Below are 72,089 nucleotides of genomic sequence, written 5' to 3' on the forward strand. Positions count from 1 at the left end.
CCTCCACTATGCAACGTCCTCCCTGTACCCTTCTCTCTGCCTGGCTTCTCCCACCCATCCTTGGAAATCAGGCTCCAGTTCGTCTCCACCACGAAGGCTATCATGGCGTTACATATTTAGCATTCTCTACATCCCTTGGAACCAGAGGTTCTATTTCAGAGTGGGGCTGATTTCAAGAAGTAAAATCTCAACCACCCAAAGTAATTAAAAAGGAACTTCATTCTCTACTCACATTTCTCAAAAGTCATGAGAAGGTCTCCAAAAGTATAGTTTAGAGTCATATTTATTAAAACTCTCTTTCGTTACTGTCCTTCCTATCCCCAAGGGACTCCCACAGCACTTTTTTCAACCCCTCCCCAGAAAGTGCCTCTTTGTCCCCCAGCCCATGAGGCTTTCTTTCTTCCTTTACTACAGCGGGGAAGATTAAAGCAGAGACCACATGATTCTCTTTGGTGTTCTGGGGGAAAGGCAATGACTTTGAACATACAGACCTCATGAATTTGTATCCCATCATATACTTATTATATATCCTTGTATTCTAGACATTTTTTCCTGTGTATTGATCCTGTCTTCCCGAATAAGTTGTGGATTCTTTAAGAACTATGTTTTATTCACTTTTGTATTTTAGTACAATGTAGGTTTTCAGTAATAGTTTTAAAATGAATGAAAGAATTAAAACATATGAAAGTCAAAGATTAAATTTCATATTTCATTAATTCCTTCTGCAAATATCACATACTACACACTCAATCACTATTTGCTGATGATAATAAAAGAGGAAAGCAACCTAATCAGGAGGAAGAGAGGAGGCAAAGGCCCAGATCAACCCTGCAGTCTTTCACCCATAATGAGCTTCAGTCAACCAAACCTCCAGGGCTTCTTCACCCAGTAATCTGTTATTCAGCCTCTTGTACGTGGACTTGCCCAATTCACTATATCAATCTCGGAAAAAAAAAAACCCACCTGCTTTGTTTTGCTTTTGCCCCTACTAAAATTCATCTTATTAGATATGACCTGTCCTTTCAGCTCTTTGCAATCTGTTTGATCCCTGGGTTTGTTACACACCATGATTCCTATTCTCTGAAGACTTATCAACACAGTTGTAGAGTCGCCTTTTTATTTTTAGTTGTTCATCACATCATGAAAGAAACTCATCTCCACCACAAGGAACTGCAGGTTGTAATTTGAACGCTACGTACATACATTCAGATGCACATTTATGCATGTCACACAGGGGACTGTGCCCACTCCTTCACCCAAAGCATAGGCACGCGCTGGGCACTTCTCCTGACACACACCCACAGACGCACCTCAATACAACATCAAAATGGGTCCAAAGCACATGGCAGGCAGGACGTAGTCTGTACTAGGTGCTACCTGGTTGAGAACACTTGCTGGGGCCATAAAGAGAGGGGCACAGGCACACAGCGAGGCAGGAAGAGGTGCAGCTTCCCAAAGCATGGCTTGAGCATCCTGGACCAGATATTGCCCTCATGGAGCCTCATGGTCAAAAAGTTTTCTGAAGGGAGAGCAGGGCCAATTTGCTGAGCTCCTATTACAGGCCTGCACCTTCAGATGCATTTGCTCTTCCAGTCACCAAAACACCAGCATAGATCTTATAAACATCAGCATATTTGTACATAAAATTAAGGCTCACCTAAATTAGGCCATGCGTCTGTGTCATAAGGTCAGTAAGCGCCAAAATCAGAACCAAAGAGTGATCTCATCCAGGCTCCAACTGCTGCTGCTCTGATCCCAGATAACCTGTTGGTAAACCCACAACCTGCATCAACCTAGATCTCAGCTGCTCCTCCCGGACACACATGCTGCATCCATCCCTAGGAAACTCCATACAAGTCCTCCATCCTCACCTGGACCACAGTCAGATCCCACTTCCTTTCCCCACAGTGACAATGCCAGGTCTCCATCCTCCTCCTTGGGAAGCCCTACTCACCCTGCCATTTTTTCTACCAGATGAGGAACTGAACTTCTTATTCGCTTGGTTCACTTTTCACCAGCAACTTATCAATGGCATTGTGGTTACAGAGCCAGACTAAGTCCAAATCTTGATCCCTCTCCTTTCCAGTTGTGTGATTTCAAGCATGTTAGTTAGCCTCTCTGAGCCTCAGCTTCCTTATCTGTAAAAGGGGGTTAAGAGCTGTATCTATCTACTGAGCAATCCCTGGGCGGTTTGAACGAATTGATGAATGTGAAACACTTGGAACGATGCCTGGCACACCGTGAGCATGAGATGCATGCTGGTTCTCACATGTGCCAGCTCTGGAAGCCAGGAGGACAAGATGGACACAGCCCCTGCTGTAATTCGAACAGGGGAATCAGTGCTAAACACGTAATTGGACAAATAATTAATTAGAGCGGAGATGAGCATTCTGAAGGAAAAGGACAGAGGCAATGAGAGCATCTACCAGAGGGTCAGGATGAGTAGGAATCAGGTAGATCAGGGGTCAGCCAACTATGGCTTGGCAGCTTTAGTAAGCAGAGTTACTGGCACGCAGCCTCACCCTTCCATGTACGAATGTCTATGGCTGCTTTTGCTCCACAACCCTAGGGTCTAGGCAGGGACCTCGTGGACCACAAAGCCGAAAATATTTACCATCTGGCCATTTAAGGAAAAGTTTGCTGAACCCTGAGCTACAGGAGGAGGGAAAGAGAAAAACAATCCATAAAGAGGATGTAGGAGGGCTGGCCTGGGGCTCAAGGAACTCGGAAAATGTGTCCCTCAGGCATGAACTCCCCAGCTTCCTAAACCATATCACCTGCACATACAGACACCTTCAGCTGCACCTTCTTCCCTCTGGCCTCTGGGAAATGGCAAACGTTCCCCTCATTCAGGACCGCAGCCTCCTCTTTGCTCCAGATTCCCTCTCCTCTGAGAACCTGCCCTCCCAGGTTCATTCTTTCTTTCTTTCTCTTTCTCTCTCTCCCCATCCCCCCTCCCCAACTAGTCATCCTACCTCCAGTCTTTCCCACTCATCCTCCCCACTCTGCCTTCAGGGTCATCATTCTAAAATGCAAATCTGACCATGTCACTCCCCTGTCTAAAACCTACCAGTGACTCCCAATTGTTTATGGGTAAGAGTCCAAATTTTAAAACAAGATATACAAAGCTCTACATAATCTGCTCTCACCACATCTGCAACTTTATCCCTGGCAAACTAGGACCACCTATCCTATTGTAACAATCATTAATCTTTCTTCTTGACCACTAACACCTTTGGACGCCCTCCCATGTTTCACAAATCCCTCACCTCATGAGTTTTGTGCGAAGAGAATACAAACCAAATGGTCATGTTCCCAGCTTCCCTTGCAGCTAAGGTCCAGGCTGCCTGAGGTGACCTCAGCTTCCCCTGTCAGATGAACCCAAGTCAGGTTCTGAATCTGAAGCCAGCAGTATGAAGAAGGATGCACAGCACAGAGTTCATTCTGCTGAGGGTGGGGACAGCAATGTCCAGGCTCAAGTGGCAGTGCCCAGTGCCCAGCATTGCAGTATCAGCAGTGAAAGCCACCCTGGCTGTGTCCAGCAAAGAGACAAAGATGTCTCCTCTGCTAACTGCCAGTCTAGTTCTGGGAATATAGCAGAGAACAAGAGAGAAAAGGTCTCTACCTTTACTGGGATTATATTTTAGAAGCTGCATCCGACTTGCTTCTATCTTCAAGTGACCACCATGGTACTGGACACAGAGAATGTACTCAGTCCATGTTTGCCTCTTGTGTTCCAAGCCATTCCTCTGTTTTCAGTTCAGCCCACTGCCTAAGATCTCATTGTGTCCATGACCTTCATCCTGAGGGCTACTTCACCACCAGTGCCACGGCTGTGGAAGTGGGCTAGACTCCACGATGGGCCCTGATCTTGTTTGCTTTTTACAAAATCCCTGGAATAACTATCTTATTCCTTTTAAGTAGCATGAAGCTGAAAGATGGCTCATTGCATGTTCCTGTTGTTCTAGTTATAGGTGACTAAGGGTTTTGATTTATTTCCTTGTGTCCCCATTAGCCTAACTCATCCCAGGACTGTGAACACAGTAGGTGTTCCATGAATTTAGGTTGAACCTGACTCAGTTGTTAAATGTGTATGTGTGTGTGTATCTCCTCACAAACAGAGCTTGTGAAGAGAGTCACAGAGTCTAATTTTTGCAGAAAAAATTCAGAACAGCTCTGATTAGTGAGTTTGTTCCATTTCCCAAGAAATCGTTTTAACCTTTAAACACAGAAGGTCAGCCTCTCATCTCTCTGTTCACACATAATTCCCCCTGCCCTCTGCTCTCAGTGCCTCGGCAACCCACCGGAGAGAGAGCCCGAGTCTGCGGGAGGGAGAACGTGGGTGCTCCAAGGCCCAGGCTGCCTCCCTGGGACTGACTAAGTCGTCAGAATACGTTGTCTCCCTTGCTACATTATTAATGAAATTGCGAGAAGTTTGGGAGAAAAAATTCCCCCCCCCCCCAGAATAATTAGCATTTATGCCACACATGGTGCAAACTTAGGAAGATGAACATCAATAAAACAGAAAATGTTCCCTTTGAATCTTATTCTGGAGCCAGTGCCACTTTGAAAGAGTGAAGGGAGTGGGAGAGCTCAGCGTGAATAAATCAGGGTTGCTGGGTCATCTGGGCACTGTGGGTGGCCCCAGTTAGGGCCAGAGGGGGCTGGGGGAGTCCAGCCAGTCCCAAATCTCTGTAGTATCATCACAGATCCTGGGTAGCGGTACTGGAGGTAGTCAGTGGTAGGATGTCCTACCATGGGTGATGGCTCACAAGAGCCCAGGAGACGCAAAGTCACTGAAATGAGGCCAAGGTCAGACAGGCTGGCTTGGTAATTTCCTGAAAGGCCCAGACTGGCCTGCAGGGCTGACCCTGCAGCTGAAGGAAGTTACATGATCTTAAGTAGGTGGAGGTATCCAAGCAGGTCACTCTAACTAGTGGGAATGATTCGTCATAGAGCCCAGGATTTCAGTAGCTTTTTAACAACCATGTCAGACAGCTAATGGGCCAAGTGTTACTTCCTTGTAGAAGTCTTCCCTGCCTCCCCCATTTAAAATAGCACCCCATCATTCCATTTACCATTGCTAGGCTTTCTCTTTCCTCTCACCACCCTTTGTTAGCCTGTATCATATAACCTACTTATTTGTATTGCATACTGTGTATCACATTTTAATACTAGAATGTAAGCTATTTGAGGACGATGTCTTCTTATTCACTGCTGTGCCCCCAGCTCCTGGGTCAGTGCCTGGTATCCAATTAGTATTTACTGAACTCATAAATATATTCTGAACTAAAACTCTGATGTATTTTCACTTGAACTGCTCATTGACCAGGTTTATCTCAACTGTACTTGTACAACTGTTAGTTTTTAACTTTAAAAATGCAGCATTTTATCTTTTGGGTTTTTGTCCATTTTTCCAGTCTTTCAAGTTTAGTAAGTCTTGATTCCAACACAATGGTGGGTCCCCTCAACCTCATTTCAATGCCTCCAAAACCTGAGCAGCATGCCATTGTCCCTCCATCCAAGTTGACATGCCAGTAGACATGCCAGTAGACATGTCCCCTCAGCCTGGATTAATTATTCTTAACCATTTGAGCCAGGAATCATTGCAATAGAGGCTCTCCCTCTGAAAAGGACCTTTGAGATCAAGTGATCAGAAGCTTCAATTTTACAGACTGGGATTCTGGGACCACATGGGGAAGTGAGTGACAAATGGATGGCCTCTCTGTGACATCATAAAAAGTGCAGGGCTTCCCTGGTGGCGCAGTGGTTGGGAGTCTGCCTGCCAATGCAGGGGACGCGGGTTCGTGCCCCTGTCCAGGAAGATCCCACATGCCGCGGAGCGGCTGGGCCCGTAAGCCATAGCTGCTGAGCCTGTGCGTCCGGAGCCTGTGCTCCGCAGCGGGAGAGGCCACAACAGTGAGAGGCCCGCATACCGCAAAAAAAAAAAAAAAAAAAAGTGCAGTGATGGGTTCATAAAGCCTCAGCCCCCCTGGGTTAAGTGGGTGCTTCCATAGCAACAAGCTCCCAGGGTGGCCTTGGACGAGCACCTGAATTCTCCAACATCCATGCTAGACAGGTGGGATCCATCCACAAAATCTGTCTCTTCTTTATCTTTTCCCATACCAAGGGTGGTCCATGAGCAACAGCTGGAAGGACTCAGAAGCCAAGCCAGGGCCCTGGCTTCTCCCCTCTTTACCCTATCCTTCCTTCTCCCTCCTCCTGAGGTGGCAATGCTCTCCTGTTCTCTTCCTTTTCCACCCCACTGAGACATGCAAACTTATTCAGAGGGGGTGCAAATGCCAAGAATATACTGATGAGCTATGGCCAACAGATACTCAAAGACAAAAGAGAGGTTTCCTGGTGCTTCTGAGAGCATAAAATCCTTTGGCTCTCAGTGACTGGCAGCGTTTAAAAAAAACATGTCCTGAAATAGCCAGAAATATAAGGGTAAAGGGAAGAACCAGTCACAGTAAGTATTTGTTGAATGAATGAATGAATGAATGAATGACTTCAGTATATGAAACAAAGTAAATGGACAGAGTAATGGAACTGCTGGTGCCTCCTCAGACTTACCTTGGTCTAAGTGGGGACCTCAGGGGAAATCACAGCCAGTGCCTCCGCACCTCCCGAGGAAAGGCCGGGCAAGAATAGTCCAACATTAGGGTACAGTGAACACTGCAGAGGTCGCTGTGTGCCCACCTGAGGCCACATCCTTCCTTGGCCTTCTTCCCCTGCCTCAGCCTGCTTCCCTCAGTCCCTGCTCCTGGGAGCACTGCCTCCATAAATCACTTTCTCAAGAATCCCCATCTCCAGCTCTGCTGCTAGGAATGTGACCCAAGACATTATATTTCTTAAAATACAGCAGGCAGTGGAATATTTTCTATTGAATCTGGCCCCTACAACCTTTTTAACTCCCTCCCACCAGACCCCTCATTGCTGGTCCCAGAACACAGTGTCACCAGACTCCCACTTCTGCATCTGGCTCAGGCTCTACAGCCATGACGTCAATGGCAACCCGCACAATGCAGGGGCGCTCAGAAGTAAACTGTCTGCAGCCAGTTTTAGACACAAAGGTGAGCAGCTTAGCTTGTGAAGTTTCAAAGCTGCCAAAAGGTGTCTTCGGTTATAGGAACAGAACCCACTGTCACAGTCATTAATTATTCATGGAGCAGATTTGGGAAAGAGTCAGGGGCAGGTGGTGAGACAGGCAATACAGAAATGGAGAAAGATTTGCATGTGCTTATCTTAAAGACTCCCGGGTGGGCTTCACACAGGAAAGCAGTCACTCAGGCTGCCCTCTGCCACGAACACCTCACCTCTCTCCCTTCTGGGAGACCGAGAAGGAAGCAGATAATCCAGAGTAGAAAGCTCTGACCTTCCCAGCCTGCTCAGTTTTAGATTCGGAAGGACTTTAAATGACAGGCCCAACGTGGCCACTTGGCGTGGCCTGGAAGTATCCCTGTGGCGCTGTGGCCTGTGTGCACAGACTCCCCAAGGCCGTGAAGAGGCTCCCGGCCAGCACGCCCCTTCCCTCTCCACGGGGCTCCTTCAACTATCCCCCACTCACCCACCTGTTTGCCACCTTCTTCCTTATCGTACGAGATCTTGTCTCCGGCTTCAAGGGAAATGCAGAAGGGAGCAAAGTGTGAGGTACTGAACCTCTGGCTTACACACACACACAACACAGACAACACAAAAAAACACAGAAGGCACACACTATACACCCACAATAGACCCACAACACACACTACAGATACACAACACGCAGACAACACACAATGCAAGCACACACACACACACCTGCTCTCTACCTGCCCTTTCCTCCTGAAAGCTTGGAAGAGGCGACCTGCTCCTCACACACCCCCTCCCACTGCTTCCTCTTCTCTCCCAAACTTTCAACCCCTCTCGCATTGCAGGCCCCTTCCTATGAGCATTTACTGTGCTGGAGTTTCACTTCTTAAAAAAAAAAAAAAAAATGGGACAGTCATAAGCAACAGACTACCTCCCCTCCTACCTGCAATGAAAATAGAAGCATCAGATGGGCACCACACACAGACACACACACACACACACACACACACACAGACACACACACACACACACACACACACACACGTCTACACACCTACTGGGGCCTCTCAGTGGCAGCCAGGCCCTCCCACCACAGCATCACCTGCGCTCCAGACCCACCCCTTCCCCACCTCCAGAGCCAAGTCACAGTTCCCTGAGTTAAACCCTCTCTTAAATGTGCAACTCCTTCCTTTGCCAGCTCCTCTCCCACTTTAAGCCCAGCTCTTCCTTGGGCTCCTTCACTTCCTGGCACCCAGCATCTGAGGGATAACTGATAACTCCACACCCGTGTCTCCAGCCCAGCTCTCCCGCCAGGTCAGCCGCAGGTGTAACAAGTTCCTAGCGGACAAGAGCCTTGAACAAAGCATGTCGAAAACTAAACTTCTCAAGCTCGCCCCCTTTCTCCTTATAATTAATGTCTCACTTCAATAAATTAGCATTTCCAGCCAGCCAGTTGTCCAAACCAGAGACCTGGATATGGTGCTTGACTCTTGAGAGTTCACCTCCTTCTCCCTTAACCAGTAAAACTCCATGTCCTATCTTTACATCCCCTAAGTGTCCCTTAGTCCATCTCTTTCCCCCTATTTCTTAATTGAGGCCCCCCCATCGCACCTTCTAACACTGGAAGAGCCTCTGTCCTACATGAGGCCCACCCACTCCCATGCACTGCAGTCATCACTCCAACAAGCAAAATGGAGTTGCCACCTTCTCTTTAAACCCTTTCCTGAATATCTTCCCCCTTCACAGACCTCCTCCCAGGAGAAACAGACTCAGGGAAGAGAAACTGAGCAGAATACAGCAAATCCAGGGGCAGGGAAATTACTGATTCATGCATTTGTTCGTTCATTAAATTATACCTTCAGAACTTGGAGTTAGTCCTTCTGGGAGTCTCCAGGCCCAAGCATTTAGTGTTCTTGTTTATTTCCTTCATAGCACTTACCTCCATTTGTTGTTTTTTGGTTTTTTTTTTTGATTCACTATTTTTATACTTAAAAAAAAAATCTATCTCCCCTTTAAGAATAAGTTCCTTAGGGCTTCCCTGGTGGCACAGTGGTTGAGAGTCCTCCTGCCGATGCAGGGGACACGGGTTCGTGCCCCGGTCCGGGAGGATCCCACATGCCATGGAGCGGCTCAGCCTGTGGGCCATGGCTGCTGAGCCTGTGCGTCCGGAGCCTGTGCTCCGCAACAGGAGAGGCCACAGCAGTGAGAGGCCCATGTACCTCAAAAAAAAAAAAAAAAAAAAAAAAGAATAAGTTCCTTAAAGAAAAGGTACTCTCTCTGTTTGATATGGTATCCACAGCCCCTATTCCTAGGTGGGACATATAATAGTCACTTAATAAATATTTATAGAATAAATGAAAGGATAAATGAATGACCACACTGGCACATGGTAGTTTCTATCCAGAGTCAGTTCCATCAACACTAGTTTGAGAACAAATTTCCCATCATCGATCGGCAAGCATTTACTAAGTACCCGCCATCTACAGGCGGAGTGGGGTGGGCGCCAGCAGCACAGATACAGAAAGTGTGATTTCTACACTCAAGTCTCTCTAGGGAGGGATGGACTGAGGTACAAAGGGCTAACTCTCAGCAGTATGGGACCAGGGCTCTCCATGCCCAGGGATGGGCCTCGCCTGGGGTGCCCGACACAGATGCCAGCCTTGGAGTGGGGACAGTTCCAGCCTGAGGAGCTGGGCCCTGGGGAATGTCCTCCCTCCTTTGCCTTATGCCAGACCCCAGATACCCATTCCATGTGCTCAGCCCCCAGCAGGAGGAAGAATGTGCCTTCCACTCTGGTCCCATGAGGCTACAGCTGGAGGAGGGTGTGCAAATTTATCAGGAGAGAAGGAAGAAGCACAGGAATGCGTTAAAAAAGAAATGAAGAGAAAATGAGAAGGAAGGAAAAAGGAAAGAGAAAATCCATCCCCGACGACATCTCTCATCTCTCCTTTACAATCCTGGCCCCGGGCCCTAGCGCGCTCACCGGGACAATGCAATGCCCTTCCCACCAGCCTCCCTAAACCAAAACACCCACCCTGGCTTCCACTGCAATCCAAGCTCCAGCCAGGATCTGGTGTGGATTTTTATAAACATAAAATCAGATTGTGCAGCTGTGTCACTCCCTGCTTAAAATCCTCCTTGGCTTCCCTCACATTGAAAATAAAATCCAAGTTCCATGTTCAGTCATGGAAAGCCCTTCATGATTTGGTATCTGCCCCTGTAGACTGAATCCAGCCACACTGACCTGCTTTTTGCACCTGAAAAGATCAGGCTTACTGCAGCCACAGGGCCTTTGTCCTCATTGTTCCCTCCTCCTGGACGGCTCTGGCCCCTCATTTTCACCAAACTGGGTCCTTTTTGACATTCAACTTAAACATCACCTTAGCGAAGCGATGCTCCCTTGACTCCCCATTCTGAAGTAACGACAGGGCTCCCTCTCCATTACATGCCTGGGGGTTATTTTTCTGTACAACCTTTACCAGTATTTGAATCTTTCCTGGTCACATTTTTCTGTATTCCCCAGTATATTAGTCTTCTACTGCTGCAGAACAAATGACCACAATCTTAGAAGCTGAAAACCACGCCCATTTATTAGCTCATAGCCCTATGGGTCTGAAGTCCGGCACAGACAGGCTGAGTTGTCTGCCCAGGGTCTCCCACGGCTAAGACAGAGATGTTGGCTGGGCTGTGTACTCGTCCGGAGCTTGGGGTCCTCTTCCAGGCCTGTGGGGTTTTGGCAGGATTCATTTCCTTCAGTTGTAGGCCTACAGTTCCCAGTTCCTTGCTGGCCACCAGCAAGGTGCAGCCCTGAGCTCCTGAAGGCCGCTCCCATTCCTTGCCATGGGGCCCCTCCCACTTCAAAGCCAGCAACAGAGTTTTCCTCACATTGAGACCCTCTCACGCTGCGAATCTACCCCACCAGGAAAAGCCCAGTCCCCACGAAGGGATCGCCTATGTCAGGTGGACCCAGGACCATCACTCTGAAAGTCAAATCAGCCATATAACGTAACCTAATCCAGGGAACGACCGTCCCATCGCATTCACAGTCCACATCCACACTCCAGGGGAGAGGATTATACCCGGCAGGTATGCCGGGGGCGGGGGAAATTTGGGGGTTAACTTAGAATTCTGCCTACCATGCCCCACTTGAGGAGGACATTGCCTGCCTTGTTATCTCTGCACCTCAAGGCCTTGGACAGATTTTCCAACCACACAGAGAACATGCTGACAATGAAAGTACTGCATAGCACAATGTGGGAAAGCAACAGCATTGCTCAGAAATTACAGGTGCCCCAGGCCCAGGAGCCCTGACCAGCCCCGGCCCTGTCTGTCCAACCCAGGGACAAGGGAATCAGAATCCCACATGCCTGAACCCAGCCATGGGCCACCAATGTGCCACCACACAGTATTGGAAGCCTCTGGCCTAGATAAGTTCCAGCACATAGCAGATGCTCATTAATTTGTTTTTCATTTATTAATGGAATGAAAGGAAGAGGGCTATCTCTCCTGGAAACTAGAGATGGACAGAATTGAAAGAATTGGGGTGGCGAGAGCAAAACAGAAGCCATGAGCCAATCAAGTACTTTCCACCTCCCTCTGCTGTCGGCCTGTCCAACACCCACTTCCCGAGACCCAGCTCCCTCCAACCCCACCTCCCCCAGGAAGCCTCCTCTGCCCCAGCCTGAGGTCCTGTGCACTGAACGCCTACCTACCTCATTCAGCCCTTTTCAGAGAGCTGCCTTTGGACCCCTCTCTCCTATTGTGGGGCAGTAGGCCAAGTCCTGCATGCTGTTTGCAATTCACCACGCCTGTGTCTTGGGTTCCCGTCTCACCTTCACTCTGCTTGAGAAAGTGGCTGTTTCACCCACCTTTGTCTCCACCCAGTGCAGATGGAGCGCATTTTGGCTGTGAAGACCTCTGGGACCTGCTTGGTGGTTTGGAATTGAGACCTGCTGTAAGCAGGAAATGGGAGCTGGCCTGAGGTGGGGTAGTCGTGGGGTGAGGCATGCCAGGTGGGGTGGAGACAGAGGCGGGGGAGCAGGCAGCAGGAGCACAATATGAGGCCCTGGCACCTGTGAAAAGGCGACAGAGGCCAGAAGGTCACAGCGGACCTAGAAAAGGAGGGGAAGGAAAGCAATTGGAGCAAGAGAGCTGGTCGTCATCAGAGCGGCCTGCAAACACAGGCTACTTGCTTTTGTCCAAACCTGCCTGAAGAGCCACAGTCAGAGAACTGTCTCCACTGTCGCTTCTCCTCACTTCCAGTAGTGGTCACTGTTGGTGCAGATAAAATGAGACAGTGATGCTGGTGGTAGATGGGATATATTTTGCCCTTGACATCCCAGGGAGTAAAGAAAAATGATCTGGTACGCGAGTAGGCTGAAAGGTGACCATAAGCCTATGAGTGAGACTGTCGCCAGCACACAAGCCCCATTTGGGTACGTGAACAGGAAGGTAATGCTCATGCCATGGGTTCAAGAAAGACTCTCATTAGGAGTAAGACGGGTCAGAACTAACTAGACTCCAAGTTCTGGTTCTGGGCTCCCCTCCAGGGAGACTGGGACTTAGCGAGGGATCAGAGGGCAGCCTCAAAAGTGATAAGCAGACCGGGCAGCAGGGCCTGGGAGAAAAAGAAGCTGGGATTATTCATCGGGAAAAACAGGCAGGCAGGATTTACTACAATCTTCAGGTATCAGAAGAGTTCTTAGGCAGTGCAGGCTGAGTCCTGGCAGTGGCTACTGAGGATAGAATAAGGAAAGGAACTTAATCCCTAGCATAAGGGATTTAGGATAGCTAAGGGGGAGAATTTCCTGATGGTGAAGGTTGTTAAAAGTGGCAATGAATGGTCTGGGGAGAGACTCGGGTCTGCTCTGGAAGCTTTTACAAGTAGAAGAGATTATCCTCTGGTAGGGCAGCTTATCTCTAATCCTGCCTGAAGGCAGGGGAATGGACGCAATGACCTCAGGGTCTCCTTCAGACTTGGAAAGCAGGCTTTCCCATCAGTGGGCCAGGCAACACTGCTGAGCAGGAGATGTGCTTTAAGGAAGGCCCAGAGTGTTTCTGGAAATAAAAAGGAGCAGCCCCACGTGAGAGTTCCTTTCCTTTGCCTATCTTTTAGCCAGGGCTGCCTCACGGCAATGGCCAGGCTCCTCTATAACCTCAGGTGTAATCAAGGGCACCTTAGACAAGAAAGCCAAGAGCAGCCACAGACCACGCAGAGAGAGATTACTCTCCACTCGGCAAAGCACCCGGGACAGCAGAGCCTTGCTGTGGTCTTCTCCACAGAGGGCTCTGCATTAAAAAATCCATGTGAACTGTTTGTATATTTTGGAGATTCCCTTTGTTATACAGCAGAAACTAACACACCATTGTAAAGCAATTATACTCCAATAAAGATGCTAAAAAAAAAAAAAATCCATGTGAAAAGCTTGCTGGCCCCCAGGCAGTAGCAACAGAGCGTTTTCAACGTGTTGCTGCCAGCCCAGATGACCAAAAAGGGCTGCGCTAGCTCCAGCTTTCCTCAAACCACACTGCCACTTCCTGTCTGTAAATTGACAAGCCTTCTGGGAACACTGGCCTGTGCGCAGCTGTTCACCTTGCGGGCCAGGGAAGAAAAGCCCATGACCGTGTGCATGCACAGCTGAGACCATTAACAAGTACACAGAGCACTGGCCAGGACGGCCTCAGAAGGCTTCTGCGCTTGCACAGAGCTCGAAGGAAGGGCAAGATCTGGGCAGAGACGGGAACACCAACATCTTCTGAGGTGGTTTTCCAAAGTGCCGCCCAGATACGTGAACTACTCTCAGGGCCATAGTTGATTCAATATTTTCTGAAACCCAGAAAGCCAAAGACAAGATGACCTTTGGCTTTCTAGAACCTCGGGGTCTGACTCTGCCCAGTATTCAACCAGATAAATTTGGAAGTGCGTATATCTTTTATTTTCAGTTCTATTTCCCCAGTGAAGAAAGAATTCTTTAAACCCTAACCCTCTACCTTCACAGAGCTTGATTCTTCATCCCTGCTATTTCTTTCTTATAACTCGGCTGATGTCCTCCCAGCGCTCTTTCTTTGTCCTCCGTATCTCTGTTCCAACTCTTTTACAGGATTTGCACCAGCCCCATCTCTGCTTTCCACCTCTCAGCTCTTGATAAGTCCACAGCTCCGTACCCTCCCCCACAAACAGGGCCCTGAGGCCAGTGTGCTCCCTTCAAGGACACCTTTCCTTCTGGAAACTTAAACATCAGCTTTCTGGACACTCCTACTTAGACCGCCTCGTAGCACAGGGTTAGGACTGGAGCAAACGGCCAAGGATACTTAGGGGAAATAAGCATGGAAATGTATTGTTCTGCCCATTGCACATGCTGGACACAGGCAGGAGCTGGTTGCAAAAGCATATTAAGCATGCAATCAGCTGCATCCTCGAGCCCAAATAAAGCTATTTTCATTTCATAAAGCAAGAGAGGAAGTCAAGTCATTAGGGAAGTAGGGAGGGAGCTTAAATGCCTAATTGGAAGCTCTATAGCACTTGCAAAGTACCTTTGGTTTTTCTAAAAAGTTAAGGGAAAAACATTGAGCTTAGAATTGCAGATAGATCGATCTCATGTCCCTTCCTGCATTAGCACAGAAGGAGAATCCCTTCCTGTGGGCTCATCCCAACCCAGGTTATGGTACATAAATGACACTGAGGGCCCAGAGGAAACAAGTGGCTCCCAAAAGCAGGAAACATTGAGGAGACAGAAAAAGTCCTCTTCCTTTCCACGGAAGGCAGAAGCTCATGGCCACAGCACCTCTCTGGCTGTTTTAGTTTCCATCTGTTAGTAAGAATTTTAATGAGTCTGATTTATTTGTTGGACATTTCCTATGTGCCTGGTGCAATGTGAGGCTAAACTACCTCTGGAGCGTCAGTGACCTCCTCTGTCAAACGCAGGGGTTAAGCATGATTGGTGGTTTAGCCCTGAGATTCCACAAAAGTGCCTGGGAGCCACTGAGGGGAGGGGTCCATGTGAGAGATGGACAGACAAGGAAGATTATACTCCCCCATGCCCATGTCCACTTGTATCTGTTTAATATTTTGGGATTCCACGTAAGATATTGTTTGGCGGGGGCAGGGGGGCAAGGTTTCTGTTGCTTAAATACACACACACGCATACACACACACACAGAATCCACCGAGGGCTCCTCCAGGATTGAGAAATTCAAGATGTATTCTCCTAATCTCACCATGCAGATGAGGGAAGTGCTCATTGACCAGCTTGGTAACTTAGTTATAGAACTCAGTTGCTCATAGATTCTCTGGAGCATGTAATCCAGGAGCTCAGAGCATAAGAAAACAAGGATTATGCTTCCTGGGAGGTTCAGGCTTGACTTTTTGATTGATCCTGCACATATGACTGTTTTGAGGTAGAACAAGAGCAATTCCTGCATCACATACTTTTTCATAGAGAGCTCCTCTAAACTCATCTTTTCCCAACTCATCTAAACCATGTCTCTTACAAGTTGCAGAAATGGGAACATTCAGATTAACCTGGATGCTCATCTGGTGATGGGGTCTTCTTACAGATAAGGTCTTTTATCCAGAAAATCTCTGTCTCAGGAGGGCTGAGGGCGTTTATCAACACAGGACTCTTCAATCAAGAGGAGCACGCAGGGGCTTCCCTGGTGGCGCAGTGGTTGAGAGTCTGCCTGCCGATGCAGGGGACACAGGTTCGTGCCCCGGTCTGGGAAGATCCCACATGCCGCGGAGTGGCCGGGCCCATGAGCCATGGCCGCTGAGCCTGTGCATCCAGAGCCTGTGCTCCGCAACGGGAGAGGCCACAACAGTGAGAGGCCCGCATATCACAAAAAAAAAAAAAGAGGAGCACGCAGGATCAGCAGAAATAGTCAGGAGGAATAGCCTTCTTGAGCCAACATCATGGTGTTTCTGAAAATTCCCAGAGCCCCCAACTCCAAAGGAATGAACCTCTAATGGTTGAATATTAGGTATTCTGAGTGCCTAGGAGGTAATAACTAGAGCCTCCGGGAAAACTAACTGCCAGGTCCCCTCAAGGAGCCAGCCCTGCAAACACACAAGGACTTAGCCCTTGACTTTTTCTTCTGATCCCTACAATGGGTTCACACTGCACTCCGACGGGCACTTTCCCATTCCACGGAATGTCTGCAGCCACCTTTATCATCACAGAGAATGCAACAAGAAGATAAAGTTAGAAAGTACTTCTTCCCCTGATCTGCAGGAATGATCTCCAGACCTCAGGCCTGTGGTTCATGAGAACAAACATATCCACTACAGTGATCATGAGTAAGTCAGCTTGACATACACATGACATGACATGATGTCCTAAGTGTGATTAGATTAGGTCCCTACCTGCACTGGAAATGAAACCACAGGCATATAACGGAGGACTTGCATCGAGTCACACCCAGTCTTTCCGCAACATCACCGAGCTGGGCACTCATGCCTCTGTCCCGAAGCACAGTCCGTTGGGAGTCCCACAGGGTGTGAAACTCAACTGTTTTCCTGGCTGAAGAGACAGTTGGATTTGCATGGGCAGCAGGGACTGGAACTGCAACTACCAAAACTCTAGGTTCTCCCCAAAATTCTAACCCCAAATAGAGACAGCGTGTCCCTGGAGAAATGGCAGGATGTGGAGAGAGGAAGAGGAGAGAAGCGAAGTCGCAGAGAAAGTGATGAACAGCCAGTCTGCTTTGCCGAGCTAGTTATTACTGAGTCGTTTGCCATTTGGCCCCATGTATTTTTAAAGCATATAGTTAAGGAGCATTTATTGAAATGTTTTCAAGTTGTCCTTCTAAAGAAGAGCCCCTGACAGGTCACTCAGTATACTGCAAAGGTGGGTTAAATACTATTATCCCTGCTGCAGAGATAGGAAGACACAGTATAATGGATTACCTTAATTTCCCAGAGACGTGTGGTGCATTCATTACTGGGAGGGAAAAAGAAAAAGAAAAGAAAAGACAATCAGATTAAAGAGTCCTGAAGCCTGGGCTGCCTTGCCAAGAAAGCCAACCAGTCTGAGAAAAGGAGAGGCGAGCCCCACACCTCCGAGGGTGCTGCTCCACAACACGCAGTCCTTAGAGACAGAGACACCTTCAGGAGCTCCGAATTAAAATGCACAACAGAAACAAATTCGCCACACAGAAAACTGCGAGGCCTCACCAATCTGCCATGTGAGGCAGATTGGACGAGAAGGAAAAAATAATCCAGATCCTAGTTTAGTTCAGGAGCTTGTTTTCTTACACCGACAAATCCTTCTAAAAATGATTTCCTGATTAGAGTCAAACGTTGGAGGCCCAAACTCTCCGAGACTGTTGTGTTGTCAGCATGTTAATGTGTTCCTTAGCAACTCTCTCCCTCCACCTTTAGGAGGAAACAACACCTCTACCAGTAACACAAAGCTGGAGAAGCCTCAGCACCTCTGATGATTCACAGCCGGGGAGGGAGGCACAGATATCTGAGGTCGATGGGAGAGTGGGACGCTGGCTGGTAGCAAGACATAGACAGCAAATGCCGAGGCAGCTGCCAGGCTGTACGGGGAGGCTGTGCAAAAGGAGAGAAGAGGGGCCACTGCATCTCTGTATCTCTACATACTTGCAACCATCATTTGCCATTTCATTTTCATTCGTGAAATGCGAATCCCAGTACTTACACAGAGCTAGTATCTTTTTTCTCACCAGACTTAAAGATGCAAAAAGCCCTAAGGAGAGGTCAAGTTACTGAAGGAAAAGGGTTTCCTGAAATGATTTTGTTTTAATCCTAAACTCTGGAATCTTCAGAATCAGTTCGGAAAGAAATGAAAATCAAAACTTTATGTATCCATTGATTAAATACTTATTACACATTTGGCAGTACGCCGGCTCTTGTTCTCTGTGATTACAGGTCAGCTCTTTGGGCAATGAGCACCATCAATGAACCCTAAAGCTAGAAGGGACTATCAACTCCAATAATCTCATTTTCCAGATGAGAAAGCTGAGGCCTCGTGAGGTTCTCCTCCTTGAGAGATGAGTGATTTACTGACAAAGCTAGAGTATGAATCCAAGTATTTCCACCATGACTACTAATTCTCAGACCAGATGCTGCCAAACTGGACTTGGATGGTCTCTGTCTGAGAAGGGGAGAAGTGAGATTCAATTTGCCAATATTCACAACCTTGGAGGAAGTGATATTCATCCTAAGCCAAAACATACTGGAAAATTCTCTAATTTAGTCAGATGATGTCTCACTTTACATGATAAATGTTTCTAAAAAGTTGCATGCAAATCAAATTTTTGCAAATTGAATTACTTTTTTAAAAGCACAAGACAGATTGCTTTGTAAAGGCATCCTGGGCTGAAAATGAGAAATATTTCTGCAATTTAAATAATAACTACCTCCATAATTTATCTCTTGTGTAATTCATAATTTAATATTTCTTGGTTTTGTTTAGCATCACTTGTTTAAAACAAGAAAGATCTATATTTATGCAGCTAGTGTCACCAAGAAGTTTGAAGTACATTAATAATAACTAATACTTTCCTTCTACATACCCTTAAGAACTAATAAGGAATTGGTATTCCCATTTGGCAGATGGAAAAAGCCAAGTCATGGAGTAAGGATAGATCTAAGATCATGGAGAAAGTCAATGAGGTGGACAGGATGCCTGCATGGTTTTGATTATAAATCTTGCATCTTTATCTATTGATGTTAGGACACTGTAGGCAACTATCATATTCGAGTTCTCCAGAGAAACAGACCCAATAGGATACATATGGATACATAAGAGGGGACTTATGAGAATTGGCTCATGTGACTATGGAGGCTGAGATATGCCATGAGGCGCTGTCTGCAGACTGCAGAACCAAGAAACCCAGTAATATAATTTAATTCGAGCCCAACGGCCTGAAAAAGGGGGCAAGGGAAATGGAAGAGGGGCCATTGGTATAACTCCCGGAGTCCGAAGGCCAGAGAACCAGGAGCTCCGATATCCGAAAACAAGAGAAGATGGATGTCCCAGCTCAAGAAGAAAGAGCAAATAGGTCCTTCTTCCACTTTTTTTTTCCATTGGGGTCCCTAGTGGATTGGATGATGCCCACATTGGTGAGGGTGGATCTTTTCCACTCAGTCAAGTGATTCAAATGCTAATCTCTCTTCTGAGGACATCCTCACAGACACACCCAGAAATAACATTTCCCCAGTTATCTGGGCAATCCCTCAGCCCAATCAAGTTGAAAAATTAACTGTCACGGCTATTGTCTCCCAGGGAGACATTCTCCACGTCACAGATACGTGGACTCCAAAGAAATTCATGAGGCATCTCAAAGATATATGTTCCGGGAATCCAAGACAGCCTCCTACCTTTCTCTCTGCCCAATCACTGGACTCACCTAGGAAACATGGAGACCAAAAAAGAGTCTCAATCAATCCACGACAATGTGGCTTCACCGATTCCCCATCACAATCCACCCCTCTGACGGTAGAGAAGAAAAGAGGAGACAGTATAGGCTCTGCCCCAAGAACTCTCAGCCTACTGAAAGAGGCAAGGCTCATACAAAAAACTACATTAGAGTCTAAGTTCATATGGGTCTTCCCCACTGGATTGTAGAGCCTTTAGGAGAGGGACTTCTTCATCTTTGCAATGTTAGCGCCTTGCCTTGGAAAAAGCCAGTACCCAGTTGAATTTTTTGTCATATTAAATTATGAAAATGTAGAGAGATTGGGAAGGATGTTATCTGCAAATATCTGGAGAGATGATATAGAATAGATAGAATAAACATATTGTTTGTATCTCCAGAATGAAATCATCTCCACTGCAGTGCGGGAAGATTAATAATAATGCCAACCTCAGAGAGTGGCTGTGGCACTTGAGTGGCAAAATAGATCTAAAGCATTTAGCAAGTCTCTGGCACACAGTGAGCACTTAATAGGCAGTGCCTATCATTTATGTTACAAGGATCACAGACAGTGGTGACAGAGGACCACATGACAGATCAATGTGAGGAAGAATTTTCCAAAAGTATCAAGGGCCGCTCCCTTGTGGAAGCTACTACATGGGGGAAGCTCCCTCTGCCAGAGGCTGGACAGTCATCTCTCAATGAAGGTGTCAAGAAAAGTCCTGTACTAGGTAAAGGTTGGCTGACAGCACTGGTTCATTAACCTGGCTGAGAATTAGAATAATGTAGGCAGTGTTTTAAATATACACAGGTTTAAGCCAATCCAGACTTCTTTAACAATTGTGAAAAGACCCAGGAATTTATATTTTAATAAGTATCCCAAAGTGACTTTTAGGTAGCTCATCAAGCATGGATCTAATTATCTAAGTTTGAGAACCACCTGTATAGAGAAAGTTTATACTCCCTTCCAGATTCTGAGGCTCTAGGAATTCCTTCATCCATCCTTGATCACCTTCAGAATAGTATCATGGAAAATCATACAGGTTGATAAAGTCAGAAAGATTGGCTTCAAATCCCTGTTCTGCCACTTCCTGTTTGTATCACTTAAAGTGTATTGATTATTCTCCCAAAGCCTCAATTTTTTTGTCTATAAAATAAAGATGATTACCTTGTATGGATGTTTATTCTAGGAGGGGTTTCTGGCACATAGTAAGTATTTAATAAATATTTTATCAGAAAAGTGCCTCTCATTGAACATACATACATACATACATATATATATATACATACATACATAAAGACTTAATAAATACCAGTTCCCTTTCTCACCACCATCCCAAACTTTCACATTATGTAGAGGAAACTGAGTTCACTTAAAGAAAGGAGGTGACAAAAGATGAGAAAGTAAGACAACAGAACCACGCATAGATGGAGATACCAGAAGAACAGGAAAATAGCTTGGGAGATTCCAAAAAGCAAGAGGATTCTCAAAATCTGAAGTAAAGCAGGCACAGAAAAAATACAATGCATTAAATTTCAGTGGGGAAGTGAAGGAGAGTGAACGTATCATGGATCTTTCTGGATTTTGTTGGGTGTTCTCAATCATTACATCTGCATTTAGAAATATTTATATTTGCTGAAAACCAAGAGCCTTGGCGCACAGGGAGAATGAAAAGAGCAAGGGACAGGGTCTAATTAATCATCAGGGGGCTGTCACACTGACAACTAGAAGAATTGGAAAGTTACAAAGTACCAGCACCAAACAGCATCAATCACCCAACGATGGTAAATAAATTAATCAAAAATCATTGGGTACCAAAAGGTCTGGGGGAAAAATAAGAGGCAGAAGAGAAAAATGATCAGGAGCAGCAAGCAAGCAAAAATAGCAGAGCCTGACCCTGTTCAAGCTGAAGCCAGGTACCTCGGCCACTCTGCCTTCAACGCTTTGCCCACCCCCAAGCAGACTGCCAAGCGCAGCTGGGTTTGTAGCTATTACCCCTTCTGTTCTGAATGGGAGATTCACTTAGCATCCCTACTCCCTACCCCTAATAAAAGGGGAAATATTGGTCTTGACAAGTAGGTCATCCTAAATACCACTTTGCTCAAAGCCATTCCCTGACTCATTACTGAGCTGCTATATTTGTGCGTTTGAGTTAAAACGCCCCACCTAGCCTGCTGGGGACCAGTTATTACCAGCCACAGGTCTTGGTGGAATACATGACTCTCTTCTCTGGGATACTGGGGGCCCTCACTGACCCAGAATTTTAACACCTGGCCCACCCTCCCTTACCTGGCCTCTATTTCCCCCAATCAGTTTGGTTTTTGTTTGTTTGTTTGTTTTTAACCTGGCAGAAGAGTGGTTATGGAGGATATTAACCAGATCATCAACTTCCCCATTCTTTTCCAGTCAGGATGCACAATCTGCCCCTTTAGGTTCACACAGGATTCAGGGGGCTCAGCCATGAATTAAAAGAATTGAACACCTGGATTTCCTATGGATCCACACAGGGTCATGAAATATTCCAGTAGAGTTTAACATTTGCTATGATCCGCCTTTTTTAAAAATATATTTTTGACATGCTAGATCACACGTCCTTTACAATTCACCCACAAGGGTTAATCTGCAATTTAATTTCATTTAACAGATATTCAGTGAGTACGCATTGGTTTCTAGCAATGATATAGAAGTAAGTGGGGTCATGTCTCTATTCTGAGAGCTCACAGACTAGTAAGAGAGACAAAACCATCACAAATGACATGATCCGGGCAACTGTGACCATGGTGACCACACAGAGACATAACCCATGCATAGTAGGACTAAGGACAGAATTCACTCTCATGTGAGGCATTGGGAAAGGCTTACTAGTAGTGGGGAGCGCTGAGAGAGAGACAGGATTTGATATGACTTGGAAGAATGTTAAGACTTGGATGATGGAGACAAGAGAATGGCATTAAAGCCACAGAGACAAACCTGAGAAAAGCCTGAGAAGTGGGTGAATGCAAAATATATGGGAGGAGCCATGGAGAGGCTGACCTTGCTGAACAGAGGAAGTGGGGTCATGAGTGGGAGACAGTAGTGATGAGGGTTAGGAAGAGTCTTATAAGTACAAAAGCATCCCTCCACCCTGAACAACTCTGACTGCCTGGGTACACGATACTCTCCCTTCTCTAGATGTTCAGAGAGATCACAGGGTGTCTCCTGGATCTTCCTGGGGGCTGGAGTCTCCAAATATGAGAGCAGCAGCTGTAAACACCAGAGGAGCTCCAAGGAGCTAGTCCCCAGAAGGCAGGGCCCATGTTTGAGGCCCAGCAAGGGAAATAACACATAAATGATATCTGAGCACAAATAGGTTATGTACAGATCACATGCACCCAACCAGGTGACAGACACGTAGGTATCAAGTTGATAATTTGTTGGGTGGGTAAATTTTGGAAAGTGAGACAATCTATACGTGTAACTGATTAATTGAATGAACCAGACTCATAAGGTCCAAGCAACAAGAACTGAATTTTTTGTCACACCTGCCCTTTTCAACCTGTTCTATGGGATCATTACTCCCTGCTCCTAAATGAATATCAAACAGTCTCATCACATTTTTTGTTAACTCTCAGATAAAAAGCACATTAAAAAGTCCAGTGCTATGTAATGTTAAAATTCTAAAATCTCCTCTAATTTATGATTGCACCAGTTAGACCCATCACAGTCTTGGGGGCCTGAGGGGAGAAGTCAGAGCCTGTGTTCTTTTCTTTTGCTCCCTCCTCCCCACTCCACACTCTGATCTGTGGCTCCACAGGGGTGAGTGCAAGGGAGAGGGAGGGGAAGGAAGGGGCAGGAGAGGTCCTCTGGAATGGTGCAGATATAAGCCAGCATTAGTGCTCTTGGAATACAGGGAATGTCATCCAAAGCTAATTATTTTCTTCATGGGGTGCTTTTAAGAGGACCCCCATCTTGCATTTTCTTGCAAAAACAATGCTTCCCATGGCCCTGCAGCACTCTGTCCATCACTGGAACCTTGCAGTACACCCCTCAAGCCCCTCATCTCTCCAGGGGGTCCTCGTGAGCAGCTGAACCCAATCAGCCCTCTTCCTCAGAGCCTCTTTACTCTACAAGGATGTAAGCTTAGGCTTACATCCTAAGCCTGGTTACACCTCAGAAGGGCAGGCCATTCCCAGGGCCATTCTGATTCTTTCCTCTCTTCTTGCTTCATGCAAGCTGACCAACAGAGTCCAGTCACAGTGTCCACCAAAGGCCAGAGAACACAGGTAAAGCTTCTGAGCAGTCCCCTTGATGAGAGAGACTCCACCTTTCCTTCCTACTTGGGATGCGTGGGGAACAAATCACTACGTGTTGACAACTTTCCCCATCCTAAATCCTGGCCTCCTACCTTCTACCCCTTTTCCTTTACACCCTGGAGGTGGCTGATGAGCTAATGCTGACAGCACAGTTTAGGGGCAACTCCTTTTAAAGTACTCTATAGATGGGCTAGACTATCATCTTAAAATATGGGTGCACTTGGCAGGTATTTTTCTCAGACTTAGGGCATCAGCTAAAATTCCAAGCAACCAGAAAGTTTTATTTAACATCCCCCTACATGACTATCACAAACTTATAGAGGTTCAAGAACCCTTAGAGATAACACAAGGCCCCTAACTTATTTTATGTATTAGAAAAGTAACACTCCTCCCTTGTCTCACTTTGTACTTCCATCTCATGTGTAGGGGGATACTGAGGCTGCTAAAAGACTGTACCACACCCGGCAGAAATGGCACCTCCCATCTGCTCAGGCAATGTCTCTCAAAACCTAAATAGCCCTCCTTCTCCTAAGAGAAAGGGCCTGTGAGCAGAAAAGGCCATAGTGCAGCTGGGACATGCAAGTCTATGTATTAATCAGGGTAGGTTCATCTTTGCTGCAGTAACAAATAATCCCTGAAATCTCAATGGCTTAATAGCACAAAGTAAGTTTATTTCTAACCCACTTCAAGTTCTACGGGGATTGATAGTGCTCCTGATGTCCTCTCCTCCACGTAATGATTCAGGGACCCAGGTTTCTCTTCTCTTTTGTTTCTCCTTTATCATGAATTTGAGTTTGCCCTCAAGGTTGTCCACAAGCCAGCAGATGGGCGAAAGGGAGCATAGGAAGTCACACGATCACTTAACCACCTTGGTCATATTACCAGAACTAGTTATGTAGTGAACCTAAATCAAGGGAGGCTGAGAAAAGTAGAGAAGTTCACAGAAATCTCCATAGGACCAACTCTGTACCACCTACTGAGCATCAATTTCATTCTGGGGACAAAGGTATTTCTCCTCTTTATTCTGGTGCTAAAGTCCACACTCTTCTCACCACACATGTCTCCACTTTGTGATTTGATGAAGAAGAGGAATTTCATAATCAGAGGCAGGATAGCATTGAGATTCAGAGCACAGACTCGAGTCAGAATGTCAAGGTTTAAATCCAAGCTCCACCACTGGTTAGCTAAGTGACTTGGAGTCAGTCACTTAACTTCTCTCATCAGTATCATAGGGATAATAACAGTACATACCTCAAAGGATTGTTGCAAACATTAAATAAGTTAATATATCTATAGAACTTAGAACAGTGCCTGACTTATGGTAATCCCTACAAAAATGTTTAATGTTAATATTGTTGTTATTTTTATTCTCTATACCAAACTCTTTGCCCTGTTAATTACAGTTGCTCTTGGCTATACATAATTCCTTATTAGCAGACAGCACCTCACTGAAAGATGCCAGAGCACTGTAGCTCATTGCTTTAGAAAAGAAGAAAGATCCCATTGTCTGCAAAGCTTCCTGGTCATTTTTTCAAATCAATTCTCTAGGACCAGGCATAGTCAGAATAAAGTCTTCACTGTCGCATTCCAGGCTGGTAGAAATGCTCCATGCTTCAATAGCTCAATGGCCTCACACCAGCTCTCAGTGGCCTGCAGCCCTCTGAAGAAAGAAGTTATGTCCTAAGGGTGAAAAGTTATTTAGTTTCCCTGCCTGACATTCTAGTCCCAGGCCTTCTAGAAACAGAGAAGCTGTTGTCACCATGCCAGGATGTGACAAATGGTGTGAGGGAGTGTTATGATACAGCCATCCATCCACCGTCAGAGGCCAGGACCACAAGGGGACAGAAAATGAACAGGGAAATTGTTAATTGTGTTGCTTTAAAGCTTCCCAAGAGAAACTTTGGAGAGAAGTATGTTTTGCCACCATCTAGAGAGGCATAATATGCTGAAAGCCTTTAGAAGGTACACCACCAGCTAGGCAGGAGGCTAGCAGAGCTTGGGGAGGGAAGGAAACACCTCAGAGTCAGTGAAAGCAAAAGACGAACACTACAGAAAGAATCGTTGCCAAAGCAGGTGTCTATTATGCTTGGAGAGAGAACTCAGGTTAATCTTTACAGGATCCTGGATAAGTTACTTAACATTCAGAGTTGGCAGAATATGTAAAATGAAGAAGGTATATATCTTACTTTCTTAAAGGCAGGGGGCTACTCTTGAGAACCCTCCAGAGTCTAAGACCATGTGATTCTTTAAGTATGTGATGCCCTTTCTTCTCTCCAGTGTAGAGTTATTTATTTGATAAATGTAAAATGGGGGATTTCATGGCACTAAATTTAGTCTCACTTACAAAAGATATAAGCAGGATGGAGGCTAAATACATATATAACAAAATTCCATTGCACAAATCACCTTCTCCTTCTGGAGAATGGGTTCTACCATCACATGCAAATATTTGCCATGCTGTGAGGTTATAGTACATGGGCTGAATATTTCTGAAGGGAAATACCTACTACATGCCCTATAGCCCTGATGTTTTTATTCTCTCCAGTCCACAACAGAGACTCTCTTGAAAGGATTAATACTTTGACTCTAACATGAAGCCTACAGAATCCATATTAAAACAACAGTGTAAAATTTCTGCTTATGCCTAAGAAGGAGTAAGAGGAACCAGATTTATCTTCCTACCTGAAGCCAAACAAAAACAAAATAAAAACAAAAAAAGCAAGCAACATACATGAAGCCATGTTTTTAAAGACTCAGTACATCAGGGAATGAAGGATGGTGATCCCTGAAAGAGAAGAAACAAATGAGAAGAGCCTTAGAATTGCCCCAGTTTACTGCCTTGAGAGAGTCTCCAATACATGACCCAAGGAGAGGGAACCTAGGCAGATCCCAGCACACAGCCTGAGTCAAGCAGGTGAAGTTGAAAGTCCAGGGGTCCTGGGCTTTACTCTTATAAGAATTTTTACCATGTGAAATAGTACAATATTACTTGAAGGTAGACTATGAAAACTTAAAGATGTGTTCTGTAATCCTCAAAGAAACTATTAAAATAACTAAACAGAGTTATAGCTATAAGTCAACCAACAAAGAAGATAAAGTAGAATAATTTTAAAATACTCCATTAATACAAAATAAGATTTAAAAAAAAGGAAAAGAAGAACTAAAAATAGATGGAACAAATAGAAAACAAATAGCAAGATGACAGATTTATATTATAATCACATTAAATATAAATGATCTAAACACTCCAGCTGAAAGGTAGAGATTACCAAAACCATACAAAAACAATACAAAGAAAGAAAATTTCAGACCAATATCTCACATGAACTTAGACACAAAAATTCTCAACAAAAAATTAGCAAATCAAATCCAATGATGTATAAAAAGAATTATGTCCCATGACCAAATGGGATATATTCCAGGTATGCAAGGCTGGCTCAACATTCAAAAAGCAATCAGTATAACTCATCATATCAACATGCCAAAGAAGAAAATTCATATGATAATATCAAACGATGCAGAAAAAGTATTTGACAAAATCTAATACCCATTAATGATTAAAAAAAAAAGACTCTCAGCAAATTAGGAATTGAGGGAAATTACCTTAACTTGATAAAGAGCATCTACCAAAAAAAACGACTGCTAATATCATATTTATGGCAAAAGACTGAATGTCAGAAATGGAGAACAGATTAATGGTTGTCAGGAGTTAAAGAAAAGGGCAGGGTGGGTCAGAGGAAGGGAAAACATGAGATTTTTTGTCGATGGAACTTTTCTATATTGTGACTGTAGTAGTAAATACATGAAACTATTCAAGTGATAAAACTGCATAGAACTAAAAACATATGTACACACATACATACAAATAAGTACAAGTAAAACAGGAAATCTGGGGCTTCCCTGGTGGCACAGTGGTTGAGAGTCCGCCTGCCCATGCAGGGGACACAGGTTCGTGCCCCGGTCCAGGAAGATCACACGTGCTGTGGAGCGGCTGGGCCCGTGAGCCATGGCCGCTGAGCCTGCGCGTCCGGAGCCTGTGCTCCGCAACGGAAGAGGCCACAACAGTGAGAGGCCCGCGTACTGCAAAAAACAACAACAACAAAAAAAAACTGAAAAAAAAAACAGGAAATCTGAGCAAGTCTGATGTATCAACATCAATATCCTGGTTTTGATATTGTACTGTAGTTTTGCAAGATGTTACTGAAGGAAATTGAGCAAAGGAAACACAGGATATCTCTGTATCATTTCTTACAACTGCATATAAATCTATAATTAAATCAAAATAAAAGTTTTTAGGGCAGATATTTTTGGATTGGCTAAAAAAATACAATACCAAATTTGTGCTACCTATAAGAAAAATATTTTAAATATAGACATAAATGGGTAAATTAAAAAATGAAAAATATATATATATATATATATATATATATATATATATAGAGAGAGAGAGAGAGAGAGAGAGAGAGAGAGAGAGAGAGAGAGAGAGACATCCCTAAGTATCCATAGGGGATTGGTTCCAGGACCCCTATTATACCAAAATCTACGGATGTTCAAGTTCCTTACATAAAATGGCATAGTACAGTCAGCCCTCTGTATCCACAGGTTCTACATCTGTGGATTCAAGCAACCCCAGTCCAGAGTTGGTTTAATCCAGGGATGCAGAACCTGTGGATACAGAGGGTCAACTGTATACACATATTTGTGTGTGAGCATATAACATTAATCAAAAGAAAGTTGGATATAACTTTCTGGCTATTAATAACTGGCTATATTAATAGCATATGAAGTAGATTTCAGAGCAATAAAAACTTATCAAAGATACAGGAAAGTCATGTCATATTGGTAAAGGGGTCAATTACCAGAGTCACATAATAATTCTAAATGTTTATGCAACTTATAATGGAGCTTCAAAATACATGAAGCAATAACTGATAAAATTTCAAGAAGAAATAGACAAGTCCACAATTATAGTCAAAGTTGTCAACATTTACCTTCTGATAATTAATAGAACAAGTACAAAGGAAATCAGGAAGGTTATAGAATATCTGAAAAATGCCATCATGTATACATGCAAAATGTGTCCACAGATGTTCATAACAGCTTTATTTATAAGAGCAAAAACTGGCAATAACCCAAATGCATATCAACTGATAAATAAATAAATAATGGTTGATCCATACAATGGAATACTACTCAGCCATAAAAGGAATGAACTACTTATACACATAAACATGGATGGCTGTCAAAATACTTACACTTTGTGGGAAAAGCCAGACAAAAGAGTACCTGGTAGCAGATTCAATTTACATAAAACACTCAAAAATGAACATTTATAGTGGCAGCAGACCATTAGTTACCAGCAGACATGGGGAGCAGGGAGTGATGGGGATCACAAAATCTCCAAGGATCTTTTGTTGATAACAGCTCATTATCTTGAATAGGGGGATAGTTTCCTGGATCCTGTATAAGTCAGGTCTTATCAAATTGTATACTTTAAATATGTAAATTTTATATTATGTCACCTATATCCCCAAAACACACACAGTATGACCAGCGCCCACCAAGAGGCATCAATCATTATCCTCAACAATGATCCCTTCTATCCGAGCCAGACCTGTATCTTCACTGTGTCAGACACCTGGAACATCCCTCTCCTTCCTTCCTTCTGTCTCTTCAAAATCTATTTGTCCTTCAAAGTCCAGAACAAGTCCTACCTCCTGCAGGAAACCTTTCAGGACCTCTGTCCCTCACTGCACATATAGACTATAACTGTTCTATATGAGAGTATCTTCATCATCCAAATAGAGGTTGAGTTCCCTGAAACCAGGAACCATGTCATCAGCATCTTTCCTCCACCTGCATAGGCCTGAGTCCAAGAAGCCTCAGTTGATACCTGTTGATTATTTGGTTGATGAATCTTTCACTGACAGGTCTCCCTCATGAGGCTACTCTTCACTCTGTGATGACATGTCATTAATTTTAAAAAGGGAAGAACATCTTCTGTGCTTTTGGCCTTTGCCTCTGCCAGGGACCACTGGTGTTTCCAATCAGAGCATGCCTCTGGAAGGGTCCTGTGTGCTGGCTCATGTAAGAACTCCCTGCAGCTGGCTACAGTGCTGAGCTTGCTGCAGAAAACCAGAGAACCAAGGGCTGCTCTGGTCCACTCTGTGCTTCACATATCCCAGAGGTTCAGCAACGTTTGCAAAGAAGCCATGCACTACTCTGATGTTACTACAGCCTCAGAACATAAGAAAATGTCTAGTGCCGACTAAGTTCTTGTCCAGATGAATAAACCAAGGCCAGGGAGATCATGTGGGCAGTTTTGGGTTACTCACTGAACCTTGCTTCTTCATTCTTACTTTCTTTGTGTTTGGGGCTTGTCTCAAGTGAAGAGATCATAAGATAAACAGAAGGACAGACCTCCCATCCCCTGTTGCTTCACTAGACCAGAAAAGGGTCATCACAAGGTTTCCATGCTCTTCTACAGATGTTTCATGATAAAATTTCCCATCACTTTGTTAAAAGTAATTTCTTTAGCACCTCACACTCCAATCAACTGTTCTTTTTGTTTTTTAAAAAAAAGAAAAAAGTCAATAGGCTTACAGCCTTAGAAGTGGATAAAGATATTAGCAGGAGGCCTGCTGGTTCCAAGAGTAGTAGACAAATAATGATCAATAGTTTTTATCTCCTAATGACTGGATGGCGATTGGGTAGCCTCCAGCTAAGAACTTCATTGACAACTACAATGTTGCTTCAAGGAGGGAGGGGAAGTGTACCTTCCAGAAACTCCTGGATCTCAGTCACCACAATGAGTTGAACTGGATTCTTTTCTCTGCACCTTATAATCATCAAGTTCTTCTCTAAAATTGTCCCCACCTTCCATCCCTGCAGCCTCTGCTCAGAAATCACCTCAAACATGTCTGATAGCAGACAAAGAGGTCTTGGTCCATGAAAATTATTTGTATCCTATTATGTCCTCCCTGGAGATCTTTACGGGGGTCCCTAACACCACTCATCATGTCTACAGTAAGTCCCCTACACACAAGCCTTCAAGCTGCGAACTTTCAAAGATGCAAACGTGAGTTCGCATGTCCAATCACATAAGTTAGTTCATACGTGTGGCATACACTGTCACACGCATACATCCTCTACAAGTGGCTGTGCTTTTGTGTACTTTACTGTGCAGTACTGTATAGAGTACCATAGTATACAGTACCTCTATTTCAAACCCAGGATGTCCGGAAGCAAGCGTAAAAGCAGTGGTGATTAGCTGGTACCACTGTACTTTTCAAGGTACTGTACTGTAAAATTAAAAATGGTCTTTTTATTTTTGTGTTTGTTCGTTTTCTATGTATTATCTGTATAAAAGGTATTAACACCTATTCTAGTGCAGTACTATGTAGCCGACTGTGTGAGCTGGGCACCTAGGCTAACTTTGCTGCATTTACAAACAAACGGGACTTTCGAATGCGCTCTCGTAATAGAACTCATTCGTACGTAGGGGACTTACTGTATTTCAAACTCTGCAGTGAGGACTGAGCATCCTTCATTAGCTGTCCTCTGCTTCCTCCATCTTTGTCCACAATCTCCCTCATGCATCAGCCAAGACATGGAACACACTTGCTTTCCACCTCCCTTCCTCCTTGCCTTTGCTGACCTGGCTGCCTCCAGCCAACAGGTTCTTTCCTAGTGACCCATACCGGCCCTTTTCATAAATTTTCACTCAAAAGCTCCACCAGACAGCGTGCTGATTAACTCCACCTCATCCTGATGGTATCTTTCCTCCCTGCTCTTCCCCCTTTCCTGACACAAACTGTTCAATGCCATCTCATTCGGGGATGACACTGCTGTGGGATTGGTGATATTCCCTGTAGAACGAATTCTCAAATTCATTCTCCAGTGAGAGGAAAGAAAATGTCTCTTGGGCAGCAGAGGCACACGATAGCATTTGGCACGTTTGTGAGTGAAGGCATGGAGCACATTCGTGCGGATACCACATAGCCTAGCAGTGCATTTCCTCCAGTACGTCAAATGGAATGCCAGTTCTCCAGGATGTTAATGGGGACCACAGTTTTCTCTACATGGAGTTCCATGACCAAATAAGCATGGTCAATGTTAAATTAAAGAAAGTTGAAAAGTTTACTGCTGAAAGTCTCACAGTCTTCCACATGTTCAGATGAAAAATTCTCTCCAAGAGGGAGGCATATTGTACATCATGTCCAACTTATATGATCATGGAGCCCTTTATGCACAGAGTATCGCACAAGGTTATAGCAGTCCAGGAAGCAGTCTTTGGGAAATATTCCCCTAAAACATTCAGCTCACAGGTTCACTTCATTCTGCTGAATGAGGATCTATTCTTTCCAGAGCCTCGGTTTAGTGATTCAGATCAGCTTTTCTTTGCCTAATTCTCACATGGCCCCAGTGTGCCATGTCAGTCTGTGCCAGAAGAAGAAGAAGAAGGAGAAGGAGGAGAAGGGGAAGGAGAAGGGGAAGGGGAAGGGGAAGGGGAAGAGGAAGAGGAAGAAGAGGAAGAAGAAGGAGAAGAAGAAGGAGAAGAGGAAGAGGAAGAGGAAGAAGTAGAAGAAGAAGAAGGAGGAGGAGGTGGAGGAGGGGGAGGAGGACGGGGAGGAGGAGGAGGGGAGGGGGAGGAGGAAGAAATGAAAGTCAAAAATATCAGCAAGCATTGAAATTATTCCACAATAAGATTAAAGCATGAACACCTTCCGGCACCAAGCCAAAAGGCAGAAAGCAGAATTATATCTAAAAGTCAAGCTGCACCCCTACCACCTGTTCAACAATCAATATGCCATTACCCTGTCTACGGAAGTGGTTTGCAAGTAGCCATTCCCAGGCTGCAACAGAGGCAAAGGCAGGACTGGAGAACTACTTTGAATACTTTACCATCCCAAAGTAGAAACTTAGGATTCTGGACACAGGCCTGGGGGAAGCATGGGCTGCATGACCTATGCTGGCTGTAAGCAAATGTAATCACACCATCCAATTAAACCATGAAGACAGCCACGGAGCCAACTGAATCCTTCTCATGGCTGAGGGGAGCTGGGACTGAGATACCAAACTGGACCGTCCTCTCTTATCTTTTGAAAATCAGAGTTGCCTGTTCCTTTGCATAAGCACTCTAGCCCAAATAAATGGCTAAGAAAACACGCAACACCTATCAAGAGGTGACCACAGAAAAATGAGATATCTGTGTTATAGGCAAGAGGGCTGTAGGAAATAGGAGGATTTACACCAGAGAAGAGGAAATTCAGAGTATAAAACTGAATGTCTTCCTGTGTCTGAACAACTCTCATGTCAGGAGTATCATTTGTGTCATTATGGAGTCAGTTACAAGGGGGTCAATTTGGACTTGATAGTAAGAAAACTTTCTAACTCTGTGCAGATGTCAGCAAGGGTTATGTTGCTCTTTAGGATCTGTAAAGATTGCCTTGGGCAACAATTCAGTGGGTTTTGAAAAATCAAATTGCCTTTCTAAGAATCACTAATGTGTATGTCCAAGTGGGAAGGGAGGCTGGATTTATACATCTCTGAGTTTCCTTCTGAAACTAAGACTACGTGTGTCAAGTGTGCCCTTTGTGCTCCAGCAAGAGAGTTGAATATACCAGAGAAGATTTTTACATGTGTGAACCCCACTGAGAGGTATCCATTGGCACCAACTCGCCTCAGAAAATCTCCTGCATGGAGAGGTAGGCAAGGTCTGACTTAGTCATGCATATGGGACTCTGCCATTCAGCGAGGGATGAACATAAAAGCTCTTGAAGCTCTGACCTGAGAATACATGCCAGCAGCTTCTAGAAGTTCAGAAGTATTCTGCTAGCATGTGACTTCTGTTTAATGGAAGGAAGAAACTTTCAATCAAAATAGCTCAGCAAGTTCACACTTGACATTACCACCCTGGTTCCAAACGTGCAGGAGTGATCTATTAAAACAACACAAAAATATCACTGGGCTCACAAACAAGTAAATGTCTTCATGGATGAGAAACACGACAGCAATTCCAAAACATAAACAGCTCTGAAGTCACAGACCCAGACCAAGGCAATGGTAACTAGGATTTCAATGCCTCTGGGACAACAAGGGGCTAGAAGCAGGCTCACTGCCTAAAGCTAGAGGGTGGATTGCCCCACAACATTCCCTGCAACACATGCGCTCATCACTTGAGAAAGGAAGAAGAAAGCAATACGAATCCAGCCCCAAGATCAGGAACTAAGCAAGATACCCACTAGCTGAGGAAGAGGGCTAGTAATTTCCCTGATCACACAACTGGGGTGGAAATAAATACCACCATTATAGGACCTGTTCAGGATCAGGGTTAGGCTTATGGAATGATAACCACATAGCCACTCAGATAGGAGTGAGCATTAGCAGGAGAAAAGAGAGCATTAGCAGGAGAAAAGAGAAAGAGAGCATTAGCAGGAGAAAAGAGAAAAGAAATTTATGGAGCCATAAATCAAAATTCCAACCATGTAAAGAAATACAACACTAGGAAATAAAACAAACGTACGGCGTCATTGAGACAAAAAAAAACAATCTATATCCCTTATATTCCTTTATTGAAGCATGGAAATAAGTATGTCTAGGTGGATTAATGAAAGAATAGCACCCTTTAAATGAGCAAAAATTATGGTAAAAGGCAAAAATGAAACAAAAAAATGATATGGAAATGAATGGGTAAGAAGTTTTATAAATGAAAATTATAGTAATGGATATAAATGAATTTTTAAAGCAATAAACGGGATAAAATCTAGCCTGAAAACAGGTGAAAGCAAGTTAATGATGGAAAAGATGGTGCTGAGAAGTCTACCCAGAGGCTGTGCAGAGAGAAAAAATAAGAACTGTGGAAGATCCATTAGGAAAGATGGAGTAAAATAAGAGGCACAAACATGGGTTAAATGAATCTTCCAGAAGAAGAGAATGGAGGGAATGGCATAGAAACAATATTTATTTATTTATTATTATTATTTTGTTAACATCTCTATTGGAGTATAACTGATTTACAATGGTGTGTTTGTTTCTGCTTTATAACAAAGTGAATCAGCTATACATATACATATGTTCCCATATCTCCTCCCTCTTGCGTCTCCCTCCCACCCTCCCTATCCCACCCCTCTAGGTGGTCACAAAGCATCGAGCTGATCTCCCTGTGCTATGCAGCTGCTTCCCACTAGCTATTTTACATTTGGTAGTATTTATAAGTCCATGCCACTCTCTCACTTCATCCCAGCTTACCCTTCCCCCTCCCCATATCCTCAAGTCCGTTCTCTAAGTCTGTGTCTTTATTCCTGTCCTGCCCCTAGGTTCTTCAGAACGTTTTTTCTTTTTTTTTAGATTCCATATATATGTGTTAGCATATGGTATTTGTCTTTCTCTTTCTGACTTACTTCACTCTGTAGGACAGACTCTAGGTGCATCCACCTCACTACAAATAACTCAATTTCATTTCTTTTTATGGCTGAGTAATATTCCATTGTATATATGTGCCACATCTTCTTTATCCATTCATCTGTTGATGGACACTTAGGTTGCTTCCATGTCCTGGCTATTGTAAATAGAGCTGCAATGAGCATTGTGGTACATGACTCTTTTTGAATTATGGTTTTCTCAGGGTATAGGCCCAGTAGTGGGATTGCTGGGTCATATGGTAGTTCTATTTGTAGTTTTTTAAGGAACCTCCACACTGTTCTGCATAGTGGCTGTATCAATTCACATTCCCACCAGCAGCGCAAGAGTGTTCCCTTTTCTCCACACCATCTCCAGCATTTATTGTTTCTAGATTTTTTGATGATGGCCATTCTGACTGGTGTGAGGTGATACCTCATTGTAGTTTTGATTTGCATTTCTCTAATGATTAGTGATGTTGAGCATTCTTTCATGTGTTTGTTGGCAATCTGTATATCTTCTTTGGAGAAATGTCTATTTAGGTCTTCTGCCCATTTTTAGATTGGGTTGTTTGTTTTTTTGATATTGAGTTGCATGAGCTGCTTGTAAAGTTTGGAGGTTAATCCTTTGTCAGTTGTTTAATTTGCAAATATTTCTCCCATTCTGAGGGTTATCTTTTCATCTTATTTATGGTTTCCTTTGCTGTGCAAAAGCTTTTAAGTTTCATTAGGTCCCATTTGTTTATTTTTATTTCCATTTCTCTAGGAGGTGGGTCACAAAGGATCTTGCTGTGATTTATGTCATAGAGTGTTCTACCTATGTTTTCCTCTAAGAGTTTTATAGTGTCTGGCTTTACATTTAGGTCTTTAATCGAAACAATATTTAAAAGCTGAGAATTTTCCAGAATTAGACAAAGACAGAAATCTTGAGAACAAAGTTTCCCTCCACTTATCAGAAGGGGAAAAATAAAAATAAATCTATACCTAGACATATCATAGTGAAACTACAGAGCATTAAAAGTAATAAGAAGGATCTTAAAATCTACCTTTAGAAAGAGCTATCAAATTTAGTTGACAGCAGGCATCCCAAAGTCAAATTTAGATACCAGATGACAAAGGAGTAACATACTCAAAATGGTGAAGGAAAAACACTTTGTAGTGTTTATATCCAGCTAAACTATTATTTTGGAAAAAAGGCAAAATAAAGTTATTTTTCAGACATATAAAATTGAAATCAGATGGAAGATAGGATACATAGGAAATAGCTGTGAGCAGAAAACTGATATGGTATATCATTAAAAATAAACACTTATCTAATATATATGTCACTATAAAAATATACTGCCTGTTGGTTCAAAACCTGGCCCCCAGACACAGAGGGCAAGGAGAGGTGGAAGAAAGAGGCAGACCTCTCCAGAGTCAGGTAGGTGCAGGTTTAATAAGCAAGGGACTTACATACAAGGCTTGGGCAGCTGTAAAATGAATAGATCTCTGCACTCACCTGCCACAATCTGAAAAGTTTATAGAGAGGCATTAACTAGGTTCATAAGTATTCAGTCCAGATGGTCTCAACCACACCTTACACTCTCAAGGCTACATCCTCGAAACCTGTTCCCTCTGGGAGAATGTGGGGTGAAATGTACATTCCGAGGACAGGGGAGGGGTGAGGAGCCTCCTATTGCCTGGGTCCAGCTTGGAGATCAACCAAGAGCCACATCCTCTCAATGACCTCCTCCAACACTGCCCCATTATCCTGAAATAAAATTTGTAGACAATATAATCTTTCCTTTACACATAACTTCAAAAATATCTGTAGGCAAACTCTCAGGTGGCAAGCAACCAGGGCTGGAGGAGGAGGAATCTTCCAGCATGTGAGGAGCAGCGGGAGTTGGCAGTGCTTGGCTGAGGAAATGGCTCCTGTGATTGGAAGACTGGTTACTTACAAGGTGATTGAGAAATAAGTCAATAAAGTAAGAATGTGCAAGCCAGGTTTCTCATTGTTGAGAATGGAGGTAAAAGTATGGAAAGGAGAAGTCTAGAATAAACCTCACAATGTGAGATTGTATTTAGGCATACTGAGGTAAAGTTACGGTTCCTAATAGATAGATAAATATACATGTACATAGCAGTAGACATAGATATGTAGTGAGAGAGAGAGAGAAAAAGAGAGGAGAGATCGATTCTAGCTCTGTCTGCTGAGAAGGCCTGGAAGCAAGACAAACAAGCAGCAATGAACACACCCAGCACCAGATCCTGGTTTCTAAAGGGCACCAGGGATTCCTGGAAAAATGGCTGATTCCAGGGCTGTGGCAGGGAACCAAGCCTGGACCATCTTGTGATGGAATGATAGGAACATGCCTAAAAGATGCAGAATCCAGCTTGACAGGTGTTCCACCAGCCAAGTTGAAAACAACTTGGGCATCAAAATAAATGCCAATGGCAAGGGATTATAACCCACTGAATAAAATAGGAACTCATAAGTACATACATCTATACATAGTAGTTCTACCTTACATAGAAATGCCAACTCGTAAGTGTAGAAGGCACCATGCAGTTAGAAAATTGCCATTGGACAACTGATTCAGGCAAGATTCACCAGTAGACTCTAGGGTGAAGGTTTGATAAGGAAGAGCATATGTACATAGTATCACAGGATCTGCTCTTAAAAAGACCTACTAATTAGCTTTACAATGGAGAAACCTGATGGTTACCATTTTAACTAAGTGATAAAAGTTCACTGTTTTATCCTTATCAGTAATGGGAAAACCAATATCATGTGTCTTCTGAAATTACACACTGAGAAGAACAAAACATCACCTCTGTGACGTTCCTGCCAAAAATGCACAACTTGAAATCTATCGATGAGGAAACCCCAGACAATGCCCAATTGTGGAACCATCTACCAAGTAACTGTCCTAGCCCCTTTAAAACCATCAAGGCCATGGAAGACCAGGATGACAGAGGAACCGCTACAGACTGAAGGAGACCAGAAAGCCATATGACAACTAAATGAAACGAGTGAACCTGAACTGGCTCCTGCGTCCTTAAAGAGCATTATTGGCACAAGCTAGGCCTGTGAATGGGAACTGTGGTCGTGTATATGTGATGGTAGTAAGATATCAATGTCAATTTCCTGATTGCAAGAGGTGTAATGTGGTCTTAGAGGAGAGTGTCCTTGTTCTTAGGAAATACATACTAAAGTCCTTAGAGACAATAGGGTATCCCTGTGCACTTAATCTCAAATGTATTAGGGAAAAAAAGAGAAATGTGTGTCTTTATACATACATATACAGAGAGAGATTGGTAAGGCAAATGTCATAGTGTGTTCTAGAGGAAAAGGTACAAAATAGTATTACAGAACAACTGAATGAAAAGGAAAACACTTAGAAGGAGGTTGAATTTTAGATCAACTGAACAATATATAAATTTCCAACTGATATTTAGCAAATTGACCTTGAACCAAGACATGAGCCATCTAGGGGAAAGCCCGAAACGGGAAGTTGGTTGCCCATGCTGACCCACAAAGGGGCTTCCTTTGTGCCAGAAACTGACCTGCACCAAGGCTGTTCCTCAGAGCTTCTCATCAGAGCCCTGTCAGAACCAACGTTCCCTTTTTATAACAAGCTTTTAATAATGACCCGACTTGAAAGTCATGGATAATATATCTGACCCACATCACTTTTTACAATAGAAATATATTGTCCTAAGTAAATGGAGTGATTAAAGTAAATAATCTACAATGAAATGCATAACTCAATATGTAAGGGATCATGCCTATACTGGAAGACATAAAGTCATGAGATGTTCACATCTATATCTGAAAGAATCATCATGAAGGTGATACCTAAAAATGCAGGCTAATCAAGTGTCTTGTATTTACGACTCATTCTCTGAGTGCTATTTCTATCAGTGAGTTCATTTTTCAAAATGGTGAGCAACTCCTGGTAAAGCTCTAAGCAAAACAAAGTACATCCTCACCCCATTTCACAACAGAACTGTATTCTTAGGGAAAAAGCAGCAGCAATTTAAAACATGCAAAGACAAATACCAATATAACGTACTAACTAGAATGTCATGGAGAAATACATGGGAAAGAATGTATGAAATAGCACTTCTTTCAATCTGTAAACACTCAGGAGGATGACTAACTAGAAGACATAGCGAAATGGCCAGACGCTTGTGTCTTTACATAGCCTCACCAGGAAAGAGACAGCTAGAAGCACAGATTGCTACAATCTGTGGGCAATTCCGATACCAGGAGAGGCGTTGCCATCAGTGACAATGATTTTCCATGATGGGAAGGATGTGAGCAATTCCTCATAAAGTTTTGAACATCATAACGTGCAATATTTTCTCAATTTACACAGTAGATATAGTCCCTGGGAAAGTCAGTGCAGATCAGCGTTATACACAAAACACTTTGTGTTATATGTAGAACAGTTAAGACCTAGGCTCAGCTAATTGACGAAAGGGTTTTCACCTACACCAGCATCCACTGAGATATTCACAATTCATGCAGGATGTGGGACAATTCCTCCTGTACAGGACCCAGCCTCCCCCTCCTGTCCACATCACTGGATAAACCAAAGGCCTCCTCAGAGGCAGAACTTCTCCAAAGGTCAAGAAGTCTTCCTAAATGACCAGTTAGGTCAGAACAGAACTATAAGCACGTGGTCTACAGATTTTTGGACCCCCTGTCCCAGCCAACACCAAGGCTAAGGAAGGTTGGACATTTGAGCTCAGAGCACCTGCTTTAAGCCCCTTCTGCAGTAATGTATCCACCACAGGCAACTGATAAAACTTCATGAATGAATGAGCAGGTCACTTTTCTGATTTGCTGTAACAAGCAATACAGATGCTGTCTGGAAAGAGGTCAGCAGGATCAAGTAAATCCAAGTGTAAATAAAAAAGGGAACATGCCCTCAGATGCACAGTTAGAAACAGTCAAGTGCTGCAACAGAGCCAAGATTCAAAGGCCTCCTTGGAAGCTGCTGCGGTCACTTCTCTGCTATTAGGCAGCTCCAACTTTCTCAGGTTTGAGGGTCAGTGCCAATTCTGCTGGCTTGCTGGAAAGAGGTCCCCAAGCCACACATAAAAGCTAAAAGGTATTACAGGGTTCTCCTCAAAGCAGAAAGGCGGGTGAGGGGAGATCTTTCTGGAACTTTCCCCCAACTTGGCTGGATGGGCTTCACTGAGCACCGTAAGTGGTCACAGAGACCAGGCCCCTAAAATCACAGAGTCAGCAGGAGCAGAACCACAGATTCGTTCATCTTTGTTTTTTGAATTTGATGTAAAATCCTGAGTGCCTAACATTTTATAGGTGTTCAAAAATTCATAACTATGATTGTTATTTCTTTTATTTTCTGTTCGTGGACAAGCAAAAAATTAATAGCCTCTCAGCTATTTCCTGGGACTCCAAATTCAGTATTTACAAGATGAAACTAGGTCTGGGAATCTGTGAAGTTTATTTTCACCTGATACACATTTTACTGTCAATGTTTCCACGTGTCTTTTACCAAATATTTTAAATGCAGCAAACTCAAAGCAATTTAAGCAATTAAGTGCACTGAATAGAAGTAATTTCCCAAAGATAGAGCCAAACGGATTATGAGCATGAATAAAAGATCACAAACCAGATACCCCTTGGAGATCCACCTCCAGATGGAGAAGGGGAGACTCTCCTCTTTCTTTTCCACAACACTTGGATCCATCAAAAATGCATCAAAAAAATTTTGGTCTCTCCTCTTTCCTATTTTTCAAATATCCTCCTACCTGTGGGGGAGCATGAGGGCCAGTGGAAAAGGCCCCTGACTGAAGCTTCTTTTGCCTGACCGCCTGGTGTAGCTCACCCTCAGCGGAAGTTCAGTGAGAGACCTTTGCCCCTCACACCAAATAGAAATGTCTTCATGAATCAATAACTGATCTCAATTCAGTCCTCTGAGTAAATCTCTCCTTCCTCACATCTCCACCTGTTAGTATCCCTGCCAGGCACAATTTTGGGTGCAGCTGGGGTCTCTTCCAGATCCCTCCAAGGGCTGGAGTCACTGGACACTGAGTACACAGATCTAATGCTTTTATTTCAGGAAAGAATGTTTATTTTCAGCAACTGCATCTCTTATGGAACTAGACGACCCAGAAACTCTAGGAAAGCCATTCAACAAAGGCACGTCTGAATCTTGTAACACTGACACAAAACAGATGGACCCCTGTTTTCTCCGTTCCATTCAGTATAAACCAGGAGTAGTTCTTTTCCTTCTTTGTGCTGATTTCTGCTCTCAGCTAGACCAGTTAGCCCTGTGAATGAATAGGGAGCGGAAGACTCGATCATGGCAGTAGCCAGGGGGTCAGCTCTTCAGACTGACAGCCCCCTGCGCCCAGCCTAATGAGCATCTCGGGCTGTGTTCTTCTCACTCGTGTCACTATGTTAACTCTGGTGTGTGTGTGTGTGTGTGTGTGTGTGTGTGTGTGTGTGTGTGTGTGTGTGTGTGTGTGTGTGTGTGTGTGTGTGTTTTGCCTCCCCAGACCTAAGGGCAGAGATGTTTTATAAAAATCTGTCTTCCCTACCACCATAGCTCTCAAAACAAGGAATGACACACATTAGCAACCTAAATCACGTTGAACAAAGGAATGAATGAAATAAAGTACTTCTGGCTCTATTCCCAACACTGAAAAAATAACTGCAAGCATATGTCCACCCAGCACACTTGCTGAAATGTCTCCATGAGATTCAGATACTCACCGCTGAGCCCACAACCCTTGAGCCTCTCTCTCTCTTTGTGCAAAATGAGAAGAAACCAGGTGTCCTCACTAATCTCCTCCAGTGCCAGGAAACAAGGGGTGCAGTCTCCACAGATGTGCCCACTGACCCTGAGAGAAGGAGGAGAAATTATTGAAATAAATGCCAACTTTGAAAAGCATCCCGCAAATGCAAAAATACTCTTATGCTACCCAGCAGGCTTGTGGGATATAGCAGGTGGCATACATCACTGCAGACCATAAACACACACACACACACACACACGCACACACACACACACACACACGTGTAATGCCAGGACAAATAATGAGCCTTGATGCTATGGTCACATCAGTCCAAAACCTTTGAGTCACAAAGAGACTGGGAAACTGTATCTGGGATATGTCTTACTAAACCTATTAGCTAGGACTGGGAAGTAATCTAAATAGTTGTGGACTGTTTCAGAAGAATCTGTTGTGAAGGAGATACATCTATGGGTTACTTAGTATTAAACTTCCCATCAGGGAGGGCACCTCCTGGCTGGCTCACCATCAGACCAAAGCCCTGGCAACACTCGTAGGCACTACTCTCCCAGTTCTCAGTTCACCAACACTTTCTTTTCTGACCGTGAAGAGGGAAGTTCTTGGAGTTCTAAGTGTGCAGAGGTCCCAAGAGAGGGGCATGACTTCCAAGAATCAGAAACAACAGAAAGAGATGAACAAATCTAGGCAAGAAGGCAAGTCAAGAAGGATTCGAGCCAGTCAGCCATCAGAGAGCCAGCCAATAAACCGGGAAGGGCTTTTGTTTGACCCACCCTCCCAGTCCACCACACACACACCACAGGTTTGAATTCCATTGGTGAACACAGACTGGACTTGACTATGATCCCACCACATACCATAGTGCAATATTCGCTATTGGGCACTGATCCGTAGTCCTAAAATATCAGGCGTTCCGTAGATACAAAATCATCCAGTATGAATTAAGCTAAGACATTTGTAACAGGTGTGATTGACATTATAAGATGCCTTAGTCACTGTTAACAATGAGCCTGCAAGTCAAGCCAACTCTTGAGTTTATGACGAATGACTGATTAGGAGAGAGATTTAAAGGGTACTAGCTAACGCTGGAAATGAAGTACGATGGGAGCCTGAAGTTTCTGTATCTGTGAGAAGATACTCAGTATTCAGCACCAACAGAACAATACAATCAAGCTTTGTGTTTTTCTTTTTTTTTTTTTTTCACAAACCAGAGCAAGGCGTCTTAGGAAACAGGTGCCAAAGAATAGATGTGTCCTGAAGCAAAATTACTCAGTATAGTCCATAGAGGTCAGATGTGCACTGAAGAGCAACTAAGCATGGGAGAGATTCAAAAAGACCCTGGGAAGCAGAAGACCTGGTGAATAAAGCTTGGAATTTGTATCAAACTCCAACATCGTATAAAAGAGCAACAGAAATGAAACGGGAGCATTTCCTTAAAACTGCAACCAACCTGGAAGTTGCCCGGAGTTGACCAAGCTGCAAGAATGACCATAACTAGAACAAGCCCGATGCAGGAAGGGTTGTACTTGAGTGGGTGTATAATCACGGATGTGCAGGGTCTCTCTACATGAATGAGAATGAATTCATCTCATGCATGAATGAGAAACAAATGTAATAGGGAATGCGTCTGTTGAAAACAGGAATTCCATCCTTGAGCTCTAAGTGATGCTCTTTTCCACAATTAGAACCACCAAATCCCCAGAAGGTTTTGACAAACTCCCACATAGCTTTCTGTTGGCAAAGAGGGGAAATAGTGAGGCCAGAACATGAAGGAATTCCAGTGTGTACTATTTAATGAAGTGTGAACCACAGTATCACCGCTAAATGACATTTATCTTAAGCACCCAAGCCCTGAACACATATATCCACCAGAGAATTTTTTTCCATGAATAAATATACCTCCCCCCTGCCTCCTAAGGTTGGTTCTGGGCATCTGGTTCTAAATGTTCACTTCTGTTGATTCCTGACTCCCCCACCTCAAAAAATGAATCCTCTCCCAAGAGCTGATGGGTCCCTTATACAAACAGACTTCTCGTTAATGCGCCTCACCAGTCCACCACGCATACTCAAGCATACATGATAAACTTGAACTCCATGGGTGAGCTCAGACTGGACTCAATCTATGGCCCACCACACAGTATTTACTAAAGCTTGCTGAGCTCAGATTTGGGGGACAAGAAGAGGGGCAGATGAATGTGTCCTAAGGTAAATTTGGTAAGGATAACCCACAGAAGCCAGATGTGTCCAGGAGAGACAAAAGGCACAACAGAAGGAAGGAGGGGAGGAGGAGACGGGGCAGGGCCTCTGTCCTATGGGAAATTCAAAGAGCAATTAGGGGGAAAAGATGTACTCATGAGACCAAAGCAATTCAATGCTGAGTGTATGGTATACAATAGGGGTTCTTTACCCTGGCTGTACATTAGAGTCATTGGAGAGCTTTTAGAAAACAGTGATCCTGGCCTCACCCCAAAAGATTCTAATTCAATTGTTCTGGGGTGAGATGCAGACAACAATATCATCTAACAGCTCTCTGGGTGTTTCTAATGTACAGCCGTGGTTGACATGCATTTATTCCAACTACAGAATCTGTAAGAGCTCAGATGAGAGGAAGAATCCTGAGGGTAGGAGCAATCAGGAAAGCTTCCCAGAGGGATAGGTAGGGAAGGAAAAAAGAACCAGGACTGTAGGGTAACAAGGGGAGAGGAGGTCTGGAACATGTCTGATTATGAAGGCTTTGAACACCAAGCTCAATAGTGCAAACTCGATCTGATAGACAATAGAAAGAAATGAGGGTCCCTAAGGTGGGCTGGTACATCCACATACACATGACAGTTTTCAAGTTACAGGGCATTTTTCCATCCATGGTCTTGTTTGTCCTTTCAACAACAATAGAGATAGGCAAGCAGGGAAAACATAAACATATCCATTTTACCAATGAGGAAATGGAGACTCATAGAGTTTGAGTGACTCAGTAAGAGTAGTGTTTTCAGAAAACTAGTCCAGTGATAGCATGCAGCGTGAATTACAGTGCGGGAGAGGTCCTGGAGAACACAGATGCCTTCCCATAAATGGGAGATAATACCAGTCCACAGCCTGGGAGAAGCCTTGGGAAACACAGCAGAGAGGGGGTCTAAGAGTCGCCTTACTGCCATGCGTCCCTCTATTTGTGTTTGGTGCATGGGCACTAATCTTTAACACAGCAGATTGAAGTTGGAACAACTGTGTCTGCATTAAGAATTAGGGAGGCTGCAGAGCAGACAGGATGGAGTACACCTGAGCAGACATGGCTGAGAACTTGGCCTGCCAGCAAGGGGAGCATGCCTACATGAATTGATTTTAAAGGTAGAGGAAGCTTTCTCTCCATTCCTGAAGTTTCCTTCCAAGTGGAGAGAACTGTATTGTTGACAGACTTTGATCTCTCCCCATCTCCCAACACATCATTCATTTGACTGGTGAATTTGAGAAAAATAACTAAGGATGCTCACTTGAGCTCTAGCTTCATTACTTCTGGGAACCAGCCAGTCCAGGGGGAACAGGAGTTCCCCCAAAACTCTTGCCCGGGTAGCCCTTTCCCTGTAGCAAGCCCTGTTCTGTTCAGTGCTACCAGGGTTGAGTGGGTGAGCCTGCTTCATTCTGGAGCTGAGAATCAACAAGCCCACTTGGCTACAGAACTGTAAGCATGACCTCCGACTTAGCTGTCCTCAGGGATACGTTTCGAACACACTCTTACTCTTCATTCAGTTCATAACTTCTTCAGCGCCAGGAAAGATAAGAGGAGTACTACTCATAGGGAGATTGCTCAGAGACCCCAACAGTTGACAACATTATTGGAGCAAGAAAACAAGGAGATTCTCGGCATAAGCCCCGTGATAATGGCAACCCCAGGGTGGGTTTTCACCCCTCAATAGCCTTGCAAAGGAAGAGATCACTGATGACTTTCCAAAGGAGCACAGAAGCTTAATTTCTCCACCCACCTGCCCAGTGGAAGAAGCTGCCTCTGATTCAGCTCTGGAACCCACTCTGGGAAATACCATCCGGCCACCAGATGGTATTTCCGGCGCCCAAATTTTGCAGGCGTCTTGTTTAGTTACAGACTGTTGCCTCCCTCAAACTCCTTCATTCAAACAGTCAAATAAATGATTGGCAGGCTCTATTCTGTGATTTTTATACCACTGACAAAGTGCAGAAGCCAAGACAAATATTTTAATATTCTTTACCTTGTTAAACAGCCTGACAAGCCAGCTGATTACACAGCTTACCTTTAAAAGGCAAAGATGGTATGAAGGATCATTTCTTTTTTTCTGAGATGAGATAATTTTGCAATTCTAGTTCCTTCAGTAAGTCTAAAGTCTGTACCTTTTAGGGAGCCAGAGCCAATATTCATTCTCTATTTTTTACAGGTCTTGGGATTAAATCTTAGACTAGGTTGAACTCGATCATCTAGAAGCTGCAGCTACCCGCTTGTTCCAGGAAATATGTCCTCTGGGTCATAAGCTCCTTTATCAATACCATCTCCTTTTACCCAAGACTCTTAGATCATTCTCTGCCCTATGGAAGATGTGTAATAAGTATACACATTTAGCCCAAAATATAGTTAAGTGATGTGATAGAGAAAACAGAAATTCAAATTTTAGGGTTTTGTGAGGTTTTTTTTTATAATTTCTACTTTTAACATGTGGTTCAGTAATTTGCTCTCCATTTACCCCAATTACATTTCCAAGACTCCACGCTATTAGCCCACTTTGGTTACATATCTAAATAAGCTCCACTGTGGTTAAAATTTATGCCAATTTGTCAGTTTCATGTCCTTCTCTCCTCTTCTACCCCTTGGGGCAGGAGGGTGGGGGGTCAACAGAGGCCAGGTTTTGGCAGGAGATTGAAATTTGGGCAGGAGTTAGTGTTTACTAGAAGTGTGTTCCCAGAAGGATGGGGCCGGAACGTGAGTGACTGTCCCTGTGAAGGGAGAAAGTTCACGAGACACTCAGTGCTAAGTAGAGGGGGACCTACTGTCCTATTTCTCTCTTTCTACACATAATGAGACCTTGGAGAGAGGATTTCTTTCACAGAGCAGGAAAGGTAGGAGGGAGTTACTGCCACTTCCAGATCCTTTTGTTATTGCCAGATCCTTTTGCTGGCACTACAGTACTTAAATTTCTTTTCTTTCTTTCCAAGTTTATGTCAATGTCCAGTTTAAGCCTTGTCTCCTCCAAGAAGTCCTCCCTGACTATACCCACTGGAATAAAGTCCAATCCAGCCAAGAAGCACCTACCACCAGGTCAGCCCTATAGGTAATGCCAGCATTGGCTGTTTGAAGACACTGTTGTGTATTGACACAAATAAAACAAGATAAAGTGTAGAAAAAATAAAATAAGGGAAGAAAAAGAACAAGGAGCAACATGGGTTCAAACTATGGTGCTTTCAGATGAAAATGAGAGACTAGAAATGGCTAAAAATTATGGAGGAACATCAGGGTTCATCTAGCTCTGACTCTGATGAACAAGTTCTTCCTAAAAAAAAATAAAAATATTTCCAATAAGCCTTAGAAGCCCTCCACACTGGTCCTACTTGAAGAGGCAGAGAATGCATTTCATCTCCCCAACTCACTCTGGCAACATCTCTGAAAGTTGAGATCAATTCCTTAGGTTGGTTATGGTCTATTTCCTTGTGTGATAATGGAAAGATATTATTAAGATGGACTCTTCCATTCATTCTTTCTCACAATCTATCTCTGTCCAATATCAGTACAGGGGCACAGGAGTCTATCAGTTGTTTATCTATCTCTCCACATATCCATTTAGCACCTACTTAGTACACCAGCTGGATGAAATTTCAAGAAGCCAAGCACTCCCAATCACATTGCACGTAGCCTTACAGTCAGACACTGAGGCTATTCATTCACTCACTCAACACTCTATTTGGGAATGTCTACAAGACACCAGGCACTGTTCTCAAAACTGGGTGTACAGCAGAGAACAAAACAAGCAAACTTCCTGCCCTTTCAAAGAATCTATGTTCTAATGAGGGAAATTAACAAGAAATTATAACTATATATATAAGATAATGTAGTAATAAGTGCTATGGAGGAAAATAAGGTGGTATCAAGGGACAGATGATGACTGAGGATGTTATTTCAGGTGATAAAAGAAAGACTAAGGAGATGACATTTGGGCAGAGACTGAAAAGAAGTGAAGAAATGAGCTATGCTAATGACTGAAAGAAGAGGTTTCCATGGGGAGGGAACACCTAGTGCCAAGACTGAGGCAAGAGGTGCCTTAGATGAACAAAACCAAGGCCTGTGCGCTGGAACCATGAGCAAGCAGCAGGCAGGGAGGAGATGAGGTCAGGGATGAGACAGGGTTTCAGCAAGGGTGGTAACCATGTTGGTGCTACTCTTGCTGTGATAGAAAGCTCTGGAAGGGTTTTGAGGAAAGTCATAGTCTGATGTAAGACTTACAGCATTCACACCGGCTGCTCTGCGGAGAACAGAACAGATGGCTCAGGGCCCAGAGTGGAGGCTGGGAACCCAGGCAGGAATCTCTCTTGTTTGTTCCTGCTGCTTCCTGTGTATCATTTTCCCAGCCCAGTTGCAATCTGTTCTAGGGCAGACTGTTCTGGTCTGTCTCGAAACCCTACTGCTTGGCTCCAGGGAACCTTCTAGAGCCCCAAACTGCTCCCTACTTTCCCCTCAATGTGTTTTCCTTTCTTTTGCAACCCAACTAAATATGCTCATACCACTGTTTCCCAGGCATCATACCCTTCCCCTACATGCTCAATCCACCCACATCCAGGATCAAATTCTGTTCAGATGGTGCTAGGGATGAGCCACCTAACCTCACATGCTGGTTCTCACTGAGGTGCAAACGGCCATTGCAATCTTAATGCAACGTGTCATCCATGTCACGTTACCTGGGAAGATTTAAGAAAACATACATTTTCTCAAAAGCAGCAGAGAAAGAGGGGAAACCTCCTTACTTGCTATTCCCTGGGCTCAGGTACAGTTTGGGTGCTAGCTTTTCAGAGGACTCTGGTCACCTCAGAGAATTTTGTTCTTCCAGAGAAGGAGGAATCCTATGGTATCCTATTGTCTAAAGTCTGAGTGGTGGTGACACCACTGAAACAGCAGATTAAATATTTTTGTGATTCCAGAAGCAGAAAACAAACTGCTTGATGAATGGCAGGCACTGCACAGATGCCACCTATTAAATAATTAAAATAAAATAGAAATTAAAAATAAACAGTGGAAAATGATTTGAAACACAAACAACCAAAGGAAGCAGAAAGAGTAACTTGGGAATGAAGAAGTGAGTAAAATTAGATTTGAGTTATTTCTAAATTCAATTGCAGCTAGATTAACTGGCTGTCTTTCTCCCATTGTCAGCATGAAATAAACAATACTTTACACTGAGAAATCCTAGAAGCAAGTGCAATTCTAATGCAGCGGCCATGGTGCCTCTTTTGATGGGCAGGAAAATGCCCGGATTTTGCTGATTAGGACAAAATGTGTATATATAAAGTGAGGTGAAATGAAAATAGAATTTGTAGTGGTCAGCAAATGCTGTGTAATGAGCATTTACAGAAACTTTGTAACACACAGTGAACATTTACCTATCTCAGATTTGTGGGTCCATTGTGAATTTGCTGATCTGTATGGGGCTTGTCTAGGTGGCTCTGTTTCATGCTGAAATTTAGGCTGGGATTGGTGTATCTCAACTTGTTTGTGCTCTGGTGTATTTCACGGTACTTAGTGTGGGAACCAGGCTAAAATGGCAACAGCTACTCAGAGGAAGCTTGTTTCATGGTAATGACAAGAAGGTAATTTCAAGAAGGTAGGTGTAAACTCACAATTCCTCTGAAGCCTCAACCTGGAACTGGCTACTCCTACCTACACCCCACCAGCCAGTACAAGTCCCATGGTCAAGCCCATGGTCAATGGGATGAGAAAATACACTCCATCTACCCTACTAACTGATACTGCAAAGTCATATGGGAAAGGGTATGATTATGGGAAAGGGTTTTATTAAACATGATACTTTTCAAAGCCAATTGTTTCTCAGGTCCTTCAAAATGATGTTCTAGACCATGGTTTGACAAACAATGGCTCACAGGCCAAATTCAGCCTGCCACCTGTTTTTGTAGGTCCTGCAAACTAAAAATGTTTTTTATGTATTTAAATGATGGGGGGAAAACAGTCAAAAGAATAATAATGTTTTTGGACACATTAAAATTATATGACCTTCAAATATGTGTCTATAAAGTTTTATTGTAACATATCCACACACATTCATTTATGTATTATCATGCTGTGTTTGCACTAAAATAACAGAGCAGTTGCAACAGAGACCCTGTGGCCTGCACAGCCTACAACATTCACTAACTGACCCTTTAAAGAAAAAGTTTACTGACCTTTAGTCTAATAGAAAAATAATGTGAGCTACATATATAATTTTACATTTTCTAATAGGAACATTGTAATATTGTGATTTATAATAAGAAATATGTATTCGGTCTTCCTCTCATTTCTAACTAGCTAGCTCCTAGCTCCTAAAACCCTTGGAATTTCCTAAGTGATGAGAGCAATAAAGGTGACTTGATTTTCATAACAATCTCCTTTCAACCACACCTGAGTTTATGTTAATAAGGTGACCTTTGGAAAACATCTACAGATGATGGCTGGCTGCCACAGGAACCAATTGTGTGATTGGAGGGTTGAAGCTTTCCTTCCCATCCCCCTGACCTCTGGGGAGGGGAGAGGGCTTGGAGGTGGAATTTATGGCCAGTGGCCAATGATTTAATCAATCATGCCTATATAATGAAGCATCCACAAAAAAGCAAAAGGACAGGGTTTAGAGAGTGTCCAGGTTGGTGAACACGTGGAGATTCTGGAAGAACATGGAAGCTCTGCACCACTTCCAGCATACTTTGCCCTATGAATCTCTTCCACTTGGCTATTCCTGAGTTATAACTTTTTATAATAAACTGGTAATCTATTAAGTAAAATGTTTCTTTGTTCTGTGAGCCACTCTAGCAAATTAATTGAACCCAAAGAGGGGGGTGATGGGAACCTCCAATCTATAGCCAGTGGGTCAGAGGCACGGGTGACAACATGGAGTTGTGATTGGCATCTGAAGTGGGGTCAGTCTTGTGGGACGGAGCCCTTGGCCTGTGGGTTCTGCCAATAACCAGATAAGTGTCAGAATTGAGTTGAATTTGTGGAGAACTGAGCTGGTGTCAGAACTGTACACATCATAAAGTAAAAAGAAACAGGTGAAATAAATTATAATAATATATCTACTTAAATATATCCAAAAGGGTACATTATGAAAAAGTATTAATGAGATATTTTACATTCTTTTTTCGTATCGAGTCTATAAGATTTGATGTGTATTTTATATTTACAGCACATCTCATTTCAGACTAATCACAATTCAAGTGATCAATAGCTATCTGGGCTAGTGGAGACCATACAGGAAAGCAAAAATGTAGACCATTTTTATCTCCCCTTTGCAAAGCCCAACCCTGCGTGGTGGTGGTTGTTTTCAGATCTCTTCTTAAATCAACTTATTCTAAATAATCTCTTAGCTTGAACGACTATGGAGTGTGTATCTACAGCCAACATTATGTTATCTTGTGCCAGGAGAAGAGCTCTGCCCACGATGGATGCTCAAAAATGGTTTGTTGGATGAATAAATATGTGAGTGAATGATGCACTTGTCCATATCATGTTTCTGGAGTCATTCTCTGGCTTCTCCCTGTGTTGGATTCCTGTCTCTCTAATTAAACAGTTTGCTTCTTAAGTGTGATGACCAGGTATCTCCTATTAGAGCAGCCCGCCTGCAGGTAACTATAAACGGTGGAGAATATTTTTAAAACGGCTACATGAAAGTGTCAAAAACAAGACGAAACTAGAGAGGAGACCACAATTGGAAGAAGGGAATGGTGCTGGGTTGATTGTCCATTTTTACCTGAAGGCAGACTTCAGTCAGCAGCAAGTGGAACAACTAAAATTTGGTGCAAATCCCACAGTCTTACCAGCTTGCAGAACCAGAGGACAGAATTCACGGCACCCATAGTTGCTGGGAAGAGGAGGAGGTGACCCAAAAGGGAATGAGCCCAGGATGGGGAGCCCTACATTCTGCTTATAAATTCTGCCCCAATCTCTGGCTGTCCCATGAACAACACAGGTGTGGGACAGACACAAAGCAGCCCAGCTGAGACTGAGAGAACAGAGCAGAGAACCTTGCTGCTGCCCACAGTAAGGAAGACAGAGCTTAGAGTCTTAGTCTAGCCAACACTTTTCCGAGGAATATAACTGAATAATCCAGAGTGTCTACAATGTATCATTGAGAACATGCCAGACACATTTTGAATGACTGAACACTTCACTCCTGCACATCTTCCTGGAGAATTCCTTCAAGACCCAGTGTAAATATCAGTTTTCTTAAGAAGCTCTTCTTGCCTCCATCCTAATCACCCCTTCCTCTGCCCAATCTCTGAACCCAGGGCACTCCTGTCATACTATGCACCACAATTTAGGAAATTTTAGTTCTTTTTAAATGCCCCTCCCTCATTACACTATGAGCTGTACGAAGGCATAAACCTGATCTAGTTCCTCTTGGTCTCCCCAGTGCCAGGACCCATAGTAAGGATCCAATCAATGTACCTTGCAGGGGGTGGTGGGGATGGAGCGGAAAGAAAAATACTTTTTTTCTGAAAATTAAAGGTCTGGCGGGGGGGGAGAGGGATAAATTGGGAGATTGGGATTGACATATACACATTAATATATATAAAATAGATAACTAATAAGAACCTACTGTATAGCACAGGGAACTCTACTCAGTACTCTGTAATGACCTATATGGGAACAGAATCTAGAAAAGAGTGGATATACGTATATGTATAAGTGACTCACTATGCTGTACAGCAGAAACTAACACAACATTGTAAATCAACTATACTCCAATAAAAAAATTAATTAAAAAAAGAAGGTCTAAAAGATTTTATAAAATCCCTGTGACTCAAATGCAAGCTTTCTGTAATTGTCACAGACTACAGCTTTCGATAAGAATAACAGCTCTTCACACTTCTATAACGTTTATAATTCACACAGCACTGAATATAATCTCAGTCGTTTTTGACAACCCAATTATGCATTAGTACTCAAATATTACAGCTGAGAAAGCCAATGATTAAAAACATTGACTTGAAAAAAAACACAAAAACACATTGACTTGTCCAAGATCTCTGGAATATGACTGAAAATGCACAGAACTTTGACCCAAGCTTAGGTCTTTGGATTTAAGGTTTGTTTCGTTTTGTTGTTTGTTTTCACGACATACAAACCTTGAGGATAAATTAACCCCTGCCTCCTAATGTGGGTGGAGCCTTAGCGTCTCCCAGGGACATGACAGCCATCATCAGCGCTGAACACTACCAAGGCCTGCTGCGGCGGGGGTTCATGTCGGGGTTTGCAGAGGCCCAGGTACCACCAGCTCCTGGCCTAAATCCAAGACCCCAAGCTAAGACCCGACTCCCATCTCATGGGGCCAGTACCGTCCTCAGGCTCAGCTGTGCAGAGGTGCCTGTTACTTTCCCTCTGACTCTTTCTGCCACACCTGATGTGGTTGCAAAAGGAGGCTTCATAGACAATAGAACATGAGATGAGTCTTCATGGATGCTCCAGTGGATAGACAGAGAGGAATGTGCAAAGTGTTTGATGCAGGAAGATTTTGTAAAACAAAATCGCCAAAGCAGAGAGGTCTATAGTTTACTCCCAGAGTCTATAGAGATGGACACAAGTGGGGCTCTCATGGGTTGAAGAAGCCCCACCACCACCACTACCTCTGCTACGGCCTCTTTCTTTCCAACCATGTCTTCCATTCACATTGGACATGAATATGAACATGGCTGTGCATCAGGCAGACAGCTCTGGGGGACACAGTGGCTGATGCAAAGTCAGAGGTGGGCTTTAAAATCACACAGTCAGCCCTGCCCCACCCTCTAGCAAGAAGCTCCCTGCCACACCTGTGCACGGGCCTGCGGGAGGCCCCCTAGTGAGTGTCAGGGTGCTCTATCCCAGGGAGCCCCCCCGAATTTGATGGAGCACCTTGAAATGGCCAATTGTTTTAGAAAATGTCTGGGTACTGGGACCTGCCTGCCTCTGAATCACTGTGGGCAGTTTTTAAAACTAATTTTTCCCCATTTCTCCTATGGTAATTCTGATCTCTAGGTATAGAAAGGGTCTTTAAACATGATTCCCAGACCCTATACTGGACAAGCTAAATCAAAATTACCTAGGGAGGGCTGTGGGAACTGGTTCTTTAAAAAACCTTCCCAAACGGTTGTTTAAAAAAACCTTCCCGGGCTTCCCTGGTGGCGCAGTGGTTGAGAGTACACCTGCCGATGCAGGGGACACGGGTTCGTGCCCTGGTGCGGGAAGATCCCACATTCCGCGGAGCGGCTGGGCACGTGAGCCATGGCCGCTGAGCCTGCGCGTCCGGAGCCTGTGCTCCACAACGGGAGAGGCCACAGCAGTGAGAGGCCCGCGTACCACAAAAAAACAAAACAAAACAAAAAACCTTCCCAAATGGTTCTACAGCAAGACTGGTTGGGAACTGCTGAATTGGAGTATTCTAACTTCCAGCCCAAATCTCCACCTGGCCCCTCTGCCTGTCCCCCCTGCTCTGTCCCCTGCAGCCACCAAAGCTTTCAGGGTGGGCTCCCCTGGTGGCGCAGTGGTTGAGAGTCCGCCTGCCGATGCAGGGGACACGGGTTTGTGCCCCGGTCCGGGAAGATCCCACATGCCGCGGAGCGGCTGGGCCCGTGAGCCATGGCTGCTGAGCCTGCGTGTCCGGAGGCTGTGCTCCGCAACGGGAGAGGCCACAACAGTGAGTGGCCCGCGTACCGCAAGAAACAAAAACAAACAAACAAACAAACAAAAAAGCTTTCAGGGCTTCCTCCTCAAGACACCTGCTCGGTGTTTGAAAAATAAAGGCTATCATCTTCTCCTCTGTCTTTTCTTTTTAAGACTAAAAGGAACATCACAGCAAGAAAAAGAGGGATTTTCCTGCTAGGAGCCTCCAGAAATTAGTCTCAAAACAGTATTTGCTTCAGGGACTTATTTATTATAACTCAGAAACAAAGTGTTGAAAGTGTAGGGAAAATTCAAACTGATTTGTTTCACCTTGGTATCATTGTATTCAAAATGCTGAGGAATTTCTTTTCTCAGAGTCAGTTTTGTTTTGGCAATTGACCCTGTGGAAAATCAAAGAAAAAAATTATTCAGGCAGATCCATGAATTGCCGCCAGCTGAGGCCATCATTTGAAGGGTTCTGGCCCCTGGCTCTTCTCAGCAGGGTAGGGAAGGGAAGGGAAGGGGCTCCATCCTTTGGAGGCAGCCTCCATGCAGAGCCCCAGTTAGCAAGATGAGATGTCCAGCTTCATCGGGGCTGGGCTCCGGATCTGGGAAAAGGAGCATCTGTAGATTCACGTCCTGGGAACCTAACTGGGGTGGAAAGCTGAGAAGGATGGCCAGAGGCTGCAACACACAAATCTTACCCCTCCATCAGAGCCCTGGCATGTGAGAATTAGCTGGTTCTGGGAAGGGAGGACTTCGAAGGCATAGTCACCGGGATGCAATGGTACAACGTTAAGCGCAGGTGCTTCCACCTTAGACTGGATTTATCTTTTCACTGGTCAAGCATTGGTCCAGTTAGTCCCAACGGGGTAGGTGGGTTTCCCCAGTGGGCATCGTCTTTGTGTGCTGAGCACATTTCTTCATGACAAGCTTGATGTTCAGCAGGGGCTTAACACCAAATGTTGGAGAAATAAAGAAGGGCATTAAAATAAATCCTCAAACATAACTAACATTGATCTATTCTTGGTGGAGACAGTTGGTCCCAAACTGCTGGACCTCAAAATTGTGATATGCCTGAGATGAGGGGAAGGGATAGTTTAAGAACTCCTGCCATGGATATAGGCATCTTTCACCTAATATTTTCACAGCCCTCAAGAGTCTTTCTCATGCTTTAACCCAGCTTTAGTGTCAAAAAATCCAGTTCTATAAGCAAGGTACCTACTATTATCCCATTTTACAGATAAAAAAAGTTGAGGTTCAAAATTTATATCACTACCCAAGTTGGCAGAGTAGAAAGCAGCAGAACTGGGACTCAAACTCTGTCTACTTCCAAGTCCAAGATGCTTCCAAAAGATGACCTTCTTCACGAAGGCTAAAGGAACTATATACTAGCACCTACTAAAACCCAGGAGCCTCTGCCCTCAGCACTCAAGATGCCCATTCTAAAAATATTTCCTGTTGTTAGCATGGCTTTGTTTCTAAGAACTACCCGGGATCACCTAGGTAGAGCCTAGATGAAGTAGCAAAGTCCTAAGGAGAGAAGCTGGCACCTCCTCTTGCCATCAGCAAACCTCCTCCACGACATCTGGATTCCCAGGCCCAGCAATAGGGCTTACACATTAAGAGAGCCACCCTCTCCTGTGCAGTCAGAGGCAAGAGCTACTGTACTGCACAACAAGGATGGGGAGAGGAGACTAAGGTCCTTCAACTCCAGGAATGTGTGACAATCACGACTGGACAGGCAGCAAGGAGTGTTGGCTCAAGAAACCAAAAAGAGGAGAGGTCAGAAGTGAAAGCTATCAAGGAAGGGGCTCGGCCCACCTAACTCAGGAGGAGAACTGAGATGCACACTCCTTATAGCTTCTTCGAGCTGTGTACCTTCCCCATGGCTGTTAATTTTTACCTGATTCCTGCAACTAGGAAGTGAAAATCTGAGGGGTAAACCAAGAGTGGGGGGTGAGGGAGGAGGAAGGATACTGTGGCAGGGGACCTGGAAGGGGGATACTTGGGGAATCTGAGAACAGATGGAGGCAGCAGAGGAGATTCACAATCACAGACCCCTTACTAGCCAACATGGTGACCTTGCACACACTATAGAAGAACTAGACCTTCCTTTCTCAAAACACTTCATGGCCATCTGCTGGAAAATTGTCATACTGGTGCTGTAAACTTAGGATGACTAGGAATGTGAATGGTGCTCCCTGGGGTTGTACAGGCACACGCACAACCAAGAGTGGACGCTTCACCTCTGTGCCGGGCAGAGGCAAGGCAGGGCTGTGTTAATAATTAGGGGCACAGCACCCGGGACCTGGAGAAGTTCAGCCTCCCCGTCTGTTTTCCTCCAGTGCTCACTCAGATAAAGACATGTGACCCACAACAAAGAAGGGAATCCTGAGATCCTTCTCTCCTGCTCTCCTTGGTTCATGCCAAGCTCTTCCCCTCTCCAGCCTGGCCTGCTGTATCAGACACTTGCCTTTAGGTTCACACTGATATTCACAGTTTCCATCGCAAAGGTAGAGCACAGAGATGCTCCGAGGACAGGACACTTCACTGACGTAAGATTCCCCTGGGCACACACCACTCATTCATTCTTTCCCGGGAGGGCATATCCTTCTCTTCTAGAGGAATGGAGAAGAAGGACCCTTTGGAAGCCTCACGGGTAAGGAAAATACAGAAAGGAGAGACCAGAGATGCAAAAGAACTTAGAAATCATGGAACTAATCTTAGCAGAGCTGGGAGGGATTTGGGCTTCATCTAGCCCAGCCAGGGAGCCAGGGTTAACTTAAGCCTCTTAGGTCCCTGACCAACGCTGCATTTCCAGGCTTCAAGGTACACCAGGCAGCTCAGTTCCAAGGGAGACAGAGGCTGTGCTCAAAGGTTCATGAGAGCCACGAACAGGACCTGACCAATTAAGCCTCAGGCTTCCAGCCCTCAGGCACCTGCCGACAGACACCAGGGCCATCCTACAAACGCATGTATAAAACACACACAGACCGAAACCTAACCACCCAGACACCCGGATGCAAACAGCACACAGGCACAAAGGCAATCAATACATGTTCACACGGGCAAGTCAGAATAACACTAGTTCCCATTTAATGAGCTTCTTCAATGTGCCAGCCACTGTACTGGGTAATTTATATTCATTACCTCATTATCCTCCCAACAATCCCACTTGCTAACCTCACTTCACAGAACAGAAAATGAAGCTCAGAGAGACTAAGTAACTCACCAAAAGTCACACAGATGATGCCATATATAAATATATATACACATATTATAAAATATAACATACATATGCTAGACTAATAATATGTAATGTTAGTAGAGATAATGGTAATAAAGATGTGTAGTAGCAATGATAGTGGTAATAATAATAGCTCACTGTCTCAGGTGCTGTTCTAAACCACTCATCGTTCCAAGCCCTTTCCACAAATTAGCTCATTTCATCCTCTCAGTAACACTCTCAATTATGTACCATTTTGCAGATGAGAAAACCACAGCCCAGAGAAACTGAGTTGAGTTCTCAAGGTCCCCCAGCTGGTAGGCTGGAGAACCAGGGCGTGAACGCCGTCACAGGGCTTCATGTGGGTCCGCAGGGGAGGCTGTAGCCAGGCGCCACCTGGGCCCTGGCTTCAGCCCTGTGGCTGACCCCGTCATCCTCCCAGGCGGGTGCTTTGGGAGGAAGCACTCCCGGCAGCCATCCGTCCTCGGCCCTTGCTCACCTCTGCTGAATTTGCAGCTCCTGTCGGCCAGCTCCAAGGCAGAGCTCTGGGTCTCCGGGGAACAGAGCAGTGAAGGCGGGCAGCGTGGCCAGCCCTGGAGGCCCAACATCCCCGGCAGAGGGAGTCAGGCTGCTTGTTCAACAGCTGAGAGCTTGGGCGCTCTGGAGCACCAGGGCACGAGGCCATTTTCCAGGCGGCTCCATCCAGGGTGGAGGGAAAGCCAGGCTACTGATCCTGCGCGGCACCCGGGGGCCCGCTCCCCCTCGCGGCCTGCCCTCCCTCGCACCTGGCCTCCTGGGCTGTCTTCCCATGCTCCCCTTTCCTCCCGAGCCGGCTCCTCTTCTAGCCCCTCTCTTTCAGCAGATCAATCCATTTTGTAAGAGCAGAAGAGTGAGGAAGAGATCAGGCTACAGAGACTGAATGCACGGCCCCGATAAGAGAAGGGAGAGCCACCATCTGTGGCACAAGGGGTTGTGGAGGGGATAATAGCCCAGACCCTGTGTTCTGTTCGGCCACACAATGGGCAGCTTTCAGCAAGTGCCCTCCTGGTCTCTAATCTAGCAGAAAGGGCTTGTGTGCAGTCTATTAGCATTTATTTTCCCTTTCTGCATTGTACTGATAACCCAGTTTCTGACCCAACCTCTCGCTCTCTTTTCACTCTACATTATAATTCTGCTTTCTTAAAATCCTATTCAGCTATATTTAAAAGAAAAGAAAAAAAAAAAACCTCTAACTCTCTCCACCTTTCTACCTTTTGAAAGCACACCAGTAATTTTTTTCTCTGCTGAACCAAGGTGACTTCTACAAAGGATTTACCACTCTGGATGGTAATGATGGTTCAAGAGCTAAGGGACAGGTAGCGTTCTTCAGAATGTATTTATGAATTCACTAATAGAAATCAACATAAAGGATGAACCTCAGCAGTGAAACACAGCTGTCACAGAAACCAGATGCCCAGGACAGGCAAAAGCTTCCTGGTCAGCTCCGCCTTCCAGAGAGCCTGGAATGAGCACATCACAGGTGGACTCAGGCCGTACCATGTTGCGACTGCCCAGTGGACTTATTCACCCCGCTATTTGTTTTTAACAAAATTTGCCCAAAGTAGGATGCAGCGTTTAATCAATGGTTAATGATTCTGAAAGCAGACATTTCATGAAACCCTCTTAAGCTCTGAGAAAACTAGCAAATTGCTTGTAATCATAGAAAGTGGAATCTTCTGTGGCCAATACCTTTTGTTCTTTACTGGAGCCTCCCAGACAGGAGTTAAACCTATTGATCGTCAGAATGTCCTAAAATAACAATTGGATAAGTGAGAAGGCAACTGGGATGTGACCACCATGTAGAATACAGAGGCCCGAGCCCGAGTTTTACGCCACGCGTGTGCTAGTTTGGTGTTGTCTACTGATATTCCTTCTGTGACTTAAAAATAACCCTCCAACATAACAAAATGAATAGGCATTTCTAAGCCAGGGGAAATCTCCTGGACTCCCCGCTTATGCTGGTTGTGTAAACATTAAGAGAAATTCTGATGCACAACTTCCTCTAAAGGAGTAACTCTCACAGAAGCCTGACCTCCTGCTGCCCTTGAAAAATATAAAAATCTCCAGGAAATTGGCCACATATACGAGGGAACAAGAATACAGGATGAGTGATACCCCAATTCTCACCCAGGAAGGCTTTTTCTTTTCCTGGAAGGGCCGCAGCTTCCAGAGCACAAGTGTGAGAAAGCTGAAGGATTGGACTCCAAAGAACCTTCTGACTAACAGGAGTGTTGGGTTGTTCAAAGGGAAATGGAAGAGAAAATGTGCCCACCATGGGTGACAAAGAAGGGCATGACGCTCGGGTCATGACTTCTTCCAGTCAACAGATGGTCTTTAGGCAGATGACCCTACACACCAAGTCAGCAGGACTTGAATTTTGAGTCATTTCCTCAGGAGTGGAAGCTCTGGTTAACACGAGCGTTCACCCCGTCTTTACCGTGCGTTTATGAAAATGTCTGGGAAATAGCCAGAGAACAAGCAAGATGCTAGGTTGTGGTATGACGTGACCAGGCCCAGCTGGGGACCGGGCACTGGCCCTCTAATCTCCACGTGTCCACTGGAGACCGATCCCAGGCTGGTGATAAGTGAAGGGTGCCGGGGAAGTGTCCTCGCCACATGCCTTCTCAGAAGGATGGTCTGTAGAAATCTACACTGGACAAGGTCTCAAACTCAGAGGCCTAAGGAGACCAGGTAGGAGATGCAAATGAGGGAAATAGGCTGAGACAGAACCTTCTGTGGCCAACTGGAAAGCATGCATCCTGGCTCGAGGGCAGCCACTTCTCAATTCCAATCTCATCAGTGTGTTGCTGGAGAGGAATGCAAGTCCTACGTTGCCAGACAACCCAGACTTTCAAGAGATGTAGAAAATCGATTTCATTTTATGTTGTCAAGTAATTCAAAACTTTTAAAATACTATGCAGGCCAGATCTAGATGGACGTCAGGCCATCAGTGGGCAACCTTGTTCCTAAGAACATTGAATCCAGCATTTTTATCATTACCAGGCATCTCCCCAGTATCTATTTGGACCAAGAACTTGTTTCTCCAGTGAAATTCAGTAAATAATTCTGCCTCTCTGGAGCTTGGTACCCTCTGTGTGGAAGATATTTAATTCCCAATTGCAATTCTAGATGTTTTCTTTCAGGGTTCATTCTGGTATTCAGTGTCCTAAGCACTAAGAATACAAAGGTGATAGTCAAGATACTTGCTCTCACGCAGCTCACATGCTAGTTGGGAAGGTGGGAAGAGAGGCTACGTACATGTATACATACCTAAATGCATATACATATATGTGCATGCACACACACACATGCACAGATACACGTATGCATTCATACTATGGATAGATTGGGATATGTGTTGTAGGTAAAGGCAATAGGATTTGCAAATGGTTTGGATATGAAAAATTAGAAAAAAAATCAAAGAGGGTGCTTTGAATAATCCTAGTAATTTTTAATAATTATTGAGTTTTTACCGTGTATTTTTTCTCTTCTTTTTTAAGTCCACTTGATTTACAATATTGAGTTAGTTTCAGGTGCACAGCAAAGTGATTCAGTTAAACATATATATATATATATATATAAATAAATTCTTTTTTAATTCTTTTCCATATGATGTGTTTTTTTAACTGCTTTATTAACCCTGTCTAAGCAGTAGCCCTAAGCAGTAAATATTTATTATGAGCCTTATTTTACAGATGAGAAAACAGAGACACAGATAGGTTAGTAACTCACCCAAGGCTACACAGTAAGTGGCAGAACGACTAGACAAATGCAAGCAGCCTGGTTTGCAAGCCCAGTTCTTAACCACCATGCTATACTTCCTCTTTCATAAAACAGGTGGATGAGGAAGATTGAGGCATGAGGTTTACAGAAAAATCAAGAGTTCTATAACTGAAGTTGTCAAATCTGAATTGTGTATTAGACACCCAGTGGCAATATCATGTATGACTCTACAGACGATACCTATGAAAATAGAAACTTCCTTGATGGTTTCCTCAAGAACCCCAAAAAGTCAATGGAAGTAGATCGAAATCTACAAAGCTGCTTATAATAACACTGACCACCGCCATATCTAGTGGCAATACTGACCTAGGAGTCAGGGTCCACACCGTATATCACCAGGATCTTAATCATATTGTACTAACAGTTCCAGAACAATTATTTTTTACAATCTTATGATAAAGTTATGGGAAATGTGCCACTTTAAGCTTTTATAGATCTGTTTAGATATCTTACTAAAGAAAGTGTTTCTATCCGTCACTAGAAATCCGCCTTGGAGTTAGCTTTCCCTGCTTCATCGTCACAGGCCAAACCCAAATCACAGAGAGTGACCTTGACACCATGAACCACAGAACAAGAAAGTGCGAAGAGGGGCCTCTCCAGCCTGCCTGCCCCTAGAGGCACATGCTCCCGAGTGCATCAGGATGTGTGGTCGCCTGTGAGCGTGAAGAGCCATCTTCATTAATTAAACTTATTGTTGCCATGCTTGGAAAAATGACTCATTAGCTCTGGCACTGTAACCATGCCTACAGTGTTTCTACCTAATGGAGCCCAGGGATTTACAGCAACTGCAGTACTCTATGCAGTAGCTGTGATTTTTGACAAAGTGCACACTCACCACCTCCTCCTAATTTACTGAGCCCTTTTGCCCTCCAAGGTACCTTGTCAATGTCTGGTGATTTCTCAGCACTCCTCGCAAAGGACGCTGTGGGATGTCAAGGTACCAGGAGGAGGGAGTGGAGCCCTGAACCCAAAGCAAGGGCAGACTGAGCCTCCAGAAGAAAACAGACCCCAGACAGGGTAGAAGGTGTTATGTCAAGTGGGTGATGAATACTAGGGATCATTCAGAGCAGTCATCCCTGATCACAGAAAAAAATGAAAGTAGTGAAGGAACTAGACGGCTCCTCTACTTTGTGAAACTCCTCCTCGGCCCCCAGACAGCAGGCCTAGATCTAGCAGAGCACAGGGGAAGGCTCTGATCTCTACCATGCTGTGGAAGGTTTGAACCACTGCTCGAAGTCAGAGAGAAAATATTTACTTTATTAAACCCCCCTAAGCAAAATCAGCCTAGTCAGATTAATATTGCTTCCCGAGATTGCTTTCCAAACGTTAGGGGCAATGACCTGGAAAAGTGAAAAGCTTTATTTAAGAGTGTTGATGTCTGCATCTAAATGGATGGGTCTTTGGATGTCAGAAGAACAAAACAGCCATTGGTTGGAGTTTAATAATCTTTGGCCGTCCAGATATGAAACTTGCTGTTGCCCCCACTGAAGACTTCCAGGGAGCAGAGCTATAAAACACGGATGTTTGCTTTAGAATGCAGAAAGTCACAAGGGAGTGTCGCTTCCATGCTACCATTAGAAGAAGCCTGATAAGCTGTAAAATTATAGTTTTTAAACTCATCAGAGAGCTGAGGATATCAATAAGCCTAAATGAATTAAATTCCAGAAAGCAATGAGCCCTTCCTTGAAAAGTAGAGACTCAGAGCTACTGGCATAATTGGTGGAGTGGTGGGAAAGGAGGAATTCAGAGACAATAGAGACAAAGGCACAGAAAAACCAGACAAACATTTCATAAATCTCCCATGGCCTGTGTGAGCTGGTGAGATAGGAAGCCCATGGTAACCCTTCCACAGAACAACTCAGCAACCATGCCCCCTAACTTTCCCATAGGCCTTCACCAAGCATATGCGAATAGTATATTAAAGGCTGGGGGCAGGGCAGAGACCTGAAAGAGATGTCCCTCCCACAGCATACGAGACCTCCCCAAAGTGCAAGACGGACCCACTGCCGGGTGCACGCAGGGCAAGAGAGCTGAGAAAATCTCCCCGAGACCCCATGGACTCACTAGATGCCCAGGCACAGCCACTGAAGGCTAGGACAGGCGCAGGGCAGGGGAGCCGGGAACAATCCCTTCGAGGCTCTGAAGGTCTTTGCTGAGTGCACTGGCGTAGCCCTCCAAAGGCTGGGAGCAGGGGAACAGGATGGAAAGAAACTTCCCAAGAAATAGAAAACCAGCAGCAGGACTGAAGAAAACAGAGAAGTCTCCAGACAAAAGTTGTCAGGTGGGCTCTCAGAACAGAGCCTTCCATTGTTCAGGAAACTGTAAAGCTTAAAGATCTCTTGACCCTCCCCTCTGTTCAGATCCCAGGCCCTGCTGAAGGGACAGTCTTGAGCACATATTCGGAATATTTAAAGCCAGAAGTGAACTGAATCTAACCAAAGCCACCACAAAGCTCAGGCCCAGCTCAACATATCAGATTAACTCATCCTTCCAAACTACCAGCCTGACAGAAGATGGGTCTTTTTCTTTTCTAGAGGTAAAGTTTATTTCCCTCTACCACTTCAGTCCTTTTTTATACGTATGATGTGGCACACAATAAAAAAGAATTAGGAAACCAACAAGGAAGCAAGAGAACGTGACCCATGGTCAAAAGGAAAAAAAAGAGAACTGGAATCAGAATAAGGGAAGTTCCAAATACCGGATTTGCAAAAAAAAGAGAATTTGCAAAAAAAAAAAAAGTCTATGATAAATATGTTAAAGGATCTAGAAGATATCATGGACAGTATGTGTGAAAAGATGAGGGATTTTATTAGAGAGTTGGCAATTACAGAAGGGAACAAAATGGAAGTGCTATAAATAAGAAAAACAGTATCAGAAGTGACTAATTCATTTGACACGGTTAAAACAAACTGGACAAAGAAGCAAAGAGGATTAGTGAGCTTAAAAACAGGACAATAGGAATTACTTTGAATGAGGGAAGTTTCTGGAATCATGGAGATATTTTACATGTTGTTTCAGTGTCAATTACACAAGTGTATACAACTGTCAAAACCCATCAAATTGAACCCTTAGGATCTATGCATTTTACTTTATGTAAATATCCATAAAGTATGAATGGATGAAAATGTGGAAGGATATTATTCAACATATTTATTGAGCCTCTGTATGTGGCAGATACTTTATCACGAGACAGGAATAAGAGGAGGAGGTTCACAGTGCAGCTGTTGCCTTTATCGGGCTTACAGTCCCTGAAGGAGTGAGACAGCCCCTTCCCTTTCACGGAAAAAAGGACATTGTTTCCTCATGTGACATGTTAAAAAAACAAAACAAAACAAGGTCCTCAGAGCGTATGAGTTGATCTGAGTGACACAGGGAAACCGTACTGGGCCCTACGCATCCCCCAGGCCTCAGCTCTGTGGTCGGTGGAGAACCTCGGCCACCATTTCGACCCCGCCCTACACCCTGACATCCTAAACACCTGGGGGGGCAGAGGGGGGCGGGAGGGGGTAGAGGGGTAAAGCTTCCTGTTCATTGCCCAGGACAGAAGCCTCCGGAGCTCCGGTGCCCAGGTCTGGCCTGAAGAAAGGCACACAGGCTCTGACTTACCCTGCAACTGCCAGAAGGGGCTGCGTAACACTGTCCAGAAATCGCAGGGACACAGTGCCCCGTGGAGTGAACCTGAACCTGGGCCAAGAGACAGGAGCTAGGAAGAATCGATAAATAAGCTTCCTCGCCTCCCCGCCCCCCTCCCCCCTCCCCCGCCTCCGCACCCCACTGGACTATTCTCAGGAGGGGTCATTCCACATGGCCCCCTGGAGAAATCTGTGTGGGGGGCGGGGGGGGCGGTTAACATCTTTACTGGAGTATCATTGCTTTACCATGGTGTCTTAGTTTCTGCTGTATAACGAAGTGAAGACGGGCCAACTGGAATCCCTACAAAAGCCCCCCTGGCGTTTGCTCCCCTTCCTTCCCTGCCTCACTCCCCTTTACCCCTCACTGCTGACCTGGGGATTAACCCTCCTCCCTTCCCAATAAAACAGGAGCACAGGAGCTTGGTCTCAGGCTCTGTTTGCTAAGCACCCAGGCTCATACGAACACAAAACTTATTTCAGAAAAAGAATAATCCTAGTAATTTTTAATAATTATTGAGTTTTTACCGTGTATTTTTTTCTCTTCTTTTTTAAGTCCACTTGATTTACAATATTGAGTTGGTTTCAGGTGCACAGCAAAGTGATTCAGTTAAACACATATATATATATTCTTTTTTAAATTCTTTTCCATATCATGTGTTTTTTTAACTGCTTTACCTAAATTAACCCTGTCTAAGCAGTAGCCCTAAGCAGTAAATATTTATTATGATCCTTATTTTACAGATGAGAAAACAGAGACACGGGTTAGTAACTCACCCAAGGCTACACAGTAAGTGGCAGAACGACTAGACAAATGCAAGCAGCCTGGTTTGCAAGCCCAGTTCTTAACCACCATGCTATACTTCCTCTTTCATAGTAAATGAGACCCAAACAGTGAACATGCCAGGCATGATGCCTGTGACAGTATTAGCTTATTCGAATCTGAATGTCCGATAGGAAGCTACAAATACAAATCTGAAGCTTGAACCAGACCAACGTATCCAGCCAAGGGCCTGGAAGCATTTCACCTCATTTAAAGCAGCTTCACTGGGCCCTGTGTGCAGGTGTGTGTGCAGGAGTCTCAGTGAGGCACACCTGCCACACTGGATATGGGAACACAGGACAATTGTTCACTCTCCACCCTCCCCCATCCCTGCAGTCCTTGCAAATGCTCTAAGAGACTTGTCACATGATAATGATAAACTGAAATGTGACGGATTCAATTACAATTTATACTTTAACTTAACAATCAATTACCTTCCCCTTATTGGAGGAACAGCCTTAAGCTACGATACCAGCCCTGGAGAGAAATGCTCTTAGGGAAAGGAGCCGCTGGCCCAAGGAGATCTGAAAAGGGCTGTTATCCTCCCAGGAACCTGGGGAGGGGGAGGAGAGGCACTGAGCAGGAAGCGGGGGTGAGGAAGGGCTGGCTGGCTTCCCGGGGCTGCACAGGTGTGAGCAGGGAGGTGTTCCCTGTCTGTGCTGAGAGAGGAAGATAAGGGGATCCCCTCCTTATGCCTTCCCTGGTTCACGTGTCTGTGGGTGCTTCCCCAGGCTGTAAAATGAACTAGAAGGATGAAGCTCCCATTGCTTGTCACCTAGGAGCAGCTGATCTCTGAAGTGAAATGTTTACAGAGAAAGGGATGAAGGACATTGGTAGCAGCCAGCGCTGAACAACACAGACCCCCCGAGGACCAGGTCACGGTGCACGAGGCAGAGGCAGCTTCTCCTGTGCAGCCTCTGCTGAGATCCTTCAAGAGGTTTGGGGCGACGGATGCACACTCGCTCCCCAGGTGGGCTTTGTAGAACTCAAGAGGCTCCCTGGGGTTCTGCGTCGTGGAAAGCCACAGCAGCAATAAGCCCTGCACAGATGCAGCACCTCCAAAGAGCAGCCGCACAGGAGGATAAAGACTGAAATCCCAGCTTTCCTTCAGGGAGACGTAAAGACGGGAGGGAATCCCAGTGCAGGCTTCTCTCTCTTTCTCTCTCTCTTCCCCACAGGGATGGAACCCAGACTGAGACAGGTCTCCACGCCTCCAGCGTCTCCTCTTCTAAACCCTTCCTCACACTGCAGCCAGAAGGAGCTCTCAAACACACAGATCTGACCATGTCACTTAAGGCTTTAAACCCCTCATCTTATAAAATAAAGCCCAGATTCTCAAGTGTGGCTTTTGAAGGAGATCAGAATACGCTACCCCCAAATATGCCACTTTGGAATAAGGATTATTTTGAATGTAAGGCCACTGAGAATCGTTCTCTGCCCTCCCCTTATCTGCCTAAAAACAGGGCATAATTTCCCTTTGTGAAGGTGCTTACCCCTGTACCAGGAAGGGAAGAGAAGCTCTTATCACTGAAGATGAAAAGTCAACACTGAGATGAGTTTGCATAAACAGACCTCACTCTAATAACCCTTATCTTCCATGAGCCGCCTCATGTATTTCCTAGTTACTTCCCCACAGTTTATTGTTCCTTCAAGCCCAAACCCTTTTTCTGTTGTTAAAATGGTATATAAGCATCCAAGTCTAACCACTTCTTTGAGTTTAGCTTCTTTCTGTGAACTCCCATGCATACAAATATTAATAAAAATGATATGCCTTTTCCTCTATTAATCTGTCTTTTGTTAGTTTAATACACACCCCCCAGGAACTGAATCTAAGAGGGTAGAGGAAAAGTTTTTCCTCCCCAACACATTCAAAGTCCTTCCCAATCTTGCCTCTATCACACACACTTTCCAGCTCCCCCGCTAAACTTGGCCTGGTTCTCAAACCACTGTTAACTTTTAAGTGCCTCCTAAAATTTACACACACTCTCGCATTCTCCCAGCTTCTCCATTTGACCCAACTCCTATTAAAACTTTGAAGTCTCTTCAAATAATTTCCTCTCCTGAAGCTTTCTTTCAACATCACCAGGTAGTGGATGGCCCTTTGCCTTGCTCCCAAAACACTGTGCCCACACTATTTGTTACACACTATTGCAATAATTATGATGTAACATATAGTACAGAGTGAGGAGAGACAGCATAAGAGCACTAGGGGAAAACTGCTTGGATTCAAATCCCAGTCCTGTCTCTTCCTAGCTGAGGGATCTCAGACAAACTGCTTATCCATTTAGTACCTCAGTTTCCTCGTCTGTAAAATGGGGTTGATGTGACTACCTTATTTGAACGTGGTAGTTGGAAGGATGAAGTGAGTTGCTATATAAAAGCCTCTGGATCAATGCATGACACCTAGTAAGTGCTCAGTAAATGCTGGTTACTATTATCTGATTTTTGGTAAACTAAAAGTTTACCAAAAAAAGTTTTTATGAAAGTGTCAGTTAAATCTTAATCATCTTTGGACCCAATGTCAAAAAAGCCTGTCACAGAGGCTGGTGTTTCATAAATTCTCAAAAAAGAGGAAAAAGTGTGCTGAATGAACAGTCACTATGCAGAGCTATCGTGAACGCAGTAGCTGCTGGTATTCGAAACCATGAATACAGAGTTTTGTGGAACATTTCAACTGCTGATCCTGTCAGATGTGCTTACATGTAAGTATTGTGAAAACATTTTAAGGGCTCATACTGTCAAATGCATTGAGGAACCACTGTGAATGTTGACCCTGTCAAGTGGGGTGTCAAATATGGTTATAGGAAAACAATGTAACATCAATGTATGTGACATATGGATCTATAGTAAAGATATTGCACCAAGAACGAGGTTAGAGCAAAGCACAGTCCAAATAAAACACCAAGCCCTACCTTTCGGCTCATTGTCTTAAAGCCGCGATGGCTCCAGAAATTCATCATATGATAATTCTTTAAAAAACATTATGTTGTCCTGGGTGGGGGAGTGAAATGTAACACGAAGGACCCCTTAAGGAGAAGCAAAGGGCATGGCTGCCCCACCCGCAGTGAGGAAGGCCTTTCCTAAGTGAGATTTCTGCACACTCTTCTACCTGATTTCCTGGAGCTGGGGGCAGTGTAAGCAATGACATAGGTGTGGCCGAGATGTTCAGATCACAAGGTCTTTGGTCATAAATGTTGGAGTCTTGCATTACTCAAGCCAGCCCCAGTGAGGGCTGAAGATGAGATGCCCTCTGTCCCCATGGGGTCCTGAGCTGGCAGGGACCGTGGGGCTCCTGTATAATGGTCTGAATGATACAGTCCAAACCCACACCTCACCCAGACCTGCACAGCAATGCCGTCACAAATTCTGGGAAAATGGAACTGCGTCTTACACATGATATCACTTCTGTTTCTGAAGGGTAGCTGTTACTTTCTATCTTAAAATCAAAACAAACGCAAAATGATAAAAAATATCCCTGTGTTTCTACCGCATTAACTTGTCTATTGTATCCAGGAGAGAGAAATCATAGTTTTGTTTTACATCTGCTGGTCACATCAGATCTGAATTGAATGTCCAGGTTAGGAAAGGGAATAATAACAGCATTACCCCAAATTTTTCACACTATGTCTCAAGAATCATAAAAATGTTCAACATGTTTACATCCTTTACTCCACTAGTTACAAATCTGGGGATTCTGTGCAGTTTCTCACATTCTGACATGTTTGAAATTTGGATGCATACTTGTATTTGACATACGCATGTAATGAAGTATTTCTCCCCCACCCCCCACCCCCGCCAAAGTGCTATTAAATTGATGGTGTGTATTCATGTGCTTGGCTGCCATAACAAAATACCACAGACACAGCGGCTTAAACAACAGAAATTTATTTTCTCATAGCTCTGGAAGTGAGAGTCCAAGATCAAGGTGTGAGCAAGTCTGGTTTCTTCTGAGGCCTCTCTCCCTGGCTTGTAGGTGACGCCTTCTCACCGCGTCCTCACATGGCCTTTCCTCTTGCACCCTCACATCCTTGGTGACTCTTCTTATAAAACCAGTCATGTTGGATTAGGGCCCACCCTCATGACCTCATTTAACCTTCGTTACCTCTTCAAATGTCTCATCTCCAAAGACAGTCACACTGAGGTTAGGGCTTCAACATATGAATTTGGGAGGCACACCATTTAGTCCCTAACATCAGTGGTGTCTTAGGATCAAGGAAATACAGCATAACCTTCATAATCAATAAACAAGAAATGAGTGTTTATTGAAGAAAACAAGAGACATCACCATACCTTCTCTGACAGATGGAATGTTCTGGCAGCCTGTCTGACCCATTGCTGACCACCTCAGAGCCCTGGGCTCCACCAACAGGGGGACGACAAACCCAGCATCCCTCTCCCCGCAAGTCCCCGCCACCCTGCCCAGGTCAGGAATGACTCCTGCCGTGTTCTCGACTGTCTCAACGGATATTTTGGCCCCTGTGGCCGAGGACTCCAACACAGTGCCCTAGGCTCGCATTTTGCCCCGACCCTAATGAGTCTTTCTTTCTTTTTTTTTTTTTGGCTGCATCGGGTCTTAGTAGCGGCATGTGGGATCTTTTGTTGCAGCGTGAGGGTTTTCTCTCTCTAGTTGTGGCACACAGGCTCCAGGGCATGTGGGCTCTGTAGTTTGCACACGCGGGCTCTCTAGTTGAGGTGCACGAGCTCAGTAATTGTGGTGCACAGGCGGGCTTAGTTGCCCCTCGGCATGTGGGAGCTTTGTTCCCTTACCAGGGATCGAACCCTTGTCCCCTGCATTGCAAGGTGCATTATTTACCAGTGGAACATCAGGGAAGTCCCCCTAATGAGTCTTATATTGTAATTTAATCTTTTCTGAGTAAACCTTGTCTTTCTTTAACCACAGAATTACCTTCTCCTATTTCTGCTTAAGTATCTAGCTGTCATCTCCTCCTCTGGGAAACATTCTTTGACCACCTGACACATCAAGCATGGGGTAGGTGTCCCCTTCTGAGCTGTCAGTACCACTACAAGGTTTGTCCTAACTATGTACCATTATATCACACACTCACACTCACATGCACACTCTCACACACACACACACTCACACGCACAAACACTCTCTCACACTCACACACACACTCTCTCACACACACTCACACTCACATGCACAAACACTCTCTCACACTCACACATACTCACACACACACACACACACACACACACACACAGCAAGCCCGTTAGTGCTGGAAACTCTGGCTTAGCTTTCCGCCTTCGTGGCCCAATACAACCACTTACTAGCTATGTGCCCTCTATGCCTTAGTTTCTGTCTCTGTAAATAGGGACAGTCACATAGGATTGATGGGAAGGTGAAATGAGATGGAGAAATACAGACAGTGGTTTGCTCAGGGTCCATATGTGACTGAGGAGGGGGAGGGGGTGGATGACAATACAGCAGCGTCCAGAGAATGTCCAGAGGAGGAAAGGAAGCTTCATCTAAGCCATGGTTATGTGTTCTCCACCTTTTCCCTCCCCCATGAGACCCAGGTGCCCAGGTCTAGGCACGGGGATCACTTCTTAAACTAGATTTAAGGTGAATAAATGACTTGGGCTCCGTCTAACCTGGGACCCATTAGGGTTTATAGTGACAAATAGTAAGTAGGCTCTCAAGAGTTTAACCATAATGATAATGGGTAGGTAGGTAGAAGAGATAAATAAATATAAGACATGAAAAGTCCACCTAGTCCCTGCAAAGCTTTTTTTTTTTCTTTTTTTTTGCGGTACGTGGGCCTCTCACTGTTGTGGCCTCTCACGTTGCGGA

Source organism: Grampus griseus, assembly GCF_964374135.1.
Source record: "Grampus griseus genome assembly, chromosome: 15".
NCBI classification, from domain to species: domain Eukaryota; kingdom Metazoa; phylum Chordata; class Mammalia; order Artiodactyla; family Delphinidae; genus Grampus; species Grampus griseus.